This window comes from Rhea pennata, chromosome 1 (genome assembly GCF_028389875.1).
Source record: "Rhea pennata isolate bPtePen1 chromosome 1, bPtePen1.pri, whole genome shotgun sequence".
NCBI classification, from domain to species: domain Eukaryota; kingdom Metazoa; phylum Chordata; class Aves; order Rheiformes; family Rheidae; genus Rhea; species Rhea pennata.
The window spans coordinates 74,166,646-74,220,688 of NC_084663.1; the positions used below are offsets into that span (position 1 = coordinate 74,166,646).

General features: G+C 38.9%; 1 protein-coding gene across 2 annotated transcripts; it reads left to right on the plus strand.

Moving 5' to 3' along the window:
• Window positions 1-4,584: 4,584 nt before the first annotated feature.
• On the plus strand, window positions 4,585-53,414 carry GYS2 (glycogen synthase 2). Of its 2 annotated transcripts, XM_062570618.1 has the most exons (16): window positions 4,585-4,754; window positions 13,896-14,077; window positions 16,798-16,989; window positions 20,098-20,283; window positions 31,709-31,853; window positions 36,877-36,994; window positions 37,414-37,534; window positions 40,223-40,329; window positions 43,096-43,155; window positions 43,888-43,966; window positions 44,689-44,802; window positions 46,427-46,553; window positions 48,433-48,528; window positions 50,007-50,170; window positions 51,376-51,456; window positions 52,520-53,414. In XM_062570618.1, exons 1-16 carry the CDS (start codon window positions 4,634-4,636, stop codon window positions 52,739-52,741), a joined length of 2,115 nt encoding a protein of 704 aa, XP_062426602.1. In that variant the 5' UTR covers window positions 4,585-4,633; the 3' UTR covers window positions 52,742-53,414. The 2 variants fall into 2 exon arrangements, with proteins under 2 accessions (XP_062426602.1, XP_062426607.1); XM_062570623.1 differs by lacking the exon at window positions 16,798-16,989.
• Window positions 53,415-54,043: the final 629 nt, after the last annotated feature.

A 54,043-nucleotide genomic window follows, 5' to 3' on the forward strand; every position in this document is an offset into this window, starting at 1 on the left:
GCCTTCTTGTACTTGAGGTTGGCTGACTTCAGCATCAAGGAACGAGAGCTGAGTTCAAAGATTTTTCTTAGGGAATATATGTTATTTTATTCAATCCACCCAATTCTTCTTTTGTTTGCATATTTATTATCTCCATTGTCAAAACCCACAATTGTCCTCTGTGCAAGACTACAGCCACAGCTAACTGCAAACTCACACTATTTGAGAATATGGCCAGAAATTTCAAAGAGGTAATTTACTACTTATTTGAAATGAAAGGCAGGAAAAGCCACCTATTCATGGGATCCAGTCCTGCAGCCTTTACACAGACACAACATAGTGAATGCTGAAATAATACAGTGCTGCTGCAGATGGAGAACAGTCTGATGTTGCACTGACTCTGAATAAAAGCAGCATGAGTGGACAGTTTGTTTCACAGGATACTTAATCTGTATAGAAAGATATATTAAGTTTCAAGGGGATTTCTTCTACCATGGGCAGTGGCCATTGAAAGGTCAAAAGCTGAAAAATCCATTTTTTTTCAGTAGCTAGATTTTATATGAAGTTTGCAGGTTTTGATGGGTGTACTATTTTATTATGTGTACCAGATATAGGGCTGAAATTTGACAAATTTTAAAGTAGATATAACTTAATATAGAGATTAAGACATTCAACAGGCAACATTTTCAAGAGTTTCTAACTTCTCTTTAAGGATATAGGTAAGAGTCTGCTTTAGATCATCTCACTCAAGAACTCTATGACAGACACAAATGGTGTTTCTAACTGTCTTTGTCCAAATAGATTGTAAGTTTTACTATTAAATTTAATGATAAGAATTACCTCAAAGAAAAAAGAAAATCAGTGAAACCAACCCAGAAAAGCAAGTGAATTTAGTGGATCTTACTGCTTCAGCAAGAACTTCCTAGAAAATTTCACTAAAGCATTTTTCGCACAGAAATAACCATGCTAGAGAATAGACTTTAGTTTTAGTTACAGATCTGTTGCTGTTGCAGATCTGATGAACAGAGCTTCAATTTTGTAGATCTTACTTGTCTCAATCTCTTCATCTTCTTGTTACTCATATAAATATCTTATACAAATATTATAAAGATTGGCCCACATGCTTCAGGAAAGAATGCTTAAGAAAGAATACATTATCAAATCAATTCAAAAAGAAATAAAATAAAATAAACCTGTCACTAAAAGAAAAGCTCTGAATGCAAAATATTCAATTTCTCTAAAGTAATTTCACACAAAATAATCATGATCTTTGTAAAATTTGCTAGAATTCATAGGATTCACCAGAGTTTTTAACATAGTCCTTTTCAGTAAATAGTCTTGTCTTCTGTGTGATTTGACAAAGATGTATGAAAGCTGGATTGCGAAAACTAGCTTACAGAAGTAAGTTTGTGGTTACATTTTGATCCCTTTATATTTTCATCACTATTAAAATGTGTTTGCCTTTCCTCTCATTCTACTGTAACAACCAGCAAGAATCTCGGATGACCCTGTGTGAACAGAAAAACTCTTAAAACGTAAGTCATACAGACTGGATGAAGTAAAATATTCTCAGCATGTGAAGGAATACCAATGGTCACAGTGCTATTCAGGTAAGCATTTTTCATCAGAAAATCTGAAGCACTTAAAACCACGGATGTTACCTCCAATTTGCAAAAGAGGAAGTACAGAGGTAGTTACATGAGTTGCCCTGTTTCACACAATGATGATGTTGCCAAGGCTTGTGAAATCATCCTACGATACTGGATAACAAAACCCTTCTCCAAGGAGGTTTAAGAGAATACATCTTTTGTCCAAAAAAAAAAAAAAAACAAAAAAACAAAAAAACAACAAAAAAAAAAAACCAGAGAAAATATCCCGTAACCGCAAACAAAACCTGGAAAACTGTGGCGCCGAGCTCACGCTACCGCCTGCGACACTTGTCTTAGCCCCACCCCGCCGTGCCCGCGAGCCGGCGGCCGTTAGAGGGCGGCCGTTGGAGGGCGGCCGTTAAAGTGCGGCCGTTAGCCGGCGCCCCCTGGCGGTCCGCTGGCAGCAAAGGGACTCTGCGCGCGGGCCGGGGGACGGTGGAGGCCTCTCTGTGGGATGGATGCGCGCAGCGCTCCTAACTCAGTCCGTAGGCAGCAGTTAGTGAGGTAGTTTCGCGGGTTGGTTTGTTCCTCCTCACTTCTCAAATGAGGTGGTCTCTGTGAGGCTGGCAGCTTTCAGTCTTGCCCTCACGGTTTCCTGAGAGAAGTGTTGAGAGCCTTGAGGGATGTGTTGAGCAGATTTGATGGTTCTGAAATGAGACCTTCAAATTTAAAATGTTAGGGTTGGGAGCTGTCTTTTAAATAACATGATATAGGATGCTCTGGTGTCCTGTCAGCTCCAGGGAGTAAGTCACAGCTGCTCCAACCACAGCTGTTTTGCAACCATGTTTTTTTTCATAAACCTATAACCAGGGCAACTCAAACCACTGAGACAAAAAGATGACCAACCAATAAAATGCTGTCTACCCTGGGCAGGCAGTAATGCCTTCCAGTTAACCTAGCAAGACAACTTCTTTCCCCAAAAATCCAACTCCGTCTATGGGTGAAGTGGCACAATACAGCCAAGCAGTCTTACCAGCCTCACTGAGCAGAAAGGCAGATAGTGGGAAATACTCCTTCTTACCTTTCCTATCTCTCCCAGTTTCTCAGCTGTGCTGTTATGTCCTCTCTGATACTTGCCAGACCCTCTGCTGAGCCAGCTTAATTTTCTAACTTGGAAAAAAAAAACTTTCTGGGGTCTTGGGTTAGTTCAATAAACTGAATCTATCAGCTCATGGATGGAACTGACTGCTGTAAGTGTAGAGAAGCCAAGGAGAAGTGTAAGCAGACGGCCAAGACATTTTGGTGATAAATATCTGTAAAGATAGGCTCAGCTGTATTATATTATGCCCCCCTGAGTGATTCTCTTCTGACAGAAACACAGCTAATGCCCTCTGGTCCTACTGCACTGAGTTTGAAACTTGTTTCCTGGGAATCAAGCTGCTGGGTTGTTTTCCAGCACCTCTGTGCTATTTGGTCATGTAGCAGGCCAGCTCTTTTGAAGTACAAGCACTGATACGCTATCATGTAAGTCAACAGTCTTGCAGGCTGACAATAATGTGAGAAACTACAAGATGGTTATTCTATGACAGGTCAACAGTGACTTCCATGTGCCTTAAACCCTTCCAAGTTCACAGAACTATTCATTTACAAGTTTCCTCAAATACTTACTTTTAGTTCACATGAGACTGTCCCCACATGCAGTTGTGTCTAATCTTCAGTGCTCAGTCCTAGATCCTAAAAATTGAAGAGAAGGAAAATATGCTTCAATTATTTTCACACAGGTCCCCCTACCCATTCTAGTTGCCTTGGACTTTTTTTTTTTTTTTTCCTTAAGCAAGGTCCAGCCATGCTGTTATAAAGTCCATGCTTGACAGCACAGCTTTATCTTTAACAGTCCCAGAGACATGTCTAATCTCACCTGGAGATCTGATCACTCCTGAATTCTGGATTTGGGCAGGTTGCTTTCTAAGCTCAGAATTAGATTCAGCATACACAGCTGTCTCAGAAACATGGGATTCTTGACTAGACACATAGGCATGTAAGTACCTTCGAAGCAGGCAGCCATCCCATGGAGCCTTGAGGATCTTAGGTTTGGAGTTAGCAGCCTGCATCCCCCCCTCCCCCGTCCCCGATATGAACACAGCATCCCAGCGGTGTCCTAGAACAAGACAGGCATACTGTTCCCTGCCTCACTACTCACTAGTTAGTTTCTCTAGGTAGGGAATCTGGGCCCAGAGGCCAGAAAAGACACAGAAAAAGAAAAAAAAAAGATGAAAAATCAGGGAGTAGGACTGCAGGGAAAACCACCAAGAGTGTGCCAAAGCAGGGGCAGAGCCTTTGTGTCTGTCTTTGTAAAAGTTCTCAGGGCTGAAGGTTGCTCGAGAACAGAACGAAGTTGACAGCCTGGAGATGCAAGAGGAATTAACTATTGAAAAAAGGAAAAGCTCATAGATTGTTGAACTAAGTAAGAATAGGTAACAGTGTTTAACCTCAGAAGTCATCTTCGAGATATCATGCAGAAGAGTCTACTTATCCTGCTGGTAAGTAGCCAGGGGAAAGAGAAGGTCTATGAGTGTTAACCGGAAGGGTTTATCTCGAGGGGAGGATTTGGGGGCCGGGCTCAAAATCAGGTGGTGAACTCGGAGTGTCCTCCCAACTGGAGTTTGCTCAGGGCAGTGCTGTGTTTACAACTGGCGAGTTTCAGTTATCCCTGAGGTGGTAGATACTGAAAGCTGTGGCTGGGGAGCTCAAAACTGTTTTTTACCTCCCTCTGAGGGAGAAAACAGGCCTAGCCCCAAAACACTCAAGACCTTGCTCAGTACAGTCTTAAATTCTTACCTCTACCAGCAGCTGCTTCTCAAGCCCTGAGGATTTCACTGAGCCAATTTAATGCTGGTGGTCAGACAGTTTAAACCCATTAGCTCCCAGCTATCTGAGTAAATTTTCTGCTCCGAGCCCAGCACACCGACAGACTACTACAACCAGAACTGCAGAGAGCCCCCACAGTAATCGGACATTTGATAACTGTTGTGGCCTGTGTGGTCAACGTTAAAGGGCTGAAGAAAATGCCGCTGGCTAGATCACTGTCTATGACCTCTCTTAATGGTCTTCCTCAGTGGGAGGATGAAGACCTGCCAGTGGAGGACTTGTTACTCTTTGAAGTTTCTTGGGAAGTTACCAACAAAGGTTTGTACAGCACTCAGGAGTGAATGTTGCTATTTTCAGGTGGAGGGTGTGGAGGGCGGCATGAAGGGCTTGGGCACAAAAGATATTAAGCATAGACTGGGTGAAAGCTGGCTGCGGAGTTACTGTATTGGAAGAAGTGAGTGTGGCATCCATTTGTGATTATGCATGCTGTGTATGGGCTGCATCTGCATGTGCTTATATGGAAGGAGCATATATGAAAGCAGATGTCTATTCTATGTCTTTACATGTTTCACCATCAGAGCTAGGGTGTTTAGGTGAACATCCAAGTGTTACAGTGGAGTGTGCACATGTATGATACGTAGATGTTGCTGTGTTTGTATTTGTGTTTTACCTTCCGTGCAAATCCTCTTGGGAACATAACATAAAAATAAGCTGTAAAACAGACATCAGATTGAGAGAAGTTTATCAGTCTCCCTCTGCTTTCTGTAGTAGCATGGAGAAGAGGCCAAATTTGAAACATAGCTACATTGAAGCCACAAAATAAAAAACGTAAGTCAATGACCTGTAGCCTTTGTGCCAGCTGAGACTCTTTGGTCTGGTCTTAGCACAGATGGTGCTAAACAGGGACTTCATGCTTTGTGCATGTGTACAGTTTTGCAGTATGCCTACTACATGCAGCTTGTCATGCAAATTGTACACTGCTGGTCTTGCAAAGATATTTTTGCTTCTATTTCTAATTTGGTCATGAAATTGTCCAGTTTCAGTTAGGCATAGTTCGCTAATGGGGAACAGGCTCCTTTTTATCACAAAAATGAGCTAATATGAGTAAATGATTGACCTCATATAATCTCATTGTCCTGGCAGATAAATAAAGAGATTAGTTAGAAGAGTGGATCTATAATCTCTAAGCTTTTAACCCTAAGGGGGAGATGTGTGTGCGAGGAACAGACAGTGTTAGGGCTTACCTTTGTGGTGAAACTGGAATTGCTATTCTGTGATACCTTCCAGTATTTAATCTGCACTGCAAGTGCAATTTTACTTTGCTCTTATTAGTGCAAGGAGCAGTATTAATTCACAGAGGTAGCAAGGAGTAACTTCTGCACTTTGAATTTCTGTAGGCTTATTTTTCAGTAGTTTCAGTCAGTGTTTTTGAATTAATCTTACTGCTGTTGGTATTTGGGGCGTGTAGCATTTGCTTTTTAGGCACACTATAGAAGCAAGCCACTTGCAAGTAGATGGCAGCAGAAATCTAGCTAATTCCAGGTGTTCTTACTAGCATCCCAGTGCACTCCATGGTATATAGATTTGGACTCACTGCTCCAGGCAGTCATTTGTACTTACTGCTTATAGAAGGTTATAGAAACCACACAATACTTTTAAGAAAACACAACTAGATTAATCTGTCTTTCTCTGTATGTACAAAATACAGTGAGTCATCCATATAGCTCTTGTTGATCTCACTGAAATCAGATCAGCTTGACACAGCTAAAATTTATTATTCTGACATTTTGTGAGAGAATTAATGTTTGTTGAATTAGTTTAAACAGAAAGGGCTATTAATTACACCACTTACTGAACCCATATATTCAATCAGAGCTGACTGAGCTAGTTGTAGCAAACAATTTCTTCATTAGGACTGTATCTCTACAAAGTTTTCATTAACCAACCCTGACTGTAAGCATTTGTGCAAAAAAAAAAAAAAAAAAAAAAAAAAAAAAAAAAAAAGAAAAGTTTAAGCTTATTTTTCTGAAACTCTTGATTCTAAAGTTTTTTTCTAAAGCTTCCATGCAATTGAATGTCTAAGTCACATGGTGAGATACTGTTCCCTCATGACCTAACTTTTTATAAACAGTTCCTGGAAAATGTTAGGGCACTATGTTTCTTAGGAGAGAGTGTGGCTCCAAAAGTCAGGGACAGGCATCATAGAAGATATATAGGCTTAGGAAATTGTAGCTTACACTGTATTTTCCCTGCCTTCTTTAGCATAGGGAGGAACTGTTTATTTGACTAGTAGGGTGACCCACATAGATTTAGTATTGCTATTTGTTTTAGTGTTTTAGTTTTAGCTTGAGTGATGCTATATGTATTACTAATAAAGAGGGAAAGATAAGCATTAACTGGGTTTATTGCCTATAAGGCTAGTTTTGATAAATTACATGAAGGTATCTTCCCCCCTTTCTGACAATGCAAGGTGTATCCAAGTAGTTCAATAGGGAGCTGCTTCACACTGCTCAAAAAGTGTAAAGCTGCTGCTGCCTACAGGAGCAAACTCAAGGCTTTATATAAACTTTATGTACATTGCTATGTGTTTGGCTATGAGTGAGGTGCTTCTTAGTGATTCTTTCATTTCTCTATGACAATAAGACTAAAAGCCTTTTTCTCTGTCAGGAACATGCTGCCAGAGCTCACATGCAGCCATCTATCCCATAAAAGTAAATGGTACCCTTTACAAGTATCTCTGCCAAGCTATTTTCTGAACCTCTCAAGTACTGTTCAAGAACTCTTCCAGAGTGTGAGGATGATAAAGGAGTCCTGCAAATTGAAACATATCTGATTACACTGTGAGAAGGTCTCTGTGTGCCAGGCTGCCATGGGGAGTGTATGATTACTGGGATTTCCCCAAGCGGGAGATGAGGCTGGTTGATACTGAGGCATAAGATGCAAGCTGTTAGCGAAAGATGAGTCAACTCTATGAATTCAATGCTCAGTGATCTGACAAGGCGCTGTTATTTCCATTGTCGTATAATTTCTGTCTTAGTGGTTGGCAGAGTGAGGGTGTCTTTTTCTCTTTCCTAAGCCTGGATCTTTTAACACAAGCTCTAAATAGGTAGAATTTTCTATTTCTTGCTTCCTTTTTGTATTCTCTAAGGTGATAGGTGATACACTTTGACATATTTGCTTCTCAGTTACTCTTCTTTCTCCTTTGCTCACGTCCTCTATCTGGAGCAAGCAAGTAAAAGCAAGAGAGCTGAAGGAGAGAATAAGAAATAAAAAAGCTTATTTACAAGTGTCACTATTCCCCCTCCTCCCCTCTGAATCATATGAACAGGAACTTGCCACCTAGAACATGCCTGAAATCGTCTTGCTCTGAAATTCTCCTGCCAAAGAAGTAGGAAAAGTGTAGTCTGTGATGCGAGCTTTTCCTTACTTTATTTAACTCTCCACTGATGGGCAAGTCATGTACTGTGAATGACTGTTTCTGTGGTAGAGGGAGAAGAAGAATGGGTAGGGCAGAGCCCCATTGCACTACAGTGTAGCCTCCCCTGCCACGTGACCTGGAGCTCATGGTGGTAATCATGGTGACGCTCAGATTTTTTCACTCTTCTTTCCTCTCCTCTTCTGGCCAGCCTGCTTTAGTAAAGTCAAATCTAGTCATATGTCTGTGCGTGTTGCAAAGACGGATTGGTTTTCTTCCATAATATGAAGACTAGTAAAAACTTTATGGACAGGAGCTCAAACCAAGTGGCTATAAGCTATTTAGATCTAGTGTCCAAAGCCCCACAGATGGAAATTGTCAAGAAGGAGCAACCAAAAGCCATTACAGGAGCATGAAGACTGCTGCAGCATTCCTGGAAATTTTCCACGTTGATCTTTTGTCCTTACTCCATCCCCTTAAAACTCTTTTAAATGTTTCCCCACTGAAAATTTAAGTATTTAATCTGGGCAGGGGACAGGAGAAATCTAATTCTATTAGCTACTGTTAGAGCTGAGGTAGTGAGTTTTCTGATATGTTAATGGACAGAGCTGAGAACTTTGAAAATCTGATATCTGTTCTATAAAGATGTCTTTAAAATCATTCCATTAATATTTAGATTAGTATCTTCTTCTGGGTTATTTCTCAACACAGCTTTTACATAGAAAGTAGAGGAAAGCTTGAAAATGGTGGGCTGGTGGCCAGTTTGTATCATAATTCAGCTGTAAGTAGATTAGCCACTAGTAGATAAATCTTAAAGATTTTCTTCTATCCCTAATGAAATGAGGACTGTGGTAAAGCAAACCTTGGTTCAGACCTCCTTTAAGCAGAACTCAATATTCAGGTTTTATGGTGCAAATCTGGAAATGCACCCTTGGAAATGAAATCCTGCATGCACTGAAGTCGATAGAATCAGTGTTTCACCTATTCCATGTGAAACACCTTTCCATGAAGAAAAATCTTTGAGAGAAGGTAAATGACTGAACTACCACATTGTGGGGAATGGGAATATGCTGGCATAAACTTAGCATAAACGTAGCATCAAAGCCCTGTGCTTTCCTGGAGCTTGATGGTATGTCAATGTCAAAGTAATCTCAAATGAAATCTTGTAAACTGGGAGATACAAACAGAAATAGCTTCCATATTATGGACATCTGTAATAATTTTCAGTGTTTCTGTATTACTTCAGGGTATATTTGGAATACCAGAATTTCACAGAATTTAGAGAACTTCTATCTTCTGATAAGTCCTGACCACAAATGTAGTCAAAAACATGAAAATCTTCTGCTTTCTGAAGATACCATGTATTTTTTCATTTGACAACCTTATTCTAAAGTAGTGCCCAGATATCTCAATAGGCAAAAAACAAACAAACAAAGAAAAACCGTCAACACATCCCACTCCAAAAAAAGCCTAACCAAATATTAGGGGGGGGGGGAAAGAGTTTGAACCCTATTTTATCATTTATCTTTAGGGCAGTTTGAGGGAAAGGGGTGAAAGGATAGCTGATGTAACTAGTAGTTGTTGCAATGCAATTAATTTGAATTCAAAACCTGGGATCCCTCTCGGATTCCACGGCAACCTCAGCCCTGAGGAAAACTTCAGTGCCATCAGAATGGGCTGGTCAGTGCTTGCAAAAGGAGCCGGAGAGCTCCCTGATTCTCTGTCTCTCTTTGTAGCGTGGGTTTGAGAGGAAGGACTCCTGCACTGATCAGGGGTACTCTCCACTTCTCTCAATTGCATCATTTCTCTCCATTCCTCTTTCACTTTTGTTATCTGTTCCTCCTTTTCTTTCTCCTCCTGCAGTGGTGGGTAGGTGGAAGGAAATAAAATGAATGGTGGACATCTCTGGTAGCTTTGAGAAGTGTTGGCCATTCCATACTCAGTCTCCCACTTCCACAAAGCATTTTTTGGTAACACAGTTGCTCTGTAGCCCAGGAACCTACAGCCTCTTTCTCATCAGGTAACAGAAAGTGTTTGCAATATGTTTTTCCATATAATAGCTTGTGTCACAAAGAACAAATCACCTATTTTAGATCTTGCACAAAGCTAGGTCCACTTCTGCCTAATGCTGTTCTCAGTAGCAATATGATATGCGGAGACTGTTCTTGACTCACAGTCCATTTTTAGGTAGTTTTCTAGTACTATCCAAGTAGAACTACAGCCTCTACAACTAATACTACCTACCATAGGTAGTTATTTAGGTATTTAGGGAGTGCCATATTAAGGGAAGAATAAGGAAGTTAACCAAATTGTTGGAAAGTAATTTAAGAGTTTCGTCATGGTTTACATATTTACGTAGAGCCTTAGCTCTGTTACTAGTTAGGATGTGCATTGCACTGCTTATGCACACAAGTATTTCCAGTCAATTCTAAGTAACTGAGAAGTTTTGAGAGGAACTCCCAATGAGCAAAATATAAGCTATCTCTTCACAGTAGATCATGTGTTCCTTGAATTTGTTTTGGGAAAATGTAATTTCCAAAGTCAATGCATTATTCTAGATATTACTCTGTTCTTTTGTCAATGTCTTTTTAAAGGTATATCCAACAGCTGCCACACGCATACAGTTTCATTTGCTCACTTCCTCTCATTAAAGCTCATGCAGAGACATGCCCTGTGAGTCGTATTTCCACAGTAACAGAGAAGACAAAAGGAAGTCTGGGGAACCAGGTAACCCAGAGCTTTTAATACAGCCATTTTTTGAACAGTCTTCACAATCTGCAAAAGCTACACTTTTGGTTTTATCCTTTTAAGAACTTTTCATGATGTTTCTGGCAAATCAGTGCCCTGAAGTGGTTTTTTACCTTGCTGTGAATCAGATTATAATGATAGAGCATTACTGTCCTCTGTTCCCCTCAGAATTCTGTGACCCTTCTCTGCCTGTCCTAGGCTTTCATGGGCTGACATGATCCAGGCTTGTTTTTTCATGTGCTGATGTGCATGATGATAAGTAAATACTTCTGCGATGCGCTTACGGTGGCATCTGTCTTGAGTTAAGTAGCAAGCAAAACCACTGTCATCAACTGTTGGGGCAGGAATGCCATCACATACAGAGATACTAAGCAAAACCTTAGGAGAACAAACACTCAGCTGAAGGCTGTACAAAGAGAAGTTCCAGGCTGTATTCAGCTCCTGAACTTCAGCTTTCTCATCAGTGTTTCAGTATTTGTGGATACTCTGCTACCTTGATGACCCCAACATTGAACACCTTGCCATGCGCAGGAGGGTGGGCAACTAACTGTCCCCAAACAATGTATGACAACTGTTCTTGTCATATATGGCGCTATCGTATCATTGCAATTAGATACATTCTCTTTTTTCCAAGCCATCAGGCTGCTTTGCATGAAAATCTTCCCTTTTTGTAAGCCCAGTATTTCTGCCAATTTATACCAACTAGTTTTATGATTAAGAGTTCTACCAATCCCCTTATTTATCCATATACAATTAAAGTGCCTTATGTTCATATAACATATTTACCATGCCATTAGAACAAACAGCTTTTGTATCTTTCTAACTACATCACGTTAGTCAAGAATATTTTGACTTGTTTTATATCATTAAATTAGATGTTTTTCAGTACTTAAGCTGTTCAGTTATTCCGTGTCAGCTTGTGGGCTGAGATCTCAGGAGGGAAAATACAGTGTTACTCACCTAAGATTTCTCCAGATCCCTGTCCAGAGAGCACCCATGGTAGAGATGATGACTATAGGTTATTTTCTTAGCTTTCTGGTCCTAATGAAGTGTAGAAGCAAGAATGGTCCAATGTATAGAGTTCCTTTTGGAGTTTCATGGTGTGAAATTCCTGAACCATGAGGTTGATCCTAGGTTTTTCTAGGTGAGTTATTATGTTGTGTAATATTTTTTTGTAATAATTCTACTTAGCTAGCTGGTAGATTAGAACTGTTTTTTTTCTTTGTAAAATATCTAGGACCTAGCATCCTGAGACATCTTCATGTAAAATTAGTAGGGCTAGGGCTCCATCAGGTGTTCCAAATGGGATACTTTTAATGCAAAGGACTTTAGATGCTCATGTTCGATGTGCATACAAACTTATGAAATAAAATGGGTTCTGCACTTAGTGTATGTCTGTAATGTTATGTAGAGAGGATACCCTTTCTTCCAGAGTAGATTGCCCCAGCAGATGTTTCCTGCTAATGGAGACATACTGCTGTAGTACTTAGGCTAGCACATTAACAGCTGGTGTGCACAACACTGCATTATGCAGTACAGACCATTATAGGATCTTCATTAAACTGAATTAACTGAAACATACATGCCTCTTCTAGGAACACAAACAAAAAATGTAGTTCTGACTGTTCACTTCCTCAGGGCTGCAAGATACCAAGCTTGGGAAAGGGCTTGCCACAGTTGTCAAGTGATACAGTTTACTACGTCTGGAAACAAATTTCCAAAGTGCTGAGCAGCTTCAGGTGCTCTACTGTAAATAGGGGCAGATTTTCAAGGTGAGTCAAGTAACCTCTGAAGATTCTCACCATCTTCAGTTGCACCTCTGGAATTCAAGTACCTTTTAAAAAGTAAGCCTGGAGTGCCTACTGTCAATCATTGGCTCCTTGTGTGAGTTTATATCATTGCTGAAAGGCATAATACAATCATCCTGCTTGGAGTAACACAAAACATTTCCAGATTCAGTGGAGAATGAAATTTCAAGTAGCTGTTGCACTAATTCTATTTTTATTATTTACAGGTCTGCAAACTTCTGCCAACTTGTATGAGTGTGTTGTTTGCTTGTACTCCTTGAGCTCCATCTATCTTTACCCTGCTTTAAGATCACTGGAGCTGTGCCAAATGTGCCTCTCATGTACAGCAGCTACCTAGCATCTGAATGTCCCTTCTCTTTTACTTACTGGGTACAAGCATTCCATGTTGTTCTTCTGGAGCTCTCGTGGTGAAATGTCCGCTGTCTAGCACCGTGGGCCCTGTGCCAAAGGGAGGTTGTAAGGCTGCCTGGCCAGTGCATGAATTAAAAGGCTGACTGTGGAGAAGTGTGAGATGAAGTGAAGTGAAGGTGAAGATAAGTGAACCTTGTGTACCATGTAGAAGACTAGACATGTCTGCATTTACTCATCAGGGGATGTTACTGTCTTGTTCTCTTCTACATTTTGATACTGCATTTACTTTTAAAATGGGAATGTTTTCGTGGAAGGTTCTGCAGGCACTTATATTGGCAGGGTGGGCTAAGTCCATTCAAGCTTTTGCAACTCTTTTGAGAGTTTTTTGGTGGCAGAACATGATACCTTTTGCTTTAAAAATACTGCTTTAAATCCATTTTCATGATCAGTGGTCAATAGAATTCACCAGTTCCTCAACCTCTCTCAGTGGTTTGTGTAAAATAAGCTGGAAGCACAGCTTGAGTTCTAACCACATGTATTTCCACATCACAAAGAATGTGTTTGGAAACGATGACTGCTAGTGTAAAAAAGCAGGATGCTGCATTTGGGGTGCAGGAAAATCAAGGTTAGGCAAGGGAAAATGAAAGTGTGGACCTCAGGCTTTGAATACTCCAGTCTGGATTTCAAGATCCAAAAAGGGGACAACATAGGAATAAAGGTGTATATTTGATCCATATTAGTGGCATGATTTCAAACGCCTAGGAGGAATAAAAGAATCACAGATTAGATAAAGTAACAGTGAAGGCTGGAAAGTATCCATCTGAGATTACAGAAGAAATTTAGGGCATCCAGATGCAGTCATTCAGGAGCAAGCAAAGCATTAGGAAATTACTATATAAGGATCACGCATGGTCTGCCATCACTAGATACTGTTAAATACCGAGGTTTAGCCCTGGTCCTATGTAAGAGGTTTAATTTCTGTTTATTTGACAGAATCTGGATTTCACTCTAAAATCTGAATGTGTGAAATGTTTTAATTAGAGGCATTTGTGATTCACAGGTGGGTTGGAGCCTATTCCAGAGCTTTGTGTCCTATGCCCCTTTCTACCTTCTGTTCTTTGTGATCTTCTTTTTCAGTGGGAGGCATTTACACTGTGATCCAGACAAAAGCCAAAATTACAGCAGACGAATGGGGTGAAAACTATTTCCTGATTGGCCCCTATTTTGAGCACAATGTGAAGACACAGGTAGAAGCCTGTGAGCCTCCAAACCCTGCAGTTAAGAAGGCAATGGACACCATAAAAGGCCAAGGGTGTCAGGTAAATCAGATGTGCTGCTGCTTCCTAAAGCAACTAAGCTGACTCTGAGAAGATTACAGTTTTGGTTAATGCTCTTGCTGTTCCACTTGACACAGCAGTCCTGGTCAATGTCACAATGGGAAAGGCTCAGAATCTACTGTTAGAGCAGCAAAGTCAATTCATTAAAGGTTATTTTTGAGGAAGAACTAGTTTATCCAATTACAGGTTTTAGCAGTCATCTATCTACAAGTCTACTTAATTGGATTAATGACTTATTTCTCTGGTCTCTAAATGCAGTGAGATTTTAGTAGACATAATATGACCTTACTTTGACTGAACTTGTATATTACATTTGGCCTTCTTGTACTGTTGAATAAACTTCACCATATCACAGTTTTTCTCACATAGCACTATACTGAGTTGAAAGCCAGAAAAGGACAAATCACGAGGGGATTTTTTTTAAAAAAAGTATCCAGCTCACGAAGAATGTGCTTCCCCAAATCAAAACAACTAGTTTTCTGTTCCCTAGGCAGAGAGGTTAAGGTATTGCACAGAGGGTGAGTTAATCTGTTTTTCCTACACAGTTTTTAGCTAATGTTTGCTGTGTGATCTTAGTCGATGTGTGTGATCTCATAGCCTGTCCATGACTCTGTTTCTGCAACCACAAACTAGGGAGAGGGGCATAAAAATGCTTGATCTGCTGCAGGGAATAAAATCTGTGGTGTGGATAAAAAAGCTGTTAAGTTGCGAACAGTTACCGCCTTGAGAACAACTGATTACCTGAAAAGTGGTGAAAGATGATACAAGCCAGATATGACCTCCTTTTTTGAAAATCATGATCAGAAATATAGAACCCATCTTGACTCTGGTTCAACATTGAGTTTTCAGGGAGTTAGTTGAAAGGAGAAAAAGTTGCCTGCAGGTATTTAGGACAGATGTGAAAAGCATTGAGGGTAACAGCCATGAAGCATTCATACAGCACTGTATTGCAGAGGAGAATGACACACTTTAATGTAGGAATTAATAAACTTCTCACACTGCCACCAGCTGTGGCACTGGTGATGTGTATCACCTTTGGAATGGCAGTTCCTGGTATGTAATGCCCTTTTAGGTGTTATGTAGAAGTGTATTGCCAAGTATACCTGTGCAACAACTTGGGAAAGTATCTATGGGACAATAGCATTATGTGATGCTTGGCATTGTTCATGCGGAACTTCAAACTTAAAGGTCTAATTTAACTACCCTTTCTTATTTCTTCTTAGATTTTCATAAGCAATTCATTAAGGTTTTTATGTTGCTTCTGCTGCTTACAAAGAGGGGTCTCTGCAAGCTATGGAATACACTTTTGTTTGGAAAATATCTAAAGACTTATGAGGTAGATTAATTGTAATTCTGTATACACTTTACGCTGTTTCAGCAATACATTCAGTTTAACCAGCCAATCCTGCCAGTCTCACATGTACATAGTGTTGCTGGTGTACTCATTTATAGCAGCAAATCTGTCCCAGGTACGTCAAGTATAGTTTTGATCTGTAATAATGACGCGCTAATTTCTAGAAGCTGTGCTTATCCTATTAACATTATGTCTGGATTTTACTTACGTGTCATAATGGATCCCTCCAGGGGACCTAGGAATGCTTCCAAACTCCTAGGTTGGGTGTGGTCCTTGGCCGTATCCTAATTCTGTATTCTTTATTCCCTTTATTCTTTGTGTGAACAGGTCTAAGAGCCCTTTTCTCATTGTTTTCAAGACCCAACCTCTATCCAGCTTGTTCTAGTGTCAGTGTTGGGTTGAAGTCTTGAGAACCAAGGGGTAGGTGAATGAAAAGAGACTGAGTAGTGGCATAAAATATTCCTTCCTGTGAGATACAAAGCATAAATGCACTGGACTCCCTATAGTACCTCATTCAGCCTCTGCTGCTATAGCTGTTTTGTTTAGTGCAATTAACATGAAATAATTTGATTGTACAGACTGGTACAATCTGTAGCGTGAGCTCAGTTGTGTTGTGTTGTCTGTGACAGTTCAGTCTACTGTCCTTGGGCAGGTGTAGATATTGATAAGCAGCACTGTTTTATCAACATAGTTCTAAACACTTACAAATGTTTAACAGCACTGATGCAGTTAAACCAGGATAGCTATATTTTCTAGGCTGGTGTGGTTTTAGATATTATTACTCATTCTGGTTGATCCTCCCACTCTGCCAAAGGACATCAACTATGCTGGATGGGCAGGAAGAGGAAATGTGGTGCTCCCAAGCTTCTGTCCTACAAATGCCATCATTGGTAATCTCACATAAGTAGCAAAGAATTGGTGACATGTCTGTTTGAAAGAAAATAATAATATTGAAATAAGAATAAAAATAGCATAGATATCTCAATAAGAATAAAAGATAAGCATTCAACCAAGTATAGTCTTCCTAAACTTTTTCCATAAAAAATTTAACATTGCAATGAAAATGTAGGATAAGTCTTTAAAAAATTGTTCTTAAAGATTGTAGTTTCCTTTTACCCCCAGCCATTATTACCCCAGTCCATTATTACTCCATTTATTCTGCAAGCAGACCACAAATCCTGAGAATATGGGACTGTTCATAAATTTCCAAATAATTATATAACCTTTATGTATGTAATATAAAAATATATCAATATTTAAGGCTTGATGGATGAAAGTAGTGGCAGGAATTGTCCTTAACGTTCGCTTTGTAACATTTTCTGGTAATGTCCTTGCCTCTTTTCCATAGGTCTTTTTTGGAAGATGGCTGATAGAAGGCACCCCATATGTCTTACTGTTTGATATAGGATCAGCAGCCTGGAACCTGGACAGATGGAAAGGCGAATTTTGGGATGTTAGCAACATAGGGATCCCTTTTCATGACAGAGAAGCCAACGATGCTGTGATTTTTGGATCATTAACAGCCTGGTTTTTAAAAGAGGTATAGTTTTTAAATCCAGAGATTTTTAAAACCTCAGCTTTGACAGCACTGGCTTTGCATTGCAAACTGGCTTTGGGATGTGACTACTATTCTCCATACAGTTTGAAATCTATGACATTAAGACAGTTCTGCTACTTCTAGATCAAATTTGTATTTATAACTGAGATCTTTACTGAATCATAGAATCATAGAATCAGTCAGATTGGAAGGGACCTCTGGAGATCATCTAGTCCAACCTCCCTGCTCAAGCAGGGTCACCTAGAGCATGCTAGACAGGGTTGCATCCAGGCGGGTTTCCCCAGAAAAATATCTCCAGAGAAGGAGACTCCACAACCTCACTGGGCAACCTGCTCCAGTGCTCCATCACTCTCACAGTGAAGAAATTCCCCCTCACATTCAGGCGGAACTGCCTGAGTCTCAGTTTGTGCCCATTGCCTCTTGTTTTGTCACATGGGACAACTGGAAAGAATTTAGCCCCATCCCCTTGACACCCTCCCTTCAGGTACTTATACACATTGATAAGATCCCCCATCAGTCTTCTCTTCCCCAGGCTGAAGAGGCCCAGTTCTCGCAGCCGTTCCTCATAGTGCAGATGCTCCAGTCCTCTGATCGTCTTCATAGCCCTATGCTGAACTCTCTCCAGTAGCTTCATGTCTCTCTTGTACTGGGGAGCCCAGAACTGGACACAGTACTCGAGATGAGGCCTCCCCAGGGCTGAGTAGAGGGGCAGGATCACCTCCCTCCACCTGCTGGCAACACTCTTCCTAATGCACCCAAGGAGACCATTGGCCTTCCTGGCCACAAGGGCACATTGCTGGCTTATGGTCAACTTGTTGTCCACCAGCGCTCCCAGGTCCCTCTCTGCAAAACCGCTTTCCAGCAGGTCAGTCCCCAGTCTGTACTGGTGCCTAGGGTTATTTTTCCCTAGGTGCAGGACTGTGCACTTGCCCTTGCTGAACCTCATGAGGTTCCTCTCCACCCAGCTCTCCAGCCTGTCCAGGTCTCTCTGAATGGCAGCACAGCCCTCAGGTGTATCAGCCACTCCTCGCAGCTTGGTATCATCAGCAAACTTGCTGAGGAGGCACTCTGTCCCCTCATCCAGGTCATTGATGAAGAAATTGAACAGGATGGGACCCAGTACTGAATCCTGGGGGACGCCACTAGCCACAGGCCTCCAACTAGACTCTGCGCCACTGATGACGACCCTCTGAGCTCTGCCTTTCAGCCAGTTTTCAATCCACCTCATTGTCCACTCGTCTAACCCACAGTTACTGATCTTGCCTGGGAGACAGTGTCGAAAGCGTTGCTGAAGTCAAGGTACACAACATCCACTGCTCTGCCCTCATCTACCCAGCCAGTCATTCCATCATAGAAGGCTATCAGGTTGGTTAAGCAGCATTTCCCCTTGGTAAGTCCATGCTGGCTACTCCTGATCACCACCTTTTCTTCTGTATGCCTGGAGATGACATCCAGAATGAGCTGTTCCATCACCTTTCCAAGGATGGAGAGGAGGCTGACTGGCCTGTAGTTTCCTGGGTCCTCCTTCTTGCCCCTTTTGAAGACTGGAGTGACATTGGCTTTCTTCCAGTCCTCAGGCACCTCTCCAGTTCTCCAGGACCTTTCAAAGATGATGGAGAGCGGCTTGACAACAACATCCGCCAGCTCCCTCAGTACCCGTGGGTGCATCCCATCCAGGCTCATGGATTTGTGGATGTCAAGCTTGCCCAGAAGATCTCTAATCCTATCCTCCTCAACCAAAGGAAAGTCTTCCTTTCTCCAGACTTTCTCCCTCACATTCAGGCTGCAGGATTCCTGAGGGCTGCCCTTAGCAGTGAAGACTGAAGCAAAGAAGGCATTTAGTAATTCTGCCTTCTCTGTAGCCTTCGTCACCAGGGTCCCTGCCCCATTCACTAGCGGGCCCACATTTTCCCCAGTCCTCCTTGCTACTGATGTATTTGAAGAAGCTCTTCCCGTTGTCCTTAACGTCCCTTGTCAGACTCAATTCCAGCTGGGCCTTAGCCTTCCTCGTGGCTTCTCTACATACTCTGGCTGCATTCCTATAATTCTCCCAGGTAGCCTGTCCCCTCTTCCACATTCTGTGTACTTTCTTCTTCTGTTTGAATTTGGCCAGGAGCTCCTTGTTCATCCATGCAGGTCTCCTGCCCCCTTTGCTGGACTTCTTTCTCCTTGGGATGCACTGCTCTTGAGCTTGGAAGAAGTGATGCTTGAATATTGGCCAGCTTTCCTGGACCCCCCCTTCCTTTTAGGGCCTTAACCCATGGGATTCCTCCTCCAAGTAGGTTCCTGAAGAGGCCAAAGTCCGCTCTCCTGAAGTCCAGGGTTGCAATCTTGCTTGTTGCCTTACTTCTTTCATGCAGGATCCTGAACTCCACCGTCTCGTCGTCACTGCAGCCAAGTCTGCTCCCAACCTTCGCATCTCCAGCCAGTCCCTCTCTGTTGGTTAGGACAAGGTCCAGCTTAGTTAACAATATTTTTTTATGAGGTGCTCTATGTTCAGTGTGATGTGTCTTTACTGTCACATCCTAACTCCTTTACTTGACACTGGATTCTCTTACAGGTAGGATCTCAAACTACCTTTTTCTGTACTGTCTACTCAGGTAGCCACACACATGAACTGTCCCTGAAGCCAGTGAGCACAGTGTATCTTAGTTTTTAAAATATTACCTTGCACAGGGAATTTAGACAGACAGCAGGAAATGATGACAGCATTGTGACTTCAGATATTACTCTACTAAAGCCTACCTGAGGAGAGAAAACTTTGTTAATCTGGAGAATCATCAGTCCATCAGAGGAGCATATGATTTTCTTAGCCAAATGAAATTTTCAACAGTAGAAAAGCAGACTGGAAAAATGAGGAGTGACTGTGCTTACCAGAGCCCCCCAGTGCACTCTGAGGTAGTAACACAGCTTGTGCTTCTCCTTGGGCTAAGGCTGGTGGGAGTTAAGACACATGGCTAGTTAAAACACTCTACTTTGTTATATGAAAGAAGGCAAGCACACAGAAGAAGGCATGGAAGAAGTTTCTGAAGCTGGGATAATGAGAAGGATTGTGTGTGTTTCATCTGTTTTCTTTCTAATTATTTTCAGCTTTCCTGTCAGTTTGATGACAAGCCCAACATAATTGCCCACTTTCATGAATGGCAAGCAGGTGTGGGTTTAATCCTTTCTCGATCTCAGAAACTTGCTGTTGCCACAATTTTTACCACCCATGCGACTCTTCTTGGAAGATATCTGTGTGCAGCCAGTATAGATTTCTACAACAATCTTGACCAGGTAAGAGACTGTTTTTCTCATTCCTTCTGTTTTCAGCTAATCAGCCCTGACTTCTTTTCTGTTTATTGTGTTACACCAAATATTGCATGTTCTGTCCTGTATCATCATTTGTGATTGTCTCACAGCAGTGATAGCTCATCAGTTCCAAAGGACAAGAAATGGTATTAACCATTTACTAATACCTCAGGCCATGAGTTTTCTAGGTCTGAGCATCTTTGTCTCTGTGACTGGTCCTAAACACCGTGAAGTCAAGAGTGTTTACACTACCTACTGTGAGCTTTGAATTACCAGATTTTACATAGCAGACGACTGCAACTCATTCAGTTTCTAGTCAAGTCAGTGGTTTATTCCAGTCCACTAATTCATGGAATAATGGTGCAGCACTACAAGGTTTGCCAGCTGAGATTATTAACCTTCTTTTCAATAGTATGGGCAAATTCAAAAGCAAGAGGAGAGCAGTAACGTGCCCAGTCAAGTGCCTAGTCTAGTGCCTTTGCAAATCTTCCCTTTGTGTTCAGGAAAAGGAATTAACTCAAGAGCAATGGATGCTACTGTTTGTGACTTACTATAGCAGAATGAGTAATTAGAGTATGGAAAAAACGTTCAGCAGTAGTCATCATCTGACACTGTAGGTGCAGTCTAGCAGCGCTCTTTCTCAGTGAAAGCTGTCAGAAAAAAATAGTCAATAGCCCTCTCTTTGGTCAAATTACCCTAGGACCCTATGAAATGGTTGTTTTTAATTTTCCCCAACATGCCTCTTAAATCTTTGTAAGTCATAAGAAATCTTTCTGCTTTCAAGCTTTTCAGACTAGACTTCATTTGCTAATGAAAAAACATTAACAGGAGGTATTTTCTGAGATTAAAATACCTGCGTCTGATTTTTGGACTTTTTGTAAGCCATCTAGTAATTTTGGTTTTCACTATTCTCTTTCTACTCAAATCATAATGCAAACCAACATTTCAGAGACCCAAATGTCTTTAGCGTCGCTCTCAGCAGAGATAAATTGCATGATACGTGATTTTCTAATGTGATTACAGATGGACTGAGTTCAAGAGCTTTTTGCATTCCAGCATTTATTGAGGGTAGAGGTAGTTAAAAGGTTAAAACAACTACATCATTCACTATCTCATTGCAATTGTTTCACTAAAGTCACTAAAGAAGATCACTCAGTTGGCAATGTATTTGATGTCTGTTCCATAGTGTGTCAAGCTTGTGTGTTTTCCAAAGACAAGGCCCAAGCAGTAGCGTGTTATTATCCTCATTCAGAAGCACAGAATAGATTACTGTTTCCTTCTAGGCCAAGAAAACAGTCATTCGCCTTCCTACTCTTTTTTTTCATTCTTTTTTTTTCTTCACCAAAGGCAGCTACTGAATTACTGAACATGCTAAGGGTAAAGGCTGGCTCTGCTCATTACTGATAAGCACACAGGACTGTAGCATGGTAGTTTAGGGGAAGATCTTTCTACCCAGTCTGAGGTAACTAACATCGGTGCCTCCTCTTCCTCCTCGACTCCCTGTATCATCAGAGATACACTGGCTCTTCTGGAGTCAGTGTAAGGCAAAGATCTTTCAATTACCATCTCAAAGATTGACAGATCTTTCATCATCTAGGAAAACTAGTATCCTAAAATAGATACCTTTGTTAGGTGCATTAATGAGGCAGCATGAATAACACAGTGATGCCGTTAGACCCAAGTTTCAGTAGTCTAGACATTCCTACCCCCTCATATTCGCCCAATGTGCATATGTGAAACCTAATCTTAAGTTGCATTAAATTTTCTTCACTGAACACAACTAAAATGAAAGAACATGCAATTTCAACATTAATGCTTTAGAAAGTGGGGAATTTTCAGCAGTAACTTTATTAATAGATCTTTGCATTCTTGTATATATTATGTAAATAAAGAAGCTACAATAAAAACATTTTAAAATAAGAAATTGAAATGAAGAATAGAGAATTCCAATAGTTTTACAGACTGATGTTAAAAATACTATGTCAGAGATTTTCCTTACTTTTGCAAGGGAAATTCCTTTTTTTTTTTTTTTTTTTTTTTTTTTTTTTGTATTTTGGTTAATTTGGTGACCTATAAATAGACTGGCCAAAATAGCCTGCCTTTCTTGAAAGCAACTTTTTTTTTAAAAAAAAATACATTATAACTTTGGGGTTCGCACCCTTACCTGTGTACTCAAAAGAAAGTCGTGGTCTTCCTCTGAACAGACTTACAGATTTCTGTGTATTCATATACTAGTCACAGTATTCATATTGTTTGTGCTTCTCACACATGTTATGGCCAACTTTATTTGATAAAGTACTGTCCATCCCATGGCAAAGCTTTAGAAATCACTTCACTAACTATCACCTATGTGATAAATATAGAAATATATATTCAGCTTTTATTCTAAGAATACACTGAATGAAATATATGTATCTGTTTAAAATACTATTATAAAATGCTATTAACGTAGTTTAAGGGAAGAGACTTGTGCTTTTCTACACCATAATCCTTTATGCCTTCCATGTAGAGATTGACATTTAAAAGTACTAATAGCTTTACACTACTGTTTCACATGCTTGCAGGGTGCTAAATCTCTTCCTAACAAAGTTAACATTTACTAAGAGATCAGCTGTCTTAATGAAGGCTCTTTTGGCTGTAAAAAGGTCAGCCTGGCCCAAAAGCCAGTTGAGAAACAGAAGGAGTTGATCTAGGGTGCAGTCGTTAAATGATACAGATAGCCAGACTTCGGAGGATATTCTTGTTGCTGTCTTCTAGTAGTAAACTATTAAGGTCAAACAAATGATTTTTCCAGTGATAAAGGTTCTCTAGGGCTTCCTAATGTTTAACCTTTGGATAAGACAATGTATTTTTAAAGGGCATGTCACATTCCTCCCCACCACCGCTTACGTACAATAGCTGGTTTTCCTGTTTCAAGCCAATTGCCTAACTTTTTCCTTTAAAACATGATAATAAATGAATTTAAGCTCTCACTTCCGATCAGAATTTCATGGTTAGAACATATTTTCCACCAGATTTAAATACAGCAGCTGAGATGGGTGGGAAAGATGCAGTTCTGCTATGTGCTATGCCAGAGATTGCAGGAAAATGATTGCGACGCAAGAGGAAAACTGAATGATCTAGTAGTGCCTAGAAGAGAGGAAATCTCATGTACCAACACAGTCCAAATAAAGCTATGTTTGAATGCCTGCTAGAGAGAACTTTGCTCAGGTCTCTGAGACCACCTGTGAACAAAGAAGAGCTCAAGTCACCATTCCCCACTAGATGATAGACCTGGAAGGGAGGGCTCCATGTGGTGTTCTGTTAGCTCTCAAATCCTGGATCCACGGAAACTTGCCATACAATCTGTCCTAGCCCTTTGGGGAAAAGTTAAGAACTAATTATTGAAAGATGTTGAGGCAAGATTTGTTACAGATTCCTGAAACCTCTTAGAGGTCTGAACTGTAGGCCACCAGAACCGAAGAGATAATTCTCTATTTCATAAGCTGCTGTCAGTCTGTGAGTTATAGCAAGCCATTTTCAGGGTTTGGGAACACAAGAGGGGATTTAACAATCAGTTCATATATGAGTAGCAACAATGTTATGGAACTGATGTTGTAGATAGCGACCAAATCTAAATGGTGGGAAGAAGAGAGGGAGCTGTGTAGCCTCAGTCCTGTTATGTGTCACAGAAATGTACCTTACAATGGCCAGAACAAATGGGGGACCGAAAACTTCTTCAGCCTGGTAAATTGGAGCTGTAGCTTGCTGGAAGCTAAAAGAGTATTCTAGAGATGTAACGCAATAACACTGTCTGGTTCCAGGCCCCTTACTGAGTCATCTGCTGTTTGCCTCTATCAGAGATAGGATACTGGTTCTCATACTACTGTACCGTATGAGAATATACAGTTCTTCTGTGCTTACAGACTTAGCTCCACTGAACTGGGAGGAGCTCAGCTGCTCCTGCTCCACTGCAAAAATAAGGGATAAACCCTTAACCATATTCACAGGAGTGCAGTGCATACCAAGAGTAACACTACTCCGTTCTCAGCAGCATGTAATAGCTGTCTGACCTAAGGATCCCTGAGGTAATAGTCGTGAAACAGCTGCTCTGTGTAGGTTTGATTTATTTACTTGATTCACATTTAAATCACACTGATGCTGGAGGCAGGAAGGCAGGGAAAGCAAAAAGAACAAAACAGAAAGTGACTTGAGCTGTAACTGCTAGTGTTTGATATTTCTATTTACTTTTAAGAGGAGGAACTCTGGGTAAAGGCTGAGTCAGGGACTGCTAACCTTACTAATAGGTTACTGGCTTGAATTCTTACAAAGTCAACACTTTCTAATTTCAGTAATAAGCAAGGCATGTTCTGAGCTTAATTCCCAACCGAGATATTATCATAGGTTTAACTATACTTAAGAAGTTTTGCAGGTCTAAATAGTCCAACCAGTAATGAACTCTGTGCCAGTGTCTTCCTATGAAGAAATGTGTAGCTTTCACTGCACAAAATTAAAGTTTTCTTTGTTGCTAGGGAAACTGAACCAAAATAACTAATCTAGGAGGTAGGAAGTTCTGTAGATAAGATCTGAGTTTTTTGAGCCTTTTTCCCTTCAGCAGTAACTGACTTCTTAGTCTTTTCAAACTGAAGATCAAAAATCTTAACCTTTATAGCCATCCTCTCTGTTTATAGGGGTTGGCTTTTTTGTTTTTGTGGCCTTACTTCACCCCCCTGGAGTTTCAAATAGACCAACATCTTTCATAAACTGACTGAGAGACACTAGCTCCAGGTTAGTTCCTGGATGAGTAGGTGGCTACTTCAGGAGTAGTTTTAGGGGCAAATGGTCTAACCTGAAATTTCATCTGAGAGGTGATCATCTGAAAATGGTTCCATGGAGTACTCGTCAGGCAAAGTGGAGAGGTTTGTAGGTTTCATTCTCTGATGTTTCTCATTAGAAGAATTACATTGAGTTATAAAGTAGAAAGTGCTCTAAGGAGAAGAGAAAAAGTTTAGGCTCATTCTTCATAGCTTTTTATCTTATATAAGGATGCCCTGCCAGTGTGTAACATTTCTGTTCAGACCTAGCAGCATTTTACATTCAGATCATACAGGTATAACTGAATTTACAGTTTGGAAAATATTGGAGAATTCTGCATTAAGATATCTAACAGGAAAAGTACTAAAATCCCAGTTGAAATGAACTGTTTTATGCTGGTAATACAGGAGCACAAGATCTTATTCCTTTTAGTACAGTGCTGTCACTGAGCTCACTGTTATGCAAAGTCGATCCGCTTTATTAGTAGAACAGCTAATGGAAATCTGACTTAAGCCAGGAAGTGTAAATTTCATTCTTATTTGGCACATGAGCCAAAACACAAGATTTGGAACAAGAATTAAAGTTCTATTTGGACAAGATAACAATTGGTTGGAGTTAAATTTGATGTAATCTGGATTTTGAAAAGAGGAGTAATTCTTGAATGCTTCAGACAATAGGAGCCCAGTGCGATTATGCTTGAAGTGAAGATCTTTGTTTCACCTCTCAGTAGATAAGAATTTTCAACTTCTGGCCTACTCCTGACTGTTCCTGCCTCCATTTGAATATGTCATGGATTTTTGAAGACCAGACAATATCATTTCACTCTCTAACTAAAATCCTCAGCTAACAATTCCTAACAAACCTAAACCATGAGATAACTAATTTTAAAAATATCATTAACTCTTGCGGCAAGGCTCAAGTGATGGAGGGAATCTACATTAGCTATACAGAGTTGTCAAAAAGCTGTTCGTTATCAAAGCTATGTAATTTATTTCCAGTATGAATTTGTCTTGGTTTACCTTCCATTGGTTTTCAGCATGCTTTTTGGCTCTGTGAAAGCACAGGCCTATGTAAGAATCTGGAGGCTGTATAAAGACAAATAAGTTACCTGTCTTTCAGACAAGTATTTACATAACTAGTGCAGTCTTTATCCTTTTCTGCACTCAAATTGTTCTTCCTGTGCATTTCAAAATCCATTGCAGTTGTCTTTTTCAGTTTGATATGTGGAAGTCTGAACTGAATTTATTATCTTGGTTACTGTTTCACTGACTCCAAGGGAAATGTAATATTACTTCCCCATAACTGCTTGGTTATCTCTTGTTTTTACATTCAAAGATTGTATTAGCTCTCTTAACTGGAAATTCATTCTTGGAGTTTCAGTCATTACCTACTATGCCAACTGTTACGTAACATGCCAACTCTTAAGTCACGAATGAAATGATATGCTCATCTCATGGATCTATAGAAAGGAGAGAAATTAGTTCTTTTTTTTTCTCAGGATTGCCTTACAGCAAATGCAACCTTTAGTCAAGAATGTTATGTCTATGGAACCTCTTCCTGTTATGCTATGAAATTAGTGTGGCTTTATAGGGGAAGCATTTTCCCCTCTAATCTTTGCCATCATTTATATTTAGTCTGCTAATTTCTAAAAGTCAGAATTGGAGGGAACCCTCACGAAGAGCAATGAAATATTTACACATGTACAGTGAAATGGATATTGAAGAGTTAAGCCCTTAAAAGCTACAGATAGGGAAAAAAAAACAGAGTTCAACTTGGATCTGTTTTTCTCTCAATATAGCTTTTGTTTGTGCTTTGCTAGGGTTCCTATTTACTGATATATAGAGAACAAACAAAAATAAGCATGAGGCACTTCACAGATATTTCACTTTGCCCTCTCTGAACGTGAAAGCTTTAGAGCATGGTTTACACATGCCTGAGTCAGGGCTGACAAGCTGGTGCATCCAGACCGCAGAGCACATTGCTGAGCAGAATCACTGGTTTGGGGTTGAGAAGCAGATTAGCTGCACTGGTGTTCTCCTTTGTTTCAGTGTATTAACTTATTAGCTCAGTACAGAACCATGCCCCATGTTGTTTCTAGTTCTGGTGTTAATACTGTCATAGCTGGCTCAGCTGCCTCTGCACACTGCACTTTATGTGGCATAAATTTGTCTCCTGAATTGTTGTGATGTCTCATCAGTTAAGTTCCATTCAACCTGTCCTTCAACTTGACAAAGACCATTATTTTCTGAAGTTACTCGTCTAGCCCTCTTAGAGATACACAATGCAATTCCTTGCCTCACCTTATAAGCGAGGTCAAGGCCAAGATACTGCAGTGTCAATTGGTGGCTGAAATTGCAGGAGGAGAGTGGATGAAATGTGAGAACAATGGGACATCAGTTTTTACCTGCTAATAGATTTGTGTACCTTTGAAAAATGGGCCAGAAGTCATATGTGCATCTCCATAATAAAATCTTTCCAGTTTCCAGACGATGAAGAATTTAATAGCAATGGAGAGAGTATGAGCATGTGTTAGGTGTTTTCATGCACTCATAGAAATAAAAGGTAGCAAGAAATAAGCAGTACTTTCAACAAACCTTTTACAAACCTTTCTCCCAGAAGTATTTGATGGACTATTTATCTACAGCTAGCCAACATATCCCAAGCTTAGTTTTGTAAAACTGAGTATTTGTATTCTTGGTGGAGAAGGAGAGGAAAAAAGTCTTTTTTTGAGGTTTGGCTACCTATTTGTTTATCAGGCTTTTTTCAATATTTTGAATAGAAAAAAAATTTGAAATAATTCTTGCATAGTTTTGACTGTGCAGTGGTAATTCATCCTATTTGTGCATTTGCCCAGCATGCTGTAAGGAAGTAGCCATTTTACATCTTTGGTACACAGATTGTTTGAACAATCGTAATGATTTTGGAATTTACTGTTCAATGTGCAGCATCCTACCTTATTTACTACACGAAATTAAGATTTCTGTTCTGAATACCAGATCTTTTATTTCCTTAAGAGCCATTTTACTGTGTCCATCACAGTGGTATCTGAATGCTCCAGAAACATGAATTACAGTTTACCACACTCCTATGAGGGGAGGTAACTACATTGTGCACAATTTTAAAGGGAACTTTTAATGTTTTTAGTGGAGTTGAGAGTATGTAGGACTTTAAAACTCAGAGGTTTGGATTAGAGTAAGCCAACCATCATGCTGGAGCCATATGGCACTCTAAGGAGTCAAATAAATTCAACTTTAGTTTTGTCTTCCCTCTACCCTCCTGCCTTGTGTTTTTCCTACCATTCAAATTCTGCAACAAGTAAGGTGTATATTCTACAGGGAAGACCTTATTTTGTGACATGGCTGTATTTCTTGCATTAAAATGTTCTTGGGGATTGTGGAAAATGTGATATATGATGATACAATTGCAAAACTGTAACAGGTTATGTCAAGAGACATGGAGCTACTGGAGAGAGTTCAGCATAGGGCTATGAAGATGATCAGAGGACTGGAGCATCTGCACTATGAGGAACGGCTGTGAAAGCTGGGCCTCTTTAGTCTGGGGAAGAGAAGACTGATGGGGGATCTTATCAATGTGTATAAGTATCTGAAGGGGGGGGTGTCAGGGGGATGGGGCTAAACTCTTTTCAGTAGTGCCATGCGAAAGGACAAGAGGAAATGGGCACAAACTGAACCACAGGAAGTTCCACCTGAATGTGAGGAGGAATTTCTTCACAGTGAGAGTGACAGAGCACTGGCACAGGTTGCCCAGAGAGGTTGTGGAGTCTCCTTCTCTGGAGATATTCAAAACCCACCTGGGTGCAACCCTGTCTAGCATGCTCTAGGTGACCCTGCTTGAGCAGGGAGGTTGGACTAGATGATCTCCAGAGGTCCCTTCCAACCTTACCGATTATGTGATTCTGTGATTTTGTGAAGTGTATTTCCTAGCTTCCCTAAAAATCACATTGACAGGCTTAAAAATTCAGACATATTGCTGATATCAGAAGCAGTCACACAGTGGGTCAGGCACCTCAGTCTACAACAAGATCCTCCACCTCTTGAATTAATGAAATAACGGATAGCAATGGGAAGTAGATATCTTGTTTGTTGGCCTCTTCCTCTCATGCATGTCCCTGCCAGCCTCCCCAACATCTCCTCCTCCTAGGCTTGCACCTTGTTGCAGTTTGTGCTCTCTCCTTTACTCTTGTTACATGTGTATTTGAGTTAGGCAACTTTCTCCACCATGATCTTATATGGCACTAATTGCAGGAAATGAATTTCCGTGTTTTTAATTTCATTGTTTGACATCGTATGTCTAGATTGGAAGAGTTACTATAGAGCGAGGCTTACTTCACTGTTAGCAGACTCTTTAGAGAATGCAGGTAATGAACTGCAACATTTCTCTGGAACTTTTCAGCTGAGATTTTTCAAGGCTACTTTTTTGATCACATTAGGGTGGTATTTTCAACAGATATAGTGGAAACCCCTTTCCCACCAACTATGGAGTGTCACTGCAAAATTAGAGTGCTATGTGGCTAAAAGCACTGATTTTTTTCAGCAAAACAATTGTAAAATATCAATAGCTACATCTTTATCTATACCTATCTATCCATATAGATAAATAAAAAATGATTTTCTTAAATCTTGTTCTCTAAAGTCATTCACATTTGGTGAAATTTCTCAAAGTATGTTTTATACCAACCTTAAGCATAGACTCAGTATGAAACTAAATACCTTTACTTTTGCCTCAGTGCTGAAGTATTGAAAGCAAAGACTAGCCTTGATGAAGGTCAAACAGTCCTAACTATAGCTAGTGCTGTCTGCTCCACCTATAATAATGGTTAAACCCATTTAGTAGGTAGTAAAGGTAAGGAGTCAAATGTGGTCAAAATCATTCTGCGCACCTAGCATTAGTTAGTGATAATGATAGAGCTCATTATTATAATGATAATGGCAATTATGTCATTAGAATTGCACTGGAGATAAAACTTGGATCATGGAAGTTATTTTTAATATTTGATCTCTTCACAAATCTTCACAAATCTATCTAAATGCTTACTTGGAGTATCAAAGCACAAAGCTCCTACTGAAGCACACGCATTCTGTGTCAGGCATGCCAGAATGATGAAAAATCTAGTTAAGGGAGAGTCTCTGTAACTTTCTACATAACTCACACAATTTGCTTGGTGCCCACGCTGTTGACCTTGGGAGGGTATCCTTGATATTCCCAGAAGTGAAGGATCATGTAAAACTGGGAGAAAATGTCATTTAATTGTAAGAACACCTGATTAGCATTATTCTTTTTTAGACTGCATTGTAGTGAGTTTGTAGTGGACATTGGTGGTCAACATTTGAACCTTTAGGCATGAGCTTCATAGGCATTGTGCATTTTCCTCCCATCAGGATAATATTCCCATTGGACAGCTGTTTCATATTTCTATTTCACTCATTTCTTTATGTGCCCACAAGTCTGTGCAAGAGGGACAGAAAGGATAGCTTTTATTGCCCAAATGGTATCTTTACTCCCAGTCCTGGAAGAGTTTTGCAAATACAGCAATCTATCATGAAGTTGTTCACATGAATCTCAGCATCCATGAGTGAAATGCTGCCATTTTTAGCTGAAAGCCAATACGTACTTAGCAATGCATAATAACATTATGACACTAATAGGGACAGATTATAAAGAATGTCCTTTATAATTGCAACCATGGTGGGGAATTTAAGTTGGAGATTGAGAAAAGATGAATCCTTTGCATCTGACTTCATAGTTAAAACTTGGAGTGGTCCAAATATGAGTTTTATTTGCTTGTTTATTTTTTTCATTCAACTCAGTAAGAAAAATGACAACTGCAAGGTTTAAAGGTGAAGTAGAGATATTCTTTTATCTTTATTCTTTATTTATTATCTTTACAATTTACTTTTTATTTTTATTATTTGCTTCTTATTTACTTTGGATGTTTTTATCTAAGAGTTTAACTTAGGTTTGTCTCTAGAAATTAATGGAGTTCAGATTTAACCGAAAGGAACAGCAAGTAGTAGTAGTGGAATTGGTGAAACAGCACTTCTGAATATTAGAAAATACACATTTTCCCTCTTTTTTTTTTGTTTCCTCATGTATTTGTGACTAAGTCCTTACATACCACCTCTCCACGGCAATAACTATTTCTCTCCTGCCTAGCTAGTCCCCAGATCCTCTCTTCATCCTCATTCTTTTTGTCCCTTCTCTACATATGTACTTTCAGTCACTTTCAATTTCCCTGCTCTCCCAAGTTCTCCAAAATGTCCAGGCAGAAGGCAACACAAAATGTGGCCAGCCAGCAAGCTAAACAGTACAGATCCCCAGAACCTTTCATGGGATCATTAATCTGGGTCTCTGTCCTTTTCTAATCTGCCTTTTTTTCACAAACATGCAAGAATTGAAACCAATCTTGCTCCTTGAAAGTCTGGAAAGTCTGAAAGTTAATAAAATGTTTCAAAAAACAGCCAGACCAACAGCATAATCACGTGAGTCTTATTTCCTGGGAAAATGAGACTTAAAATGAGAGACCTACTTTGTGGTAACAAGTTTGACATGGAATATCATTCAGGTGTCTTTTTTTGTTTGTTTTGATGTTCAACAGTTTGACATTGACAAGGAAGCAGGAGAAAGACAGATTTACCATCGTTACTGTATGGAACGGGCATCTGTACATTGTGCCCATGTGTTTACCACAGTCTCACAGATAACAGCTATAGAAGCAGAACACATGCTTAAAAGAAATCCTGGTAAGACCTGGATTGTTTTCCTATACTATTTCCTCTCAGAACCTACATTTTCTCCAACTGAATGAAAATGATAGACAGAGACAAGCATACAGACATGAAGAGCAAGGCACACATGCACAGGTATGTCTGGCTACACTTCATAAAATAACCAATTTTCAACAAAATATGCAAAATCACTTGAAACAGATTATAGTAGCACATATAATCCAGGAAAAATCATTTTCAGCACCATTTAGTAACTGCATGCAGCACCATTTCATGGGAACATTTTTTTACCTCCATAGATGTCAGGCTTTTTTTTCAGAGATACCTAGGCTTCAGGAATCTTGTCTGTATAGTAGGGCTCCCAGTGATAACAGTGCATTCAGGTCAACTGATGAATGTGGAAGCTGAAATCTTTGTAATACATTTCACCAATTTATATAGAATCTGAGATTTGTTACTCTGATAGCAATGAGTGATACATTAGTTTAGAAATGTAGGAAAAAATATTCTAATTTGAAAAGGAATGCTAAACTTGATTTGCTTTCCTGCTAATGCTGTTTTTTATTTCTTTAGTATTGAAAGAGATAAGAAGCCAAAAACCAAACTATAAATCCATACGGTTCATTTCTCTGTGTCTCTCATGGGTAGGAGTGGCAGTGTGGTTGTGGTCTCGGGACCTAACCATGACAAATATTTTTCATTAGACCAACTGGTAGAGATTAAAAAAATAGTCAAGATACTAACATGCCCAAAAGTTTGTCTGATTTTCCCCATCATATTAGTCTCATAAAAGATGGTGCTTTTTAATGAACCTAGTCTTGTTCTGTGCATGAGGTTTGACTAAGGTAATGATTCCGGTTTGATGTGTCATTAAAGTACTGTGTAAATCAGTATAGTGCTTTGTAAAGGCAAGCCATGATACTCTATCTGCAGCTATGCATCAACTGCAAAACAATTTTGAGACTTATTTAGCAGGTGCATTCACCATCTGAAATAGCTTTGGTGGTTTTTTTCAGTTGGCTTATTCTTTATAGTTTTGTTCTAGGTGAATTGCTAATTAAAGGTTTCAGACTGATAACTCTGATAACTGCAGTGCTTCAAGCTACATCATAGTTGTTACATCAAAATAACAGAGAAATTGTCCATTCGATCCTTTGCCTTATTAATGACTATCAATAGGGTGATGAACTTAGAAAATTTTTCCTTTTTCAAATTAAACATGAAAGCCACATCTTAAGAGTAATTCAGGTGTTTGGTCATCTAACTTGTGATATCTCTGAAATGTCTTGCTTTTACCAAGTGCAGAGCACTTGACCTCTGAAAATCAGACTTTTGAAGCTGTTTTAATTGGCATGAGGCTTTACCTCACAACAGCTGCCCTTGAAAATCATAGTTTTTGTTTTGAGGATTTTAGGAGACTGAAATGAGTCTTAATTTTGGAGTTGAATTTGGGAGGTAAAGTCTGCAAATTGCTTAAAGAAAGAATTTCATTTGAAGTTGAAGAGAATCCCATGCACAGAGGTTTACAGGCCTGAGCTTTTTCTGTTTACTCTTTCAACTTTGAAGAAATCCAGTAAATAGATCTAAGTTTTGGCTTAAAAATTAATGACATGTATCATGCTTCATGCTGAAAGAGTGAGAAGGAAATTCGATCAGAAACAGTACCCTAAATACTAGAGACAGTTATGAGTGGAACATATGTACTGATGGGTATAAATACTTTAATAGTTTTCTTTCACTATTAAACCATTAGAGTAAACAATATAAGAGTCCATTCTTACATTATTTAGTCTTGCTAGAGTTCTGAAATCAACATAGACATTGGCTGTTCAGAAAGGTCAGCAAAACTTCAGTAGGTCATTAAGCTTGACGTCTACAAAAGGACATGAATGTTGCAAGAATTTGTAAAATTAACCATTTGATCCACTTCAAAATAATTTTTAAAAGGGTGGGGGTGCAGAATTGGCACAAAATAGCATACACTTTTATTTGCATTTGAATTTATTGAGAGGTAAACCTGATAACAATCAAGCTAACCAAAACAGCTAAGGAAAAGTATTAAGTAGAGCAGTCTCTGCTGCTTCTTAATAACATTAAAGTCAGATTAAAATTTACATTATAAACCTCATCACTTGGAAGAGCCTACCTTATAATTCAGTAGACATAATTGCACACAGAGTTTTTGCACTGGGACAGAGGACAGTCTGCCATGCTGTTTAGGTAAAGTGCATAGTCCACATCTAATACAGTGATTGCTTACATTAGACTGATTCTGCTTGTTGCTGTTGTGCTTCATATTTTGATCAATAATTTATAGCAAATCATATTTATCAAAAACTTGCATCTCTAAAGTTCCCTGTGTTTTCTCTGAAGTATCGTGCAAGGTTCTGTCATTGATCATAAACTATATTCGCGTGATTTGAAAACTGCTATTATGGGATTTCTAATTATTTTCATTCAGATATGAAACAGATATGTCATTAGCCGTAGAGAAGACCTTCAATCGAAATTACAAGAGACTTAGATATCAGTTAAGATCTAGGCCTAGACTTTGTATCTGTATATATTTGATCAAACCCATAGAACTAATCTCTGAAAAAACATGAGTCAGTGATGAATCTTTGTGATTTATACATAGAAAATATCATCCTGTGGTATTATTATTTATATATTTATATAAATGCAAGTTTCTTTCCTGTAGACACAAAAGTCAGATCATTCTGATTTAATCTGCTTGGGGCAATTTTGAAACAAAAATGTCATTCACTCATTAAATAAATAAATAAATAAATAAAGATTGAGAAGCAAGCCCTCTTCAATCATTTTTCTCCAGTGCAGGGGAACATTGTCTTACAGTTTTTCGAAATATTTTTAATGTTGAACAGATATAGTGATCTGGATGCTTTGGGCTACTACATCCATTCTGAATCTCCAAGGCATAAGTAAGAGACAGATTCAGCCCCAATCCAGATGAAAGGGTCAATAAAGCTGCTGTTCCATCAAAGAACGTGGGAGCAGATGATCCGCTGGCTGCTGATGATGGGGGGAGTGTCTTAAACTTTCTCATAAATAAACACCAGAGGGCAGATGGAAACTGGCCAAAAACACCCAGTCAAGGATGCTTACCTTGTTGGGAAGAGCTCAGCTGTCTTTAAAGCAGTTGAAGTATCAAAGCTATGTCCTGCAACAGCCAATTCTGAACAATTCAGCCAATGCTGAACAAGAAGCAGGTCAGAGGAAGGAGAAGACTTGGTGGTAAAGAGAAAGATAGATAGAAGGCATTTCTGCTTTGCTGACCTGACACTCTCCTAAGACCACAGCAGGCTTTGTTCAGAGCAGCTCCTGTGTAGTCCTGTCGCTCTTGGCAGCAGAAGATAAGAACAACATGGGTGTGTTTGTTAAGCCAGCCAATGTCCTTCTTTCTTCTCACTGGGAGCCAAACCCTAGGAACTTAACCAAGTAAGGATTTCCTGGTAAACATTGGTCTTCAGTTCAAAACATGTTATTTCATGAGAGGTCCGTCAAAATTTTTGGTATTTCGTGGTTGCTAGTAAGGGCTGTAATTTTATCTACTGCTGTTTAAACTGAAGAGTCTTGAAATGCTTTATAAATTAAACAAAGAGCAGTCACAGATCCCTAATCTGGCAGGGTAATATACATACTGCCAAAGTAGACTATGAATTTTAAGGAAGTCATTAAAAATGGCTGTGGTGTTTGCCAGGAAAATGTCAGCCAATTATACTGGACAATATATGGAGAACAGATTGCACTTATTTTAAAAACATCTCAGTATGTATTCAGCCAAAGTAGCCATACATGTTTTAAAGAAGTTTCTGGTAGTCACTCCAGAAATAAGAGTTAGTTTTGTAATAGGTGACATACTTCATGTTATAGGCATACAAACCTTTACTTTGGGGAGAAGAGATGGGAATCCCTGAATGTCAGACACCCATGGTCGAAAGACCACAATGGCAGTAATGTTCAAGTGATATTTTGATGGCAGGCAAAAGATACCATGCTCACATCAGTAGCCCTCATCAAAGAAGATGCTGTTTTGTCTACATGAACAATGTGTGATACTAGGGAATTATGTATTTTGGAAGATCTTATAGATCTTGTATAAAACTGAAAAAGTGACTACAGTAGGGGTTGTACTAGAGCGCTGATGACACATGCCAGATGAACAAGTATTATGAAATCAAAATCAGTAAATCCTTTGAAAATTAACACTTCTTGCTTCTCTAAAGAGTCTTTGTACTTGAGTAATCTGTGGAAATTACTTAAGGAATCACCTGAGAAGACACTGAAAATGAACAAATTTTAATTGTAAGATGCTTTGAAATCTGTGAGGAGAGCTGCCATCAAAGTGTAAATAATACTGTTCTGTGACTGTCTGTAGGAGAAATCCAGCAGATTACTGAAGATAGTCCTTTCGAAAGGGTTTCTTATATTCTCTCTTTTCCAGTAAATTCTCAGAAGCCTTCTTAGAACAGAACTTTGTTGTGCCATGTAGTGAGCAAGGGCATGGTACAAAACAGCTTCTGCTCTCAAGAGTTTTCCATCTTTACTGATAAAGCTGGCAACAGTAATACTAAGAATAAGGAAGTAAAGGGATGTACTGCACAAAAAAAGGCTAAATGGAGGTATAACTTCAGTTGAGATAGGACAAAATAGCTTCCAGAGCTTTCTGAAATAGCATAGAGAGGCTTAACTGTTTGGTATGGCCTATTCTAAAGTCAAAATGATACAGAGCCACTTTAATGCTGTAGATAGTGGAGGGCCTCATGGAATGGCTTGGTAGAGTAAGCCCAAGCAGTTGCTTTAGAATTGCACCCGTGTAATTATACATCTAAAATCTCCTAGAGTTCCCCAGTCATCAGGCTGGCAAAAATCCTTTTGTTAGACAATGCTGTTCCCTACCCCTGACTAGCAAGAATACACTACCTCTTCACGTATTTGCAACTGAAAGACACATTGGTTCTTTCCTTAAAGATTTCTCTTACTCTTAGCTACCTCTGCTTTTTCTCTGCTTTTCCAGATGTTGTCACCCCAAATGGCTTGAACATTAAGAAATTTTCAGCAATGCATGAGTTTCAGAATTTGCATTCCATGTACAAGGCTAGGATCCAAGAGTTCGTTCGAGGTCATTTCTATGGGTATGCTTTTACTTTTCAAAAATGAGCAATGGTTGTCCAATACTATTTAAAGCAAGCACCAAAGCAGGAAGCCTGCAAAAAATACTTCATAGATAAGGTGTTATTACCTTAGTCACTATCTTAGTGAAATATCTGTCTGGGATTTCTCAGTCAGAAACTAAAAGAATTCTAGAGACTGGCTCTGGCTCTGTTTAACAATTTGTGGGATCAGGCAGAAAGCCTTGATTGTTTACATTATTTACCCAAAATGGAATTTGTTAGGTTAAGGTTGTCACCTTAATTTAAAGAAGTGCAGAAAAGCCTCACTTTCATTATTATCATGGGATCATAAATTCCTCCAGAACAGAAAATTATTGTGCATTTTGTTTGATCACATCTTGAAACATTTGGTACTTATCTCTTTGCTTGCTTGGTTTCAGCCACCTTGACTTCAGTCTTGAGAAAACCTTGTTTTTCTTCATTGCTGGAAGATACGAGTTTTCCAACAAAGGAGCTGATATGTTTCTAGAGGCCTTATCAAGATTAAACTTTCTGCTGAGGGTAAGAAAGCTTTTGGAAATGCAGATGACATAGAGCTTATGCACATCTTACCATACTATAGAAGCCACATGTAAGAATTTACATGCCATGCTTTGGTTTGTAGGCTAATAATTATGGTATATTTATTTGGAGTTTTTGTTAAGCTTTCTCCCTAAATCATCAGATTATATAAAAATCTCAGGTCGCTAAAAAATATGGTTGTAAATTACATCATTAAAAGATTACTTTTATTTGCCTTCTTTTGACTAGACCTTTACAGTGCATTCCTGAGTCACATTTTCAGTATTTTTCTATAAAAGCAAGAGAGGTAACCATGTATTACTTTAATTATTAACAAACTACTTTATTTCTAAGTCAGTTATTTAACTTATTAGGACCTGACTATGATCTTCAAAAACTTTGAGTACTATTAGGATGGAAGTCTTGCATGAAAATTCACAGTGTGGCCGTGGCCTGATGAGTAACAAGCCATTTGCTCCTTCAGGTTTCTGTTTCTTCAACAAACTGAATGCAATGTTTTTAGATGCCTTTATGCAGTACTGTAATGGAGATAAGACCTAGGCATTGTCATTACCAGAAAACAGAATACTCATTTCCTGCAAATGAGGTTGTTGAAAATATCTCCAAGTGTGTCCTGATGCATTAAAAATCAAAAAAATGTTAATCAATTTTCAGTCAGCAAGCAAAGATAATTGGCTGTTTTCCCAGTCTGTCTTTTTAGTACTCTATCATTTAAATTACATGGAAAATCTGAATAAAAATCTTGATACTGTATTGTGAGCAAAAGCTGTCAAGGAATTAATGTTCAAAGCCCTAAGTATACTTGTTCTACCATCACCGTCTGTTAAAGCATTAAAGTTTGTGGGCTCCCTGGAAATACTTAATCCATTCACCTGCACAACAATTCACCTCATTTAACTTCAGTATTTCCTCCACAACTTTCCCAGATACCCAAGTTCTGTTGTCTTGGAATGCTGTACAACATCAGATACCTTTTAATACCATTTACACAGCTGTGAACTATAAAGGCATCAACAAATAATGATTGAAGCTTTCTGTTACTGTACCTAAAGACTGACATGACCTCAGAAACTTGGCTGATAGGAAGTGACAGACAGCTGAAGCTAGTCTTCAACCACAGCACTGTAGAACGATGTACTGGGTCTTACTTCTCCCGTAAGCTGAGCATAGCTTTATTATGTTACTGTTCCAACATACATGCCAGCATCTGATTGCATTTAAAATTAGCCCTTCAAAGAACACTTGTTCTGTAATTATTTTTGGAGACAATCCCATTGGGAATAGCAAGATACCTACTTGTTATACTTCTTAAACAAGTCTCCGGTGGTGTGTCTGAACCTCAAAAATAGGTAACATTGGATAGAATTATTTTATTTTTATAGTGTTCTTTTCCTTTGCTACTTGAAAACCTTACTGACATTTTTTTAAGATAAAATGTATATATTAGGACAGATTGTTAACACACACTCAAGAAGATCATGGCATAGTTGGCTTTAAACCTGCCTTAAAGAGAGGAAGGGCAAGAATCTTAAAATGGCAGATTGCTGACAGAGCTTATTTTATGTCATATATTTTTATGTCAGACTATACCTCAGTCTGAGAAGGCATGCTAGTAGCCATTGTCACGAAAACAATATTAGACAGTATCCCAACAACTTTCAACTATCAGAGAAACATTCCAAGCAGACCAGTGTAAAACTGGCTTCAGAATCATCCCTCCTTCTTTTCCCCCTGACTCTACAGCATCAAAAGGAAAGGACAATTTAATACTAAGGATCTGGGCGGAGTAAGGCTTACATAGGCAACCATGGCAGGATCCGGGCTGGCACCCTTTCCTCATAATTATATCTCTAAGCATCTTTCAACATTTTTTGGAAAGTGACATTAACCCATACAGGCCGTTCTTTGTGTGACTAAACTTAAAGTTTAGAATGGAAACAATTCCAAAAACTTAATTTTTACATCTCTGAACTGTTCGCTCTTAGCTTTTCTTTAAAGCATTGCTGACAGGAGTACAACCCCATTCTTCTCTATGCAAAGAATCCCCCAGGGAGTTGGTATTCTGAACCTTGTTAGTGCACAAGGGGAAAATAGAAAATTGAATTGTCTATAACCAAAGGGTCAGATTTTTTAGCACATTTTTTGCCTTGCAGTGGCTGGATGTGATAGATGAGAAAGAAGTTGCTTAAAGCCTTTTGTGTGTCTAACAAGTTCTTTGCCTGATGGTTCAGGTAGGCATAAGTCAGCCAGTGGGGACACTACTGCTAGAGCAAGTAGTTCTACTTACTTCAGGGAATTTCATCTATGCCTAGGCAAACCTCAGATAGCTAATTTCTTACCTTTTTGAATGAAAAAAAAAATGTGCCAGATGAGAAAATCTATGTCTGACTTTTATTTTCACAGTCTATCTTCACATCCTAAACCATGTTCTCTATGCCATGAGAAGTGAGGAAGACCTATATATTATTTATACTTATCCTCCACTATCTCTCTGACTTGACATAAACTTCACAGGTAAAGAAAGAAGGATAGGATCAGAGCCTTCCTGGAAAGCCAATGGAAGTGTAATGAGTTTTGCTGTGACCAACTCTCAGTATTAAAATTACTCTGTGACATGACACCCTGTAGTGATGTAGTATTTTTTCTCTCCATCTGATGTCTGTATAGGTTCATAAGAGTGATGTTACAGTTGTTGTGTTCTTCATCATGCCAGCAAAGACAAACAATTTCAATGTGGAAACCCTGAAAGGACAAGCAGTCCGGAAGCAGCTCTGGTAATTGCCATTCTAATTTAGGACCTTGTAACTCCCCATCCAATAACCCTTTAAATGCTATGTGTTTTCACAAAGAGGGAATGTAGATGCTATGAGGTACTTCTGGACACTGTAAAGCTGAGGGGTCAAATTCATTAGGGAAATCAGTGGTAGGATATCAAGGATTAATTTTGTTAAAAATTTTATATTACTCAGCATATTCACAGATTAATTATCTAACTGGGGAAATGAAAATGTGCTTCTCAGGTGGCTGGAGCAGTTAAACTGCCACAGAAGTAAGGAGTTTGGTCTTAAAGCTAAGGGACTAAAACTGACAAGACCTGGTTTCTGGTTTTATGCCCATGTCTCACTGTGTTTAACCTCTTCCCAGTGACAGTTCTGTATTTATAAAATGATAGAAATCTAAATGGCTTAGAGATCTGTAGGTGAAAAGCATTAAGAGAAGGATAGTGTTTTTGTTGTTATCCTGTTAACTGCCTCCAGCAGATGATCCCTGGCTGAGTTTCTCAGTATTCAGTAAACAAGGTGAAGTCTTTGAATGATTGATACTAAAACTTCACAATAACAATGGCAAAAATAGTGTCACAATAGCAGCAACAGAAATAGTATCACAAGGGTCATAACAACAAGGTCTTTGACATATCTGGAAAAGAAGGCAGATGGGAGAAATCAGTCTACTCTCTAGACTGTCTATACAGTTATCCCACAGCAACTTCTTGGGACTTCCAGAAAACATTCTACCTGGTTACCGTTCTGGAAACAGGTGCCACAATGATATATGCAGAATTACTTGTCTAACTTCGGCTACCTAAAAACAATGCATCTGAGCTGCCTTCGCTTCTGGTGGAGAGTGATGGTTGACTCCAGATAGTGGTTCACCATATACCACTTAGGAAAGTGTCTAAGGTGGCTGAAGTGAAGCATCCTCTGAAAATGACTGTCACCATCTGGGGACTTGTGGAGGGGCCACACAGCTAGCCTAACCTGTAGATGATAAGATAGTTAGAGTTTTTAATGAGAACTCTAAACTCAAGAACTAGCTATCCAGATGGAAATAACTCCTGAAGTAAAGCAGAGCCTGCAGTGAATTCAGTGGGCAGTACCACTGCTGTAATAGGGCAAGGACTTGGCTCTAAATCAATTCTAGGAAAATAACATGAGTGCAGTGAGCAATAGCTATGCTTGGAACAAGCCTTTTGGCCTCGGTTGTCTTTTTGGGTATAAAGTATGCAATGATTGAGTATAATACAACAGGTAGAAATTAAATAAATAAGAGATGATATATTAGGAAAGTTGAAATGAAATGAAGTATGCAAAGGTTTTTGCCTGTTTTAACTCTACTACCTGGTTATTTCTGTGGGTGCTCAGTAATGCAGGGACAGTAATAGCAATAAAGTTTACCTTAAAAATGTGAAGTCAGAAAAAAATACTGCTTCCAGCTATTCTTCTCACTTTACTCTGTGAAAAACAAAAGACCACCTGTGTCATCCTGTGCAGTATTGTCATAGTCATCATCTGCATCTGCTGGATAAAACAACCTGACATCAGAATGTCGTGATTAAATTAGTTGATTTTAAGTATGGCACAGAAATTAAATCCAAGAAGTGGTTGGCAGTTATCAGGAGATAGAAGGTGGCTGATTTGGGATATAAAATCCCTGTTTCCTGTGCTGTTGAAAAAGCAGCCTATCCTGTCTGGGTAAGTTTCAAAGACGATTCATGGCGTGAGTCAATGAAAACACAGTCATGAGGGGATTAGCTTGCTGGGATTTGGATCAATTGGTATGACATCTAGCCACTTTACAACTCACCCAAAATTAATGCTGTTGCAACTCTCTGAGTTGAGAGAGAGCAACTAAAAACAAGTATGTGGATTCCCAACTCAGCAAAATTCAGAATTTTACTCAACAAGTTTTATCTCAGACCAAAGTCAAATTCTTAGAAATCAGAACAGCTGGAAAAGTTCTGAGAAAGTGGATATTTGAGTTGAATTGAAAGTGCGTTTGCTATTTTGAGAGGAGCATCTTCACCTGTACTTTCAAGCACTGTGCTATTCCATCTAGGGGCAGGATAACTTAAATTGCCCTTTGCATTTAGAGTAACTGTTCCTTGGAGTTCATTCTCAACTAAAATGTAATACTTGTCTGGCACAGGTTTTATTATTAATTTAAAAGATGGCCTGAGTTTTCCAGAAAATTTCCTGGTTTGCAAACTAATTTATGAAAAACTACTTTTAGTCTAATGCTTATTTTTGAAAGTTTTTGAGTTAGGAAATAGAAAGAGAAGGAAAGAGCTTTCTTTAAAAGCCCTATTTGCTCAACTCTTACATCTAACTTCTTTTACTAGACCAAAATTAATTTGGAAATTTCTCAATCTGATTAGTCAATTAGCATGTTTCTCTGCTTATCGTCATACATGCTCTTTTTCATAGTGGATAAAGTGTGGTCTAGTGATGAGAGCAAAGTATTGGAACTAATTACTACCAAGGTCCACTCCTGGCTTTAGCAGTGCATTTGTCTTTGGATGCAGATCAAATCCTCAGCTGCACTGAAATAGATCAGTATGGTGGCTAGTTGGGTAAAAGACCTTTGAGAATCAGACCCCTGTCTGATTCTGCATTCTTGGTTCCATCAGTATACATGATATATACATGATACATGATATATATACATGATAAGCATATTTTACTTTCCATCAGCAGGAATCTTTTATTCTGTCTTTGTCTTGGATGTGCCTGTTTTACACATATATTTATTTATTTTCCTAGGGATACTGCACAATCTGTGAAAGAAAAATTTGGAAAGAAACTCTACAATGCCTTGTTAAAGTGAGTGTGTAGGTTACTTTGCTCTGCCTTGCAGAGCCGTGTATTCAGTTGGCTCCCCTGTGGTGTTTCTGTGCTTTTACTGCTTGTGTAAGAGGATTTTGTTGTGCATAGGAAAGGACATAGGAGAAGGATATGGGATCCTCTGCTCCATATACAGGTTACTTGTACAACAGGAAAGTCACAAAGTTAGAAAAAAAATTCCCTAAACATACTAGCACCCCATTGTGGAAAAAGTCTTAAGAGACATGGAGGATGTCTAAGTGACATTATGGCTTTCTCACTGGTAAAGTTGAGTTACCTCAGTTTAAAATACTAGTGAAGACAAAGAAATACGGATTAGTGACTTGTTCATATTGTTTCAAAAGACAGGGTGAGTTGGAAGTGAAGCACAACTAAGATGGAATGGAAAAAAACAGCAAAATAAGCAAAAATAAGTCTGTCTCTGACTGGAAAAGAAAAAAGCACTTCTTTTAACTTTATTGGAAGCTAATTGGAAGGTCAGCAAATTCAGACATTATTCCATGTTAAGGATAGAGAGAATAAAATGAAGATAGTATGTTAAAAAAGAAAATGTGAAAGCAAAGGAAAGATTCGTGTTGATACAGTGGGCTTCAGATCAGACCCTGTTTGCTGTTTCTTCATTTTCTTTATACAATTTTAATGTAAGCTCATAAGCTCAGAAGGACTGATAATAAACCGTTTGGTAAAATAGGCTCTGTATTGCCTCTACAGAGGAGAAATTCCAGACTTGAACAAGATTCTTGACCGGGATGATATAACCATTATGAAAAGAGCCATCTTTTCAACTCAGGTCAGAAAACACAAGTCATTATTTATACAAACATCCAGTACGAATGATAAATATAACTATATACAAGGATTGTGTATGACATATAGTGATATGTATGCACTGAAAAATAAGTTTTCAGCAAATATATTTCTCATCAGTAAAATTTAAAGCTGAGTTGTGATTGTTTTCAATGAGAATATGACCCCTAATAATTGTTTTGGTCAAATTGTTTCACGGATCTTCCCACAGTCATGTGCTGGACACAAATCTTCCTTGTTCTTTTCTTCTACATTAAGTACAAAGTCTTTGTAGTGTCCTTAAGGAATTTTTTGTTCTGTTTTGTTCTTGCTTTATTTCAAGTATATTCCTGAAGTCTGAATTTTTCCATTTTTATGGAATATATAAAATCAATTTCTTGATAAGAGATAAGATCAATCCTTCATCACTAGAAACCTTTAAAGGTAAATTTTAGGTCTTTCTAAAAGTTAGTACAAATACATATGTTTTGACATATATGAAACATGTCCTGTGACAGCTTTTATAACCTCGCTTGAGGGTTGAGTTACGTAGGAGGCAACATTATATGATCATAACATTCCTTTCTTATCTTAAAATTAAAGGATAAAATTCTATTCAAGTCAAAGGCAAAATCTCCCATTGACTTCTACTAGTCTAAGAGAATAATAACAGGACTCTTTCCCAACAGTTTTCCCTGGCTCATGGAGTGTCTTTACATTCTTTAGCGACATTGCCTGCCTCCAGTGACCACTCACAACATGATTGATGATGGCAATGATCCAATCCTCAATACCATCCGACGCATTGGTCTTTTCAACAATCGGACAGATAGAGTAAAGGTACAGTCTTTCATTTTTATTATAAAGTGGAATTTCTTTAAACCATCTCAGTCTGGCTCATCAGCTCATAAGTCAAATTCTTAGTAGACATGCAATAAAATATTACTAGAATACTTCCTCCCTCATACTCCTTTTCCAGGAACAACAACTAGTCACTTCACAGATATCCTCATTTGCTGTTTAACCAAGTTAATTTCAAGTCAGAAATCTAACGTTAGGAATTTAATTGTTCTCATCACTGCCTCCTGTAATACTCCAGAAATATTTCCTTTTTGTGCTGCATGCACTTTCACAGGTTTGCCAAAGCTTTTTTGGTCTCATAGCCTCTGGCATTATATCTATTAATTCGGACTTTCTCTGCATCCACCTATTCAAAGTGACACCTAAAACTGCAGATTGCTCCTCTTCCAAACCTTGACAGGCAGAGCTATAGTATCTCTGACAATGATACATCACTTGTCCTCAGTGTATTGAGTTTTAAACCCATGAGGATTACTCAGTAGATGTTTTTCTATACTTCCTAGAATACCTATTAGTTGCATAATATAGTCTTGGTTAAGCATATGTCTCCACTGAGCTCTGAGAACATAATATAATATACTAGATATAACAAAAGTAGGTTGACAGGATACATTGTATACAACTGTAATAAAAAATTCCTCAAAACTCACTCCTGGAAGTTATTGAGAAATCAGATGACATATAATGCCTCACATACCTCTTCCTGCTTCTCAGCAGACTTGATTGGCTAGGTGTATGTCAAGTTTGTACAAAACTGTCATTATTATCATCATCAGGAAAATTGCCTGCTTAACAGGCTTAATGCTTAAAAAGCTGCATATCATGGACAAAAATTCTGTGAACCTGAAACAGAAAGTCATCTTGAGAGCTGCATCACATGTCTGTACAGACAGCTGGCATGTGAAATCTAGCCTCAGTGATCTTTCATCATAGAATGGTAAGGTTGGAAGGGACCTCTGGAGATCATCTAGTCCAACCCTCAGCGTAGCCTGTACGGGGATTGAACCCATAACCTTGGCATTAGCAGCACCACGCTCTAACCAACTGAGCTAAACCTAACCCCCAGTGGGACGATACATAATGAGCTTACAGTCCATTTGTTTGTTGAATACATTCGTGTGTTGATTTATCCAAATGAGTAACTTGACTATTAAGGAATGATAAAAGCATATCCTTTTATGTAATAGTGGCTGAACTATGTTTATTTGAGAAAGAAAAGCCCAAAGAATATTAAATGCATTCCTCACCCCTCTTTCTTCCAAAGCTGACTGGACAGCATTACACAAAGCACTTCTGCACTGGGCGGTGGAATATGGGGCAGTGACCCCAAACTCAGCCATGGGCATAATCCTCAATGTACATGGTCTTCCTTGCTTGAAGAGGATAAAGCCGAAGGCTTGTCCAGAAAATATTTTGATATCAGTAGTATTTGTAGGACAAGATAGCATGCAGGCAGGATAAAATACATTCTAATGGGATAACAGGATGGGCAAAGGAGGTGTTAGGCAAAGACCAGAGTGAAGAAATTACTTGAACTTACACATAATTAAAATGTATTGATGACAGTTTTCTTTCAGCTCTAATGTAAGTTTTGAATATCCAGGTGATCCTACATCCAGAGTTCCTTTCTTCAACAAGTCCATTGCTGCCCTTGGATTATGAAGAGTTTGTCAGAGGCTGCCACCTTGGTGTATTTCCATCATACTATGAACCCTGGGGTTACACTCCAGGTAGGCAATATATACAGTAACTACTATCAAAGGATGAATATCCATTCTGTTGAAGCAGAATAGCTTTACAGACAGTATCTTCTGGAGTGCTGAAAAAACTCTTTTGACTCTGTTTCCTCTGCAGTGCAAAGCTCTTACTGCTGGCAAAATTTGGGGGCCAGGTGGTATAAAATGGCATCTACTGACTGACAACTACTCACATTTGTCCCTGCGCTGGACCCTTTCCCATACTAGCATGTAATCTTTTGATTTTCTGTGGCTTTAGAACAAAAAATCATTTTTAAAAATTTGATTTTTAGCCTAATTCAAAGATTTAGAGAGAAGATTTAGAGGAATGTACGTACAGAAAAAATAGGAAAAGAAATCTGATGCTACCAGCAGACATATTTCAGTGGATGTAATTCAAGGTAACCGTTAAGTCTGATAGACATCTGCAAATTTACAGTAACTACCCTGCCACCTCCACCATACCTTAGATATTTACAACAGACACTTACAAACCATGATAGAGGATTTTTTAGACTTAAGGAAAATTTCTAAAGTTAAAGAGAACATGTAATTTCTAACTTAAAAATAGGGCCCAGATTTTAAAAAGGCACTTAACACCTATTGAAATCAGTTTGAACTATGAATGGCTTTGAAGATCAAAGTCTAGGCACCTGTCTTTTTTCGAGCTCCAAAATATTTCTTGTAGTCTCGATAAGCATCTGAAGGTTTGGACGCGACTCTGAAGTGCATTTGTTCTTAAAAGAAATCTTGCAAAGCTGATCATTCTCCAAAGCTATTTAAGTATTTTGTCTTTCCAAGTTGAGTGCTATCTAATTCCAAGCACAACAACTGTCTTGCATTGAAGAAGTTTCGCTTCCTGTCCTAGTCTCAGCTAAGATATAAATAAAAACATGTGACAGCCAGGGACAATTTTGAAGTAGAACTTTAATTTAACCTAAGCAGAAAAGTTACTGTTATTTACCAATTTGTAGGAAAACTATGATTTATACTATTTAAAGTAATACTTTCTATTTCCTTTATTAATGCAACAGTGATTCTTTTTATTGATATCCATGTAATCCTCCCAGAAACTATAAGTGATCTTCTTAGGTGGATTATAGCTCTACTGTATAATCACCAGTTTTATTGTCACATAACTGAAAGTCATATGGACCATCTTTAGCATTTTGAAGACCAGAATATTTTACTTAATCTGTATGCTGTTTTAGATTAGGCTCAAGTTCAGCAACACAAACGCTTTGACCTGAATAAATAGTTATTCTTTCTCCCAGTCATGATAACAATAAAAGATGCACACATTTTATGATTTTATAAAATAAGCTCCACATCTACTTTGAAGGCAGTCTGAAGATAATGATGTTTTATTTTCTGCTATAGAAAGCAGTTTACAAATAATGAATATTAAAATATAAAGTTTAACACACTCCTGCATTTAAGAGATTCAGTTTTGCAGATAGGCATGAACATCTAATGACCATGTGTGCAGAACATGCTGCAATTTAAAATCAAAAAAAAAAATCCAAATCCAAAAAGTCCAGACATTTCATTGGGGTTCTCTATTTCAACATTAGACTACTAGAAAATGTTCAGTTTTGGGAAACAAAAGTTTTTAGAAAGAAAAAGATGTGTTCACAAAGCAATGTGAAAATTTTTCTTTAAACTTCTTTTTTTTTCCTTTCTTTTTTCTTTTCCTCCAAATCCACAACAAAGCATAATAGTTTTCCCTTGACATTTTCAGAGCAGCTCTAGTTTTATGGGACCTTCTATCAGCCTTTTCTTTTTTCTTTTTTCTTTTTTTTTTTTTTTCTCAAGGTGAAATAATGCAAAGCATATTGACCTGAAACCCCCTTTTCTCTATTTTTTTGGGCAGCTGAATGTACTGTGATGGGCATTCCCAGTGTGACCACAAACCTTTCTGGATTTGGCTGCTTCATGCAGGAGCATGTTGCTGATCCGGCTGCTTACGGTAAGATTTTTAACAATGCATCAATAATACTACCTTCCAGTTAGGAAACAAAAAAGCACAGTGAGAAGGCTGTGACTCCTCAATTTTGTGCTTTCACTAGTGCAAGCACACTCTTGAATATATTCATTGGGAGAATATATTCAGAGCTCTGAATACCTGGTTATACTGAATGACTTGTTCAAGCTTTGATTTTAATCCAAAATGTTTCCAGGTTCTCTCTCTCTGTCATTTCTCTTCTAGCCTTTTGTGTGTTCTTTCAAACCCAGCATTCCCCTCCCACCTCTAGAATCTCCCAACACTTCTCTTCAGTACCTCTGGTTACACCATAACATGTTTAGCTCTTTAAAATAAGCAGTAAAGTGCTTCTCTTTGAATAGTCTTGAGAGGATCTACTGGGACTTCAACATACATTTTTAGGGCCAGAAGGACATGTCTTCACTTTATAAGGAGTTAATTAACATGTGCAATAGAAGATAAGCCTGTGATGATAAAAGGAGCTTACTTACAAAGAATCTGCTCCTAAGGCTTCAGAAATGGTGCATGATCAGAGTGCGATGTGGAGGAGAATAGGCAGCTCCTGGTGTATCATGACAATATTTGAATGTGCCTTTCTAAATACCTTGACTTGTCTGCCCAATCACATGGAGACAGCTCTATGCTAGTGCCACCTGCGTCCTAAGCTGATTGCCAGGATAAAGCCAGTTGCTGATTATATCTGCACCTTCGGGAAGGTCACAGACCAAAAGGATGTGTCACTTGCTCTTCTCTGCCAAAACATTGATGTGGAATAACTTACTGTACAATCCTAGAGAAGTAGCTGGGAATCTGCCTTATCCATTAAGACAGCTGAGGTCTATTCCTCTGTTTTTACCAACAGCATGATGTAAGGGACTAGTCAAGAATTTCCTCTGGCAACAGAGGGAAATTTTACCTTGACTCTCTCTCTTCCAGAATTCTAGATCAATTGATGTGTGTGAGTTAGCCATCTCTATGGAAGACATTTGTAATTGTATTAAAAACAGTATCTGTCCTACAGGCTGATTCTGACCAACCTCACTTCTAAATTTTACCACAAACTATGAAAGCATGAGATTTTTTCTTTTTAAGCAATCAGTATTTTAAAAATGATGAGCAAAACTGATACCTTTTTATCCATAAACCCTTGAATATTTGGGGGGAAACTTAAGCAATAACACCAGCAGCAAAGCCTCTGAGCTATGAATAATTTGATGAATTTCAGCTGGAAAGGTAAAGGAAGTTAAAATACAAAAAATACGTATTTCTCTGCAACTTTCCAGGCCATCACAATAGAAACAACTGTTCCAGTTATAGCTGCCACTCTGACTTCTCACATTAAAAAAGACATCCAATGCATGTTATGTTTGTAAAACTGTGTGCTACAGAAGCTGGATTAGAAATGTAGGCGATCAGATCCAATTTTCAATTGCACTCATATTCTCCTTTTTTGTGTCGTTCAGGCATTTACATAGTTGACAGGAGGTTCCGCTCTCCTGATGAGTCATGCAACCAGCTGACTCAGATACTGTATGGATTTTGCCAGCAGTCCCGTCGCCAGAGGATCATCCAAAGAAACCGAACCGAGAGGCTTTCAGACCTGTTGGACTGGAGATACTTAGGCAGGGTGTGTGAACTATGTAATAGAGATACTAAAAATTCCACATGCATAGTGTCTAACGAGCAGTCTTCGGCATCAGGCTGCAATGAAAGGAGGCAAGGATTTCTGAAAAGCAAAGTCAAAGGTGTCACAGTCAAAACCTGCCTTTACATTTGAGTGTTATGCTGCTTCTCCAGTGCTAAGGAGAGACCTGACTTAATTCAGTAGGTTAGAGCAGAAGCCAAAGACATTGTGGTCTTTGCACTCCTGGTGCTAAAGACAGTGCAAAAAGCTTGTATCTCTGTTGGCTTCGGCATTCCCATACTGAGCTGAGTAGGATCTGTGCTCCAAAGTCATCTGGACTCTTTCAAAAATCCTGCCTATTCTTCCTAAAATACTGCTGGGCCTTCCAGCTCTTCAGCTTTTCTAAGCTACATTTGTGCCCTAAAGGCAAAACAGCGTTTTTATGAGATACAGAAAATGCTGCGGTACCATACACTAAAATGACCCTAGCAAAGTCAGTATTCTTAAGTTCCCAGAAGCAAAGGAATGAGTGCAGATGTATCAGTCCTGTAACTGTTCTGGACATTGTCATATTCTCGTATCTGTGTGAGAACCTTTACATTTATATGGATCCCAGCACAGCACAAGGCTCTGACAAAATAAGCTATTTTTTCAGTGCACATGATGGAGACTGGTAAATATAGTGGATTTGAAGTTCTGTGAAACTATCAAGTAATTTTGCCAAATTCATAAATAACAAGCATCAACAAATTCATAATTGTATCTTCTCTGCAACATGCTTCCTATGCAAGGATGAGCCTGTGCAAGGAAGTTTTTCTGTATACGCAGGCTGTCTTAAGAATGTACATTTTCCTGATTAAAAAAGAGCCAATTCTATCATGAAGAATAAAGAATGTCTGTGCCTCACTAAGAACTGCACTGACTGAGATGAGTGCTGGTTTCCCTCTTGATACACCTTAATCTTGCAGAAACGTTATCTGGCTTCTGTTCCAGACTCTGCTGCACTGTGAATCTGACATTAGTGGTTCACTACTTCACAGCTATGTGTTCATTACAAGTGTCAATATCAGATGGATTCTCCTCAGCTGGAAATATATTCAGCCTTTGTTCAGTATCATCTTTGAGGAGACACACATTTTATGCTTCCTTTCCTGTGTAAATCTATTCTAGATTTTCTTGACTTCTAAGACCTCTCTTTTTTGTTACAGTATTACATGCATGCCAGACACTTGGCCCTCAGCAGAACATTCCCTGACAAATTTGAAATGGAACCAAGTGCTCCACCAAAGGTAAAGTCTGCTTCTGGAGATGAGTTAATCTGCCTATTAGCTGCTATGCAGAGAGAGAGAGGGAGAGCATGAGAGAAAGAGAGAGAAAGAGAAAGAGAAAGAAAGAAAAGGAGAAAGAGAGAGAGACAACAGAGTTATCATGGCTTTTTTTAACTGAAAGCGAGCAGAAAGTCACAGTTACAAAACCAAGTTCCAGACAGGAATTGTGATGGTATACCATGCAAAATGGTAGGGGCACCAGGTGCAGTGCAGGCACAGTTCTTCAGGTGATTTAGAATTGCGTGGATGGAAGTATGCCTCTTAAGACAAGCTGAGGAAGTAGCCCTTGGTGTTCCTATCGGAAGACTGGTAGCTTCTAATTTTGTTGCTGCTGAGGGCCATGGAAAGGTTCAGTAACCCAATAGAAGGGGAGTTGTAGAGGGATATTCTGGAAGATAAGAGGCAAAGTATTGTTTTCATCTGATCAGGATATGTGAGGAGGAGACTGTGGTTGGAACTGCAAAGGGCACACGCCTTCAATCCATTCTTGCGTAATGCATATTAGCACTGCTTTGAGAATGCAGGCTGCTTGATTCAAATCTAGGAATCATATTGTTTGAAACCAAATTTCCAGACACTTCCAGAGAGCAGGTCAATTTCTGACATAGTAAGGAGAAAAGAGGCTCAGAACAAAATCCCTTTTTTGGGTCTACTTTTTGCAGAATTTGACAGTATAACTAAGAAATTGTTTTAAGACTGCAGACTAATTCTGAATTTCTGTAGGTCCATTCTGACTGCAGAGTTCAGAAGGATTTCATGTAGGGGGTGAGGATTCTAAGGCTCAATAAAGATAGAGTTATATTTTGCAGCAAGAAGTGCTGCAACCATATTGTTGCATGTACTTACTAGTACAGAAGGACTGAGGGAATCTGCATTCAAGGGAATTTAATTTTAGAGTGCAGAGCAGGTCTAGCTTACATCTCATCACTAGTGGTTTGCCTTGCAGTGATGACAGCCTTAAATTCTTGTATACAGCCAAATGAACACTGTGATAATATATATAACTTGCTTCTCTCTCTGCCAGACGGAAGGTTTCAGGTACCCTAGACCTTCATCAGTGCCACCATCACCCTCTGTCTCTCAGCATTCCAGCCCTCATCATAGTGAAGGGGAAGATGAAGATGAGGATGAAAGATATGATGAGGATGAGGAAGCTGAAAGGGATAGGCAAAACATCAAGTCTCCCTTTTCCCTTGGAGTATTGCCACAAGGAAAGAAGAAGCAGCATGGAGAATACAGGAACTGAATTCATTGCTCTCACCCTGGCAGGGTCTCCACCCATTCAACAATTTCTCCTGTAGACTTGGCAAGCTTTGCATTAAGGACAATGTGGTATAATTAGGGGAATCTTAAGTGTTACTTGAGCTACACTGTTGGGGAGTCTAACGTTATTTTACTCTGCAAGTAGTTTAAATGACAATTCTTCTGTCCCCCCTGGAGATAGAAGAGATTTTTCAAGCTTAATAAACCTAGAGAATGTGACAGTCCCCTCATGAGCTTATATGTACTGTAGATAATACTTCTGTCCGCATAATCATCTATATTAATCGTAGTCCATGCTGATAGTTCCATAATGGTTGTTCCACATGCATCTCTACTTCATTTATGTCTCCCCCTTTTCCCTTCCCAAACTAACATGAACTTTAAGCCAAAGCTCAGAATATTTAGAGAAAAAAGCGTTACACTGGGGAAACCTTGGCAGGGTTAAAAAAGATAAATTGAAAAGAAAATGGTCTTTCTTCTTCTTTACGCTGTTTATCTTATTGTAAACTTACATCATTTAAAATATTTTTTTACAGCACACAAAAGTGTCTTGATCCAGTTGTAAAACATACTTTCTGTGGAAAAATATGCAGTGGGCATTTTAATTTTTAGAAACAGATGAAGTCATGTTTCTGAAGTCCTTTAGACCCACAATAAACAGCAGACCGTTTATTTTCTGATTATTCTGGTATGTTTCTTTTTTGGTTTTATTCTGTCCTAGATTAAGTTTGTTAACAAAATAGTTTGGGGAGGATATTAATGTGGCTTGGCTCAAGAAAATGACAAAATTTGCAAAGTAATGCCTGCCCCTGTAGACAAACCTACATGTCATAAAGCAATGTGGCAGCATTCAAAATATTTCTGCCAAATGTCCCATTAGTCCTTGATCTTTTCACTTCTTCAGAAGAGACCTAATCATAATATTTAATGTTAAAAGAATTTCAGGAACACAGCTACCCCAAAGATATAATTTTGAAAAGCATCTGAAACTTGTTTTCAAAGTGCTTAGGGAATAACTGAACCTCTCCATGAGAACTAGACATCTAGATTGCCTTACAGATAGCTTCTAAAGTTATTTCAATTCCTAGAGATGCAGAGAATGCCTGAACAAGATCTTCAGAGGTAGTTCTTAACATGAAGACACTACAAAGGAGATCCATCTTTTATTTTTAGAAGTTTATCAAGGATTTCTCATGTTTTTTAAGATCCCCAGGAATTGATTCAGCCTTTTCTTCAGGAGGTAAGATAATGTAACCAAGGGAGGTATTTACCTTTGCTATCAATT

Bases quoted from the DNA above. Each gene is read 5' to 3' on its own strand.
- GYS2 (XM_062570618.1), top strand. From the start codon at position 4,634: ATGCCGCTGGCTAGATCACTGTCTATGACCTCTCTTAATGGTCTTCCT. The intron at 20,284-31,708 runs GTAAGAGACTGT...GATGTTCAACAG, and splicing joins TCTACAACAATCTTGACCAG to TTTGACATTGACAAGGAAGC. The intron at 31,854-36,876 runs GTAAGACCTGGA...CTGCTTTTCCAG, and splicing joins CATGCTTAAAAGAAATCCTG to ATGTTGTCACCCCAAATGGC.